This window comes from Somniosus microcephalus, chromosome 16 (genome assembly GCF_052327205.1).
Source record: "Somniosus microcephalus isolate GS21.2 chromosome 16, FLI_Smic_1.0, whole genome shotgun sequence".
NCBI classification, from domain to species: Eukaryota; Metazoa; Chordata; class Chondrichthyes; order Squaliformes; family Somniosidae; genus Somniosus; species Somniosus microcephalus.
The window spans coordinates 63,926,878-63,998,966 of record NC_141002.1 but is presented as its reverse complement, the minus strand read 5'-3'; positions in this window follow the sequence as shown (position 1 = coordinate 63,998,966).

Genomic DNA, 72,089 nt, shown 5'->3' with positions numbered 1-72,089 from the left:
AGCATTTTACAAAAATTGCCCTAGCACAAGCATATTTGCAGATGGAGGTTGAAGAATCCTCTAGGAAGTATCTCACGATAAACACTCACAAAGGTCTTTACCAGTATAATCGACTGGTATTCGGAGTAGCATCAGCTCCGGTGATATGGCAAAGAGCGATGGAACAAGCCCTGCAAGGAATTCCGGGGTCTCAGTGTTACTTGGACGACATCCTAGTGACAGGTGAAGATGACAGTGAACACCTTGCCAACCAAGAGCAGGTGCTCACTAGACTACGTGAACATGGGCTACGGGCCAATCGCCCCAAGTGCGAGTTTTTTAAGAAACAGATATCGTATTGTGGCCACGTGATTGATGAAGAGGGGTTACATAAGTCCCCTGACAAAATTGAAGCGGTAGTTAAGGCTCCAGCACCTGAAAATGTGTCGCAACTGAGGTCATTCCTCGGATTGGTGAATTACTACCATAAGTTTTTGACGAATTTGTCCGCAATTCTGCACCCACCTAACGCCCTACTACAAATGGGAGTAGCATGGAAATAGAGCGATGAATGTAAGCGGGCCTTTCAGAAGAGTAAGGACCTAATCACTTCAAGAGAAGTATTGGCTCACTACAACCCATCACTACCGATAAGACTGGCGTGTGATGCGTCTCCCTACGGCATTGGGGCGTTACTGTCACATAAATTCCTTGATGGCTCAGAGAGGCCGATAGCTTTTGCGTCACGCTCGTTAACTTCAGCCAAGCGTAACTACACCCAGATTGACAGAGAGGCCCTCAGCCTGGTGTGGGGGGTGAAGAAGTTCAATCACTACCTGCACGGTCGGAAATTTACTCTACTTACTGATCATCAACATCTTGTCTCCATTTTCAACCCTCAGAAGGGCATACCGATAATGACAGCACAACGGCTACAGAGGTGGTCCCTTTTCCTAGGGGCACACCAATATGACATTGAGTACAAAGGAACTAAACAGCATGGGAATGCTGATGGATTGTCGCGCCTACCGTTGCCGACGGTGGAAGAAGAACTTGCAGTGGATCCAGTGGAGATATTCCACTCGACCATAGTCGAATGTCTCCCTGTGATGAATGCAAACATAGAAAAGGAAACACGAAATGACCCGACACTCTCCTGGGTCTATGATTTAACGGTGAAGGGGTGGCCAGCACATGGCGAACCACTGCTGCCAGCATTCTTGCCGAGAAGAGAACAGCTGTCAGTGTGCAGAGGAACCTTGATGTGTGGATCCAGAGTAGTAATTCCACCCAAATTGAAGGATAGAGTGCTCAATGAGCTTCATGAGGGTCATCTGGGAGGGGTAAAAATGAAGAACTTAGCCAGAGCGTTTGTGTGGTGGCCGGGAATCGATAGAGAAATCGAAGAGATGACCAAGAGCTGTACAGGATGCCAGAAGGTCCAAAACGCCCCACCACAGGCCCCTCTACATCCATGGGAGTGGCCCTCATCTCCATGGCAAAGGGTGCACATTGATTTTGCTGGTCCATTTATGGACTCGATGTTTTTAATTGCGGTGGATGCACATTCAAAGTGGCCAGAGGTAATAAAAATGTCCTCAACCACCACAGAAAAAACTATCACAGTCTTACGAACCATATTCGCCAGGAATGGGCTGCCTGAACAGATTTGCTCCGACAATGGACCACAGTTTGTGTCTGAAGAGTTCCGGAGGTTCTTAAAGAACAATGGTGTTAAGCATTACACATCCGCCCCATATCATCCAGCCACCAATGGATTGGCCGAGAGGTTCGTTCAAACATTCAAGAAGGCTATCAAGGCAATGTGTAATGAAGACATACCCCTACAACACAAGGTGGATAACTTCTTGTTTGCCTACCGGAATGCAACACATGCGGTTACCAACCAAACTCCAGCCATGATGTTCTTCAATCGAAGACTAAGATGCCGCTTGGATTTGGTTAAGCCAAACATCAGAAGAGATGTGGAGAACAGGCAGTTTCAGAATATGAATGAAAGGCCAACTAGGAGTTTTAAGATAGGTCAACCAGTTTTGGCCCGGGACTACCGCACAGAGAAATGGCAGCCAGGAATGATCTGCACATGGCAAGGACCTCTAATGTATACCGTGGACGTTGGAGAGAGCATTGTAAGACGCCATGCTGACCAGATTCTAGAGTCACTGGAAAACGTCAAATCTACACCACGATCCTATACACCTGGTGATGAAACCGAAGTACCAATTGCATCTACCTCAGAATCGGTGATATTGGAAGCAGACGAACCAAACAACGACATTGATCCCGACTCAACTTTGCCAGAAGAACCTGATACCCCAAAGAGGCGTTATCCAGACAGAATCAGGAAGCCTCCTCAAAGACTGAATTTATAATTGCTTAACTTCAACTAATGTATCTAGCAACTGTAATTGTAAATATGTTATTTCATTGTTAATCGAATGTTATGTACTGTTTAGCTAAAAGGGGAGGAATTGTAGTGTATGTACTTTGCAGAAGGAACTATATTCTGCAGCCCCTGTATACTGCAGTACCAGTAGTGACCACCCCTGTATATAAGCCTGTGTAGTAACATTTGCATAGTAGTTCCAGGTTGCCTCCATTCAGTAAAGACCTGTTATAACCAACTCCTGCAGTCCGTGTCTCAATTATACACGGACATAATAGGGAGGAGTTTGAAGATGAGGATGAGGGTTTTAAATTGAATGCGTTAGAGGAAAGGAAGCCAATGTAGATCATTGATGGGCAAGCAGGGTATAATGTGGGACAAAATACAAACAGCTGTGTTTTATACCAGTTGGAGTTTGGAGAGGGTGGAGGATTTGAGGCCAGCGAGGAGGACATTACAGAAATCAGTTCTAAAGGCAACAAAAGTATGGATAAAGGTTTCAGCAGTACCGAGACTGAAGGAGGGTTGGAAGCAGGCAATGTGCACAAGAAAGTTTTGGTAATGGATAGGATGTACTGTTTGACTAAAGAAGCAAATTGAAGAAATTAAACTAAATTCTAACGTACCTAATTTATGGATTAACAGAAAGACTTTTTTATAATGAGTTGTAAGAATATTTAAGGAACATTTGGAAGAATTTCATTAAAATGTCACCACAGTAAAAGCACAGCAACCAAAAATGAGACTGTTATCATGTAGAAAGGCCTTGTACAAAATACCTGCACCCATTTTTGATTTGAATTTGTCACCATAGACACAGGATAATCACATTGTATAAAGGGGGAGTTTCATATGGAGCTGTGTGTGGAATAAAATGTAAGTAGCACATGCATTAAAAGCTGCAACTAAGATTTTCTGTAGAAGCACATGTCACCCTTCACTCTGGTACGGTTGTGGTGTATTGTAAATGTAACAATGGCAAATCATGAAAAATATCAAATCATTTACTCAAAGAAATGTGGGAGGCAGCTTTGTCATTTTAAACACTAAAGATCTCTCACCGCTAATGTTAGCTTTAAACAGAATCTGACATCAATGTGATGAACAACCTATTCAGCTACAAAGCACACAACTTGGCTTAAAACCATGACCCTCGGCCTTTACCGTTCACCAGCACAAAGTTTAATTCTTCCCTATTTCCAACTGTGTATCTAATTATAATTTTCTGGTTAGGGCTAGTGTATGGAAAACTGGTTGCAATGGAATCCACAAGGATAAATGATGTTTCCTGTATAATTTTTTAAAATAGAGTTGTTTGTCCACTGATCATTATCTTCCAATGGTTGTATCCTACAGAAACTTGAAATATCAAAGTATGGATAAGTAATAATGCAACAGGAGATATTACGATAATTTAACTTTATTAGAGATTTGGTCAGACATGGGCAAAGGAGCTGAATTCCAAAGCTGAGGTGAGGTGAGAGTTATTGCCCTTGACATCAAAGCAGCATTCGACTGAGTGTGGCACCAAGGAACCCTAGTAAAAATTTTGGTCAACCCTCCTAATATTTCTATCCTTGGCTCAGTGTCTATTTTTTGATTATGAGCTGGATTTTGTCAATGGGAAGCTTTTGGAGGTGGGACTGCTGCTTGCCGGCTTTCAGTCCCGCCTCCATCAGCTTCTGGCCAACCAGTAGGATTTTCCCCTGATTGATCTTGTTAAGCCCACCCAGCGGGCTCAGCAGGCCAATTAGGAGGAAGTCACTGACAGAGCACATCAACGTCTGACGTGCCATCTGTCAAGATTTCTTGAAAGAAGAAATGTCAGCATTTGACAGCTCTGTGAAACTGTCAAACACTGACATTCTGTATGGTTTGATGAGTCCTTGTGTTCAGGACTCATCAAACCTTTCAACTTTGCAGAAATCACCTGGCTTTTGGTTCAGAGGATCCAACAGCCAGTCTGTGAAATCTACAATGAAGATGTCGAGACTCCGGATCCACAGTGGCTGAAGGCTGTAGGTGTTAAATCCGTGAATCTTAAGGTATGGTGTTCTTCAATAAATAGCCGGAGACTGCAGATTAACAATCAACAGGTGTTTACTGGATGAGGGTAGTCTAAAAACTAACAGTACAGATCCCTACACAGGGTTTATATACAGGTGTGGTCACTGCCGGTGTTGTGTATGTACCTTTAAGAGAAGAACTGATTCTATACTGCAGTACCGGCAGTGACCACCCCTGTATATAAAGCCATAGCAGGCTTCTGTATTTCAGTCTTAAGTTACCCTGTTGTTATTGTTCTCCTGCAGTCCGTGTATTATTTATACTCGGATACTACATTGGCGACGAACAGGTTCGAACTCACCTGCAGCACTGCATCACCTCACGGGGATCTTTCCCTGGTAAGAAGCTTTTGGAGGTCGAAGTCAGAACAACAGGCGTCGACCGCGGGCAACCGCCCAAGGATCCATCGGAGTTCGGAGAGTTGCAGGAGAGGCTGTGGAGAGCTGGGCTTGGCTCCCTAGTCAAGGTGTTCCAGCAAATCGTGCTGGTAGCAGGTAGTGCACTGACCCTTCCGGACTGCGGCGGGCTCGAGCTCGATTGAGCGGCTCTGCAAAGGGGCCATGCAGCGTCGTCGGGAGGAAAAGAGAGAGAGGGTGGAGCGCACAGGGCGCAGTCGGTGCTCAAGAACCGGGCAGCGTAGCGAAAATAAAACAAGGGGAAGGAAAAGTGAGACGCGCCGAAGCCGAGGGTCGCCGCCATTACCCTGCAGAACGCTAGGAGCAGCGTGGCAGCAAGGGGAAGAAGGAAAAGCGCAGGAGGCACCATTTTATTCCATTGGGGAAGAAGGAAAAGCGCGGGAGGCGCCATTTTAATCCATTGGTGAAGAAGAAAAAGCGCGGGAGGCGCCATTTTAAATCACCCAAGATGCCGAAAAGTGACAGTATCACTGCTTTCGACAACGAGGTAGAAGACTGGACCACGTATGTGGAAAGAATTGAAGTGTACTGCAAGGCAAATGAGGTGGCCGATGGAAAGAAGGCGTCGGTATTATTCAATTTGATGGGCGCGAGAACGTACGGCCTATTGCGGAATTTAATTACCCCAGCTAAACCAATGGAGAAAAGTTTTGAAGAGATTGTTAATATCTTACAGGAACACCTAAACCCTACACCGCTGCTGATAGCAGAAAGATTCAAGTTCCATAAAAGAAACCAGCACAAAGATGAGAGCAATGCTAACTATCTTACGGAACTACGCAAGTTATCGAAGCACTGCCAGTTCGGAGCAGGACTGGCAGACACCTTACGGGATAAGTTTGTCTGCGGGCTCCAGAGTGAAGGAACCCAGAAACGGCTACTTTCGGAAAAGGACCTGACGCTAGAACAGGCTTTCAGCGTGGCAGTATCCTAGGAAGCAGCAGCACGGGGAGCTGCGGAAATACAACAGAAACCACAAGAATACAGCGCTAACGAAATGGCGTATGGAGCAGGAAAGTGCTATCGCTGCGGCAGAACAACCCATGATCAGAAGGACTGCTGGGTTAAGGACAAAGTATGCAGGCAATGTGGGAAAATGGGACACATAGCAAGAGTCTGCAGGTCGGGAAAGAAAACCAACACTACAAGAACTACTAAGGAAAAGTACAAGAAAGTAAAGAAATTGACAGACAGTAGTTCGGAAGATCAGGAGAGTGATAAGGACTCCGGGAGCAGGAGACTAAGTTGTCTAAAGTTACACAACGTGATCACAAAGGAGGATCACCGAACCTTTTGGGTCACCCTCATGATAGCAGGGTCCCCAGTAAAGATGGAATTGGACACAGGATCAGCCCTAACTGTCATGAATCGACGAGACTATGAGTGGCTATTCCCACACATACCCCTGAAGGACACGTCCATTGTATTGAAGACATACACAGGGCAAAAAGTCTACCCCAGAGGAAAAATAAGGGTGCCAGTTGAATACAACGGCAAGGAAACACAGAAACTGTATCTATATATTCTACCAGATGGAGGACCACCATTATTGGGACATGAATGGATCCGAAAAATACAATTGGATTGGCATTCCATTCAGGCGCTAACTGTGACTGATAAAAAGGATGATGACATCACACCTGGACGACTGTCAAAGATTCTAACTGACGCGAAAGAGGTGTTCCAACAAGGACTTGGGACTCTCAAAGGAGTAACGGCAACGATAAAAATCGAAGATAACGCAAACCCCAAATTTTTTAAGGCCGGACCGGTACCTTACGCGATCCGCCCAGCCATTGAAGCAGAGCTGGAGAGTCTGGAGCATTCGGGTGTGCTGTCCAAGGTGGACTGGAGTGAGTGGGCCACACCCATCGTTCCTGTAATGAAGAAATCATTGAGCAGCACGCCTGGGGAACCGAAGAAGGTTCGCATCTGTGGGGACTTCAAGGTAACTGTGAACCCAGTCCTGCACACAGTACAATATCCACTTCCACGATAGAAGATATTTTCGCCTCACTATCTGGAGGGAAACGCTTTACAAAGATTGATCTGGCCCAAGCGTATCTACAAATGGAGGTGAAAGAAGCATCTAGGAAATACCTCACGATAAACACTCACAAAAGCCTTTACCAGTACAATCGACTGGTATTCGGGGTAGCATCAGCCCCGGCTATTTGGCAGAGGGCGATGGAACAAGTCCTGCAAGGGATCCCGGGGACCCAGTGTTATTTGGATGACATCCTGGTTACGGGCGAAAATGACAGTGAACACCTTGCCAACCTGGAGCAGGTGCTCACGAGATTACAGGAATATGGGCTACGAGCCAACCGCCCCAAATGCGAGTTCTTCAGGAGACAAATCTCGTATTGTGGCCACATGATTGATGAGGAAGGGTTGCATAAGTCGCCGGACAAGACTGAGGCTGTAGTCAAGGCTCCAGCACCGGAAAATGTGTCACAACTGAGGTCGTTCCTCGGGTTGGTGAACTACTACCATAAGTTCTTGCCGAATTTATCTACAATTCTGCACCCACTGAACGCCCTGCTGCAAACTGGAGTAACATGGAAATGGAGTGATGAGTGTAAGCGTGCCTTTCAGAAATGTAAATGCCTAATCACTTAAAAAGAAGTATTGGCCCACTACAATCCAACACTACCGATTCGGTTAGCATGTGATGCGTCTCCCTATGGCATCGGAGTGGTGCTGTCACACAAATTCCTTGACGGTTCAGAGAGGCCAATAGCCTTTGCGTCGCGCTCGTTAACCTCAGCCGAGCGTAACTATGCCCAGATTGACAGGAAGGCCCTCAGCCTGGTGTGGGGGGTGAAGAAGTTCAATCACTATATGCACGGGCAGAAATTCACCCTACTGACTGATCATCAACCCCTGGTCTCCATTTTTAACCCAAAGAAGGGCGTTCCGGTGATGACGGCGCAACGGCTGCAAAGATGGTCACTTTTTCTAGGGGCACATCAGTACGACATAGAGTACAAGGGTACGAAACAGCATGGAAACGCTGATGGGCTGTCGCGCCTACTGTTGCCTACGGTAGAGGAAGCACCTGCAGTGGACCCTGTTGAGATATTCCATGCGACCATAGTCGAATGTCTACCTGTTACAAACTCAAGTATAGAGAAGGAAACCCGAAATGACCCGACACTCTCTCGGGTCTATGATTTGACGGTGAAGGGATGGCCAGCACATGGCGACTCACTGTTGCCAGCATTCTCGCCAAGGAGAGAACAGCTGTCAGTGTGCCGGGGGACCTTGATGTGTGGATCCCGAGTGGTAATTCCACTCAAGTTGAGAGATAGAGTGCTCAATGAGCTTCATGAGGGTCATCTGGGAGGGGTAAAAATGAAGAGCCTAGCCAGGGCGTTTGTGTGGTGGCCGGGAATCGATAAAGAAATCGAGGATATGACCAAGAGATGCACAGGATGCCAGAAGGTCCAAAACGCTCCACCACAGGCCCCGCTACATCCATGGGAGTGGCCCTCATCTCCATGGCAACGGGTACACATTGATTTTGCTGGTCCATTTATGGACTCAATGTTCCTAATCGCTGTGGACGCCCATTCGAAATGGCCAGAGGTCATCAAAATGTCCTCCACCACCACGGAGAAAACTATTGCAGTCCTACAGACCATCTTCGTCAGGAATAGCTTGCCAGAACAGATTTGCTCCGACAATGGGCCACAGTTTGTGTCAGAGGATTTCCGGAGGTTTCTGAGGAATAATGGGGTGAAGCATTACACATCTGCCCCATATCATCCAGCCACAAATGGATTGGCTGAGAGGTTTGTTCAGACCTTTAAAAAGGCAATAAAGGCAATGCATAATGACGACATACCACTACAACAAAAGGTGGATAATTTCTTGTTTGCTTACCGGAATGCGACACATGCAGTCACCAACTAAGCTCCAGCCATAATGTTCTTCAACCGAAGGCTAAGATGTCACCTGGATTTGCTCAAATCAAACATAAGATGAGATGTTGAGGATAAGCAATTCCAGCACATAAATGAGAAGCCAACCAAGAGCTTCAAGATAGGGCAACCAGTCTTGGCCCGCGACTACCGAACAGAAAAATGGCAGCCAGGAACGATATGCACACAGCAGGGACCACTAATGTACACAGTGGACGTTGGAGAGAGCATCGTGAGACGCCATGCTGACCAGATTCTAGAGTCACAGGAACAAGCCAAACCCATACCACGAGCAGGTGCACCTGGCAATCAACCCGAAGTACAGACTGCGTCTACTTCAGAAGCAGTGGTATTGGAAGCTGACGAACCAACCAATGACAATGAGCCAGAATCAACTCCGCCACAAGAACAGGATAATCGAGAAAGGCACTATCCAGTCAGGATCAGGAAGCCTCCTCAAAGACTGAACTTATAAATGATTATTTCAGTTGATGTATATAGTACAGAGAAAATTGTAATTGTAATTAGTTATTATTTAGTTGTTAAATGAATGTTATGTACTGTTTATCTAAAAGGGGAGGAATTGTTGTGTATGTACCTTTAAGAGAAGAACTGATTCTATACTGCAGTACCGGCAGTGACCACTCCTGTATATAAAGCCATAGCAGGCTTCTGTATTTCAGTCTTAAGTTACCCTCTGTTCAGTTTGCACAGCATTGCTGGATGTGCAGCTGCAAGCATGAGCAGAGGGAGCAGCCAGACTTTGGAGAGTGGACTAAAGTGGTGGTCCCCTGACCAGGCAGAGGAGGAGAACGCTGGACCACCACCACCACCTCCACCTCCACCTCCACCTCCACCATCATCAAAGCAGCTGGCGTGCCTGGAGAGAGAAGACAGAGGAGGAGAAGGAGAAAGGAGGCCTGCAATAACATCAACCAGGGGAGAGGCCTTTCCTATCACTGCCTCCCCAAATTGGCCTCCACTTCAGGAGAAGGAGAGAGGGGGGAGAAACCACTATCAACCAACACCAACTGTTCGGAAGGAGGGAGGAATATCATCTTCAAAAATATCTACAGGTGGGTGTTATTTGGGGCACTCTCCCAAAGACTTTGTATTTTAGGTGGGGGGAGAAAAGAAGAAACAAGGCCGGAACATCAAGGGGTGGCTGTGTGTGTGTGTGTGTGTGTGTGTGGTTCTTGTTAAAAACTAGGCCACACACACCACTAATTAAGCATCCCTTCTATTGCCTGACCTGGGCCAGCTGGAGCTGCCTAGGTTAAGTGGTTAATTACATCATTAAGTCCTGGTGCAGGACTGAGCCTGGGCATCTCCAGCTTCCCAGGTGAAGACATCTTCTCCCCCTGCCAGAAAAACACCACTGTCAGAGACTTTAAATTTCCATCAGGAGAGTGCACCCCTGCCAACACCCACCCACCCGCCATCCTGAGTGGCGACCCTGCCTTTGCGGCTTCCCTCCTTCCCACGCCCCCTCTCTCTCTCTCTTTGTCTCTCTCTGCCTCTTTTTCTAAGGCACCTCTGTTTACTTTATTAATTAATTGCCTATTGAACAGAGGGGAGAAGGCCCCTCTCCAAATCTCAGGCAATAAGGGGAGAGGTGTGCCTTCATTTTAAACAGCTCCCTCTGCTCGGTAGAGAACCAAAAAAAAATACCTGAGGCCATTTCCATCTTCAGGCCTGTGACTTGGGGTGAGTGTAGCCCTTTATAATACCGCCCCAGAATGGCGACTGCATCTTCGCCGGTGACGGGGCCAGCCAAGACGTATGCGGGAGTGGCAGCCACAGCCACAGCTGCTCCCGCTGCTTCTGCTGCCCCGTCACCTTTTAGGCTGATGACAAAAAAGCTTGGGGTGAAGAGCTACACTCACCCCACTATGACTATTGAGGCCTGTGTTAAAGCCATGGCTGGGGTTGTCGGCCCCTCAGCCATTGTAGCGGCCTCAAAAATGTATGGGAAGGCTGTGTTCTTCCTGGGGTCGGAGCGGGCGGTGTCCCTGACTGTCACCAAGGGGCTCACCGTGGGCGGGACCTTCCTGCCGGTGGACCCCCTCGAGGCCACCGCGCAGAGGGTGGTTATTTCGAACGTCCCGCCCTATGTTCCTGGTGAGCTCCTCCTTCCCCATCTACGTCAACTTGGGGAGGTGAGGTCGGGGATCACACCCATCCCGCTCGGCTTCCGGGAGGCCAGCCTTCGCCACGTCTTCTCCTTCCGGCGCCAGCTGTTCATCCAGCTGGCGCGGGAGGAGGACACTGACGGGGCATTCGTCGTCCACCACGAGGGGACCGCCTATCGCGTCTTCTGGACGTCGGACGGTGTGCGGTGCCACGCCTGCAAGGAGGGGGGGCACATCCGGAAAAACTGCCCCGCCTCCAAGGCCGCCGGATCATCTCGTGCGGCCGAGGCTGGCGCCGCCGATGCTCCTCCCACCGGATCTGCCCGCGCATCGGGAACATCTGATGCGCGGTCGACGTCGGGGGCCGATGCCACCAAGGCCTCCGGCGGGGGGGAGGGAGCGTGTCCGGCCGGAAAGAAGGCGCGGCGGAAAAATAAACACCTTAGGGCGGGTCCCCCCGTGGATGGCCAGCCCTTGCCCCTTGAGCCCCTTACACCCGCGCTCCTCGCGGAGTTAATCGAGGCAGACGCGAGCGGGAGGGGCCTCATGCCCGAGCCTGTGGCCGCAACCGCCGCAGCGGTAACGCCGATACCTGCGGCCGGGCTTGGGCCCGAGGAACCCGACAAACCTGCTCCGCCGGAGGGAGCTGAGGAGGAGGCCTTTGCAGACATGGAGGTCTCCCTCGCTCCCTCCGTGCTAAAAAGAAGGCGCGACCCCCTGGAAGAGGAGGAGGACCGGGAGGAGGAAGGTCCCTCCGAGCAGGGGGAGTCGTCGCCCGCCACGGGTGCTGCGCCCACCCCCCCGCTGTCGTCATCACCAGCGATCGGCAGGGGTCGCCTGTCCCTCGGGAGGCTGAGGCAGATGTGTCTGTCCGGCGCGTGCCTCCCGGGGATGGGGACGAGACCCTGCCCGTGGGGGGGGTCGCGGAACCACCTGCGGCGGTAATTGAAATTGACCTATCGGTGCCATTACCCCTCGCCGGGTTGGGCGGCCTGGGGTCTGGGTCGGGCGAGCTCGAGGATATTGAGCTCACCCATTGCGACCCGGACATCTCCCAGGGGATGCTCATCCTGGTAGAGCTTTTAATTCAAAACCCCCCATCCGCTGGGTCGGAGGTTGGTGGCGGGGAGGGGGATGGCCCCCTGGCTGCGTCTCTGGTGCCGGACGTACTGGAGGAGCTGGGAATTGTTCTCTCCCCGGTTTCTCCGGTCGTTCCGGCGTCTGAGGCGGAGGGGGGCTCTGAACCGCCGCCATCTTCTGGCCCAGCACCCCTAGAGGAGCCCAGGGAGAAATCCTCTGCCGCCGATCCTGGGGGTGGGATCCGGGCGGAGGCGGGGCTGGCTGGCGCGGCCGAGCCGTTCGCTTCGCACTGCGCGGCGGACGGGTCGGCCGCTGGTGACAACCCCCTGGAGGAGGATGGGGACTCGGTGATGGGCACGGAGGACGATTCGGACTCCAGCGCCGACGAGGCGATGGATGACCTCGTGCCCCTTGCCGAGTCTCCCCTCATTCCTGTAAGGGAACTCCGGGATTTTATGGCCACATGCCTGGGTCAGCGCAATAAGGTTCGGCTGGCCCTCGACAGGTGGTCGGAGCTGGCGCTGCTCATCGATTCCGTCCGCGCCGCCGTTAAGATCATGGGCGCGGTCGATGGTGTGAACCCGCTCGAGCTGCGTCGGCTCACAACGTTTCTCACTGGGCTGCTGAGGAAGTGGCGGCTGACCAGCGGCTGCGCTTCCTCCCCCCGTTAGGTGTAGGTAGAGGTTGCACTATGCTTCTGACATGAAGATAACCATAGCCAGCCTCAACATCAACGGCAGCAGGGAGGCGCGCCGCAGATTCAATAACTTCTCGGTCCTTCGGGACGGGAAGTATGCGATGTGCTTCCTGCAAGAAACCCACACCGTTCCGGGAGACGAAGCCACGTGGCTCCTGGAGTGGCAAGGAGGGGTCAGCATGAGTCACCTCTCCAACAATTCCAGCGGGGTGGCTATCTTGCTGGCCCCGCATTTTCAGCCGGAGATCTTGGGGGTCAAGGAGCACGTGCCGGGCCGCTTGCTCCAGGTCACTGTTCGCCTGGGGGTTGTGCCGCTCCATCTAGTGAACGTGTACGCCCCTCAGACCAGTGCGCAGCAAGTGCGCTTCTTCGAAGAAGTGTCCGCTCTCTTGGGCTCCATCGACGTGGGCGAGTGCGTCATCCTCGGGGAGGATTTTAACTGCACCCTCGAGGCGAGGGACCGTTCGGGTCCCCCGCGAAGCCCGGCGGCGATGGAGAAGTTGAGGGACCTGGTTGGGTCCTTCGACTTGGTGGGCGTCTGGTGAAATCTCCACCCCGACTCCAGCGCCTTCACTAGCGTGAGGTCTGGGGGAGGAAGGTCCAGAATCGACCGCCTCTACATTTCCCGGGCGTACGTCTCCTGCGTTCCGGCAGCTTCCATGCGGCCGGTGCCGTGCACGGACCACCACCTGGTGTGGGTGGAGCTCGCTCCGCTGCACGCGCGACGGGGGGTCCGTGTACTGGCATTTTAACAACCTGCTGCTGGAGGACGCACGGTTCCGGGATTCGTTTCGTCGATTCTGGGCTGACTGGAGAAGGAAGCAGGGGGGCTTCCCCTCCTTGAGGCTATGGTGGGATGTGGGCAAGGCTCACATCCATCTCTTCTGTCAGGAGTACGCGAAGGGGTCGACCAAGAGGTGGGAGGCCCGGGTCGGGCAGTTGGAGAAGGAGGTGCTCGACCTGGAGTCCCGTCTCGGTCAGGTCGTCGAGGACCCAGCCCTGCGGAAGGTGTACGAAGAGAAGAAGGGCGCGCTGAAGGACCTGCAGCTCGTCGGGTCCCGAGGCGCGTACGTGAGGTCGCGGATCCAGCTCCTGCGGGACCTGGACCGCGGCTCCCCCTTCTTCTACTCGCTGGAAAAAAGACGGGGGGTCCGTAAGCAGCTCTTGGGGCTGCTGGCCAACGACGGATCTCTGGTCTCGGATCCGGAGGGAATCAGCGCGGAGACCCGTGCCTATTACGGGGCTCTGTTCTCTCCAGATCCGTCCAGCGAGGATGCGCGCAGAGTTTTGTGGGAGGACCTGCCGAAGGTCGGCCCGGAGGGCGCCGAAAAATTGGACGCTCCGCTAAGCCTGGCGGAGCTGACCGGCGCCCTCCGCCAGCTCTCTAGGGGAAAGTCCCCGGGGCTGGACGGGCTGACCGTGGAGTTCCACAGGGCATTCTGGGACGTCTTGGGGGGCGACTACGCGCGGGTCCTGGGGGAAAGTTTGGCGACCGGGGAGATGCCCCTCTCTTGGCGCAGGGCGGTCATTGTCCTGCTGCCTAAGAAGGGCGATCTCCGCCTCCTTAAGAACTGGCGCCCGGTCTCCTCCCTCAGCACGGACTATAAAATCTTTGCCAGGGCCATGTCTGCTCGCCTTGGCACCGTGCTGGCCCACATGATCCACCCCGACCAGTCCTACACGGTCCCGGGCCGGACCATCCACGATAACATCCATCTGGTCCGGGACCTGGTCCACCACTCCCAGAGGGCTGGTCTGTCGGTCGCCTTCCTTTCCCTGGATCAGGAGAAGGCGTTCGACAGGGTGGATCACGAGTATCTCTTCGGGACTCTGCGCGCATTCGGGTTCGGGACGTTTTTCGTCACCCGGATCCGACTTCTGTACGCCGCCGCGGAGTGTCTGATTAAAGTTAACGGGTCCTTGACGGCGCCCCTTCGCTTCGGGAGGGGGGTGCGTCAGGGATGCCCCATGTCCGGTCAGTTATATGCCATTTGCGTGGAGCCTTTCCTGCGCCTCTTGCGGAAGAGGTTGACGGGACTGGCTCTGCAAGGGCCGGGCGTGGAGGTGGTCCTCTCGGCTTACGCCGATGACGTGCTCCTCACAGTCACGGATCCCGCTGACTTGCGGAGGATGCGGGAATGCCAGCAGATTTACTCGGACGCATCCTCCGCCAAGACCAACTGGGAGAAATGTTCCGGACTCCTGGTGGGTCAGTGGCGGGTGGACTCCCTGCCGGAGGAGTTCAGGCCTTTCGCCTGGAGCACCACGCACCTCCTCTATTTGGGAGTCTACCTTAGCCCTGCCGAGGACGCCTGGCCAGCGAACTGGCAAGAGCTGGAGGCCAAAGTCACGGCTCGCCTAGGACGCTGGACAGGACTGCTCCGAGTGTTGTCCTACAGGGGTCGAGCGCTGGTCATAAACCAGCTGGTGGCCGCCATGTTGTGGTACCGGTTGGTCACTTTGATCCCTCCCCCTGCGTTTGTCGCCAAGATTCAGAAGAAGCTCATCGACTTCTTCTGGGACAAAAGGAAGCACTGGGTCTCTGCTGCGGTTCTGTGTCTCCCGCTTAGGGAGGGCGGTCAGGCGCTGGTGTGCCTTCGCACCCAGGCTGCGACTTTCCGTCTTCAGACGCTGCAGAGATACCTGTACGTCGAGAATCCTCCGAGATGGTGTGCGCTGGCGACGTTTTTCTTCCGCCAGCTGCACGGCCTCAATTACGACACGCAGCTCCTGTTTGCGAAAGTGGGCAGCAGGCGTGCCGGCCTGTGGGAGCTGCCTGTCTTCTACCAGGAACTACTATGGGTTTGGAACTACGTCGCTTCCAGGCGGAGCTCTCCCCCGTCAGGAGCGGCGGCTCTCCTTCGGGAGCCGCTGCTCAGGAATCCGCACCTCCACGAACACGGGTTCGGGCGGCTGGCGGAGGGTAGGGCTGTGGCTGGCAAGGTGACCAGAGTCGGGGACCTGCTCGATGGCGGAGGAGCGGGCTGGATGGCGCCAGAGGAGCTGGCGCGGCGCCTGTCCTGGGCCAACGTCCGGCTCGCGGTCGAAACCATCGAATCGGTAAAAGCGGCACTGGGCCCCGACTCCATTAGGTGTATCGAGGCGACTCAAGCACGTGGGGCGATCCCGTCCGAGCTTACCCCCGTTCGGACAGAATTCCTCATCGGCGCCCGGCCCCGAAACTCCCCTCGGGAACCGGCGCCTCACAACTTGAGCCGTCTTGAGGAAATACCCTCCGTGCCTTTTCATTCCGCGCGGAGGGGTTTCCTGTACGGGCTGCTCCTGCACACTCTCCATTTTGCCATCTTCGTCTACCGTCCGGACACGCCTTGGCGTGGCGTCCTGTCGACCGGCGGTGGCGGAGGTCCCCAATGGAGGGCTCTCTATGCGGGAGTCCTCCCTTGTTCCATCGGGGACTTGGCCTGGAGGGTGTTGCACGGAGCGGTCCCGTGCAATAAGGTTTTAAGTAGGTTCACGGACTCCCAGGCCGCCTGCATTTTTTGCGGCCTGGAGGAGTCCGTGTTTCACGTTTATATGGATTGTGAGAGGTTGCAGCCCCTCTTTCACTACTTGAAGGGGCTGCTCCTCGATTTTTGGTTGCACTTCAGTCCCACGCTCTTGATCTACGGTCACCCGGTGCGGAGAGGAGCGGACAGGTTGGAGGACCTCCTTGTGGGCCTGCTCCTGGGCCTGGCTAAAAGAGCCATCAATTGGTCCAGGCAGCGGGCAGTCGAGGGGGTCGTCCAGCCGGATTGCCTGCCTCTCTTCCGCGGCCATGTTCGCACCCGGGTGGCCCTGGAGATGGAGCACGCGGTGTCCGCCGGTGTGCTTGAGTTTTTCCGTAACCGGTGGGCGCCGCGGGGACTGGAGTGCATCATCAACACGGAAAACCAAATTTGATTTGTTAAGCTTTAGTTGAACTTTTGTTTATTTACAGTTGAATTGGTTTTTTTTGGGTCCAAATAAAAGAGTACCCTCTGTTCAGTAAATACCTGTTATTATTGTTCTCCTGCAGTCCGTGTATTATTTATACTCGGACACTACAGCCGGTACTACAGTATACAGGAGCTGTAAAAGTAGTTCTCCTCTTAAAGGTACATACACTACAATTCCTCCCCTTTTAGATTAACAGTACCATAACATTCATTTAACAGTTAACACTTTTAACATGCACATTATCTGAAATAGTCCATTTATAAATTCAGTCTTTGGGGCGGCTTCCTGATCCTCTCTGGATAGTGCCTTTCCTGAGTGTCTTGCTCTTGGTGTGGAGGCGATTCTGGCCCCCTGTCGTCGGTTAGTTCATCAGCTTTCGATGCTACTGTTTCTGGGGTAGATGCTACCGGTATGTCGGGTTCATCACCAGGTACGCGAGACATGGGGTTGACTCGTTCCTGTGACGCTAGGATCTGGTCGACATGGCGTCTCACAATGTTCTCCCCAACATCCACTGTGTACATTAATGGCCCCTGCCGTGTGCATATCGTTCCGGGGTGCCATTTCTCTGTTCGGTAGTCGCGGGCCAAGACTGGTTGTCCTATATTGAAGCTCCTTGTCGGCTTTTCATTGATGTCCTGGAATTGCTTATTCTCAACATTTCTTCGCACATTTGGTCTGAGCAAATCCAGACGAGATCTCAAACTTCGGTTAAAGAACATCATGGTCGGGGTCTGGTTGGTAACTGCATGTGTCGCATTTCTGTAGGCTAACAGGAAATTGTCCACCTTATGCTGCAGTGGAATGTCGTCATCGCACATGGCCCTTACTGCCTTTTTAAAGGTTTGTACGAACCTCTCAGCCAATCCATTTGTGGCTGGATGATACGGGGCGGATGGGCCTTACCCCATTCCTTCTCATAAATTTCTGAAACTCTTCGGACACAAACTGTGGTCCGTTATCAGAGCAAATCTGCTCTGGCAAGCCGTTCCTGGCAAATATGGTCCGTAGGACTGCAATCGTTTTCTCCGTAGTGGTGGAGGACATTTTGATCACCTCAGGCCATTTCGAGTGCGCATCCACTGCTATTAAGAACATTGAGTCCATGAATGGACCAGCAAAATCAATATGCACCCGTTGCCATGGAGAGGAGGGCCACTCCCATGGGTGTAGAGGGGCATGTGGTGGTGCATTTTGGACCTTCTGGCATCCTGAGCAGCTCTTTGTTAGGTCCTCGATTTGTTGATCGATCCCCGGCCACCACACATAAGCCCTAGCAAGGCTTTTCATTTTCACCCCTCCCAGATGGCCTTCGTGAAGCTCATTGAGCACTCTCTCCCTTAACTTGGGTGGAATTACCACTCGGGATCCACACATCAAGGTCCCCTGGCATACTGACAGCTGTTCTCTTCTGGATGAGAATGCTGGCAACAGTGAGTCGCCATGTGTTGGCCATCCCTTCACCGTCAAATCATATACCCGAGACAGTGTCGGATCACTTCGGGTCTCCTTCTCTATATCCGCGTTAGTTACTGGCAAGCATTCAATTATGGTTGAATAAAATATTTCAACAGGGTCCACCGCTGGTACTTCCTCCGCAGTAGGCAGTGGCAGGCGTGATAGCCCATCAGCGTTTCCATGCTGTTTCGTGCCCTTATACTCTATTTCATATTGGTTCGCCTCTAGAAAAAGGGACCATCTTTGTAGCCGTTGCGCAGTCATCACCGGAACGCCTTTCTTTGGATTAAAGATGGAGACAAGTGGTTGGTGGTCAGTCAGCAAGGTGAACGTCTGCCCGTGCAGATAGTGGTTGAATTTTTCACTCCCCATACTAGGCTGAGGGCCTCCCTGTCAATCTGGGCGTAGTTGCGCTCGGCTGAGGTTAGTGACCGAGACGCAAAGGCTACTGGCCTCTCCAACCCGTCTGGGAATTTGTGCGACAGCACCGCTCCAATACCATAGGGTGATGCATCACATGCCAACCGAATTGGTAGTGCTGGGTTGAAATGAGCCAACACCTCTTTTGATGTGATCAATTCTTTGCACTTCTGGAAAGCTCATTTACATTCGTCATTCCACTTCCATGGTACCCCCGTTTGCAGTAGGGTGTTCAGTGGGTGTAATACTGTAGACAAATTTGGTAAGAACTTATGGTAGTAGTTCACCAGCCCGAGGAACGACCTCAGTTGTGACACATTTTCCGGTGCTGGAGCCTTGACTACTGCCTCAATCTTTTCAGGGGACTTATGTAACCCCTCTTCATCAATAACGTGGCCACAATACGAGATCTGCTTCTGGAAAAACTCGCATTTGTGGCGATTAGCTCGGAGCCCATATTCCTTCAATCTAGTGAGCACCTGCTCCAGGTTGGCAAGGTGATCACTGTCATTTTCGCCCGTGACCAGGATGTCGTCCAAATAACACTGGGTCCCTGGAATCCCTTGCAGGACTTGATCCATTGCCCTTTGCCAAATAGCCGGAGCTGATGCTACCCCGAACACCAGCCGGTTGTATTGGTAGAGACCTTTGTGAGTGTTGATCATGAGGTATTGTTTCAAGACTTCTTCTACCTCCATTTGCAGGTACGCCTGGGCCAGATCAATCTTAGTGAAGCGTTTTCCTCCAGATAGCGAGGCGAAAATATCTTCAATCCGCAGAAGCGGATATTGTACCGTGTGAAGGACTGGGTTCACTGTCACCTTAAAGTCCCCACAGATGCGAACCTTCTTTGGTTCCCCAGGCATATTACTCAATGACCTCTTCATTACAGGAACGATGGGTGTAGCCCACTCACTCCAGTCCACTTTGGACAGTACTCCTGAACATTCCAAACCATCCAGCTCTGCTTCGACGGCTGGTCGGATCGCATAAGGCACCGGTCTGGCCTTAAAAAACTTTGGGCTTGCATTTTCCTCTATTTTAATCGTCGCTGTTATGCCTTTTAGTGTTCCGAGTCCCTCCTGGAACACTTCTTGTGTGTCAGTTAGCATTTTTGACAGTCGTCCAGGTGTGACGTCGTCATCCTTTTTGGCCTCTACCGTCAGTGCCTGTATGGAATGTCAATCTAACTGTATCTTCCGGATCCATTCACGTCTTAGTAGTGGTGGTCCTCCATCTGGCAATACATATAGGTCCATTTTTGGTGTTTCCTGGCCGTTGTATATCACGTTCACCCTTATTTTTCCTTTGAGGTAGACTTTTTGCCCCGTGTACGTCTTCAAGACAATCTCTGTATCTGTCAAGGGTATATGTGAGAATAGCCGCTTGTAGTCCCTTCGGTTTATGACTGTTAGGGCTGATCCTGTGTCCAATTCCATTTTCACTTGGACTCCGTCTATCTTGAGCGTGACCCAGATAGTTTGGTGATCCTCCATTTTGATTACAATATGTAGTTTCAGACAACCCGGCTCCTTGCTTCCGGAGTCTGTATCACTTCTGTTCATCTGAACTACTCTCCGTCACCTTATGTACCTTTCTGTACTTCTCCTGTGGCGATTTCTTGCTGCTGGTTTTCTTCCCCGACCTGCAGACTCTTGCTATGTGTCCTGCTTTTCCACACTGTCTGCACACTTGATCCTTGAACCAACAATCCTTCTGGCCGTGTGTTGTTCTGCCACAGCGATAACACTTCCCTGCTCCATATGACATTTCATTGGTGCCATATTCTTGCGGTCTCCGTTGTATCTCTGCAGCACCCCGTGCGGCTGCTTCGTGTGATACTGCTATGCTGAAAGCCTTGTCCAGCGTAAGATCCTTTTCTGATAGAAGCCGTTTCTGGGTTCCTTCACTTTGAAGCCCACACACAAACTTGTCACTTAACGTATCTGCTAGTTCCATTCCAAACTGGCAGTGTTTCGATAGCTTGCGCAGTTCCGTTAAGTACTCAGCATTACTTTCGTCTTTATGCTGGTTCCTTTTGTGAAACTTAAATCTTTCTGCTATCAGCAGTGGTGTGGGGTTTAAGTGGTCCTGTAGGATTTCCACTATGCTTTCGAAATCCTTATCCACTGGCTTCTCTGGGGTTACTAGGTTTCGCAGTAAGCCATACGTTTTTGCACCCATGGAATTCAACAAAACCAGTGCTTTCCTGGCATCTGGCACTTCATTCGCCTTGCAGTACACCTCAATGCGTTCCACATATGTCGCCCAATCTTCGACTTCATTGTCGAACGCTGTGACACTGCCACTCTTTGGCATCCCTGGGTGTGGTTAGACTGGCTAAAATGGCGTCTCCCGCACTCTCCCTTCTTCTCCGCTGGCTCAAAATGGCATCTCCCGCGCTTCCCTTTCTTCCTGCGCTCACCCTTCTCCTCCGCTGCGGCTTCAAAAATGGCGTCTCCCGCGCTCTCCCTTCTTCTCCGCGGCTCAAATGGCATCTCCCGTGCTTCCTTTCTTCCCCCGTGGGCGCTGCTCAGCCCTTGAGCCCTGGCTGCGCTCTGCGCGTTCTCCTGTGCGCCTCTCTCGTTGCCGCCGCTCGGTCCTGAACCCCGGCTGTGCTTTACCCTCTCTCTCTTTTTGTTTTCCGTCGACGCCGCTCGGTCTTCAACCCCCAGCTGCGCCCTGTGCGCTTTACCCTCTCTCTTACCCCGTCGACGCTGCTCGGCCTTTTCTGTGCCGTCGGTCGGCTCCAGCCGCCGCTGTCCGGGAAGGGTCTGCGCTGTACCTGTTGCCAGCCTGTTGCTGGATCGTCGTGGCTGGAGAACCAAGCCCAGCTCTCAACAGCCTCCCCTGCGATGCTCACTCTCTGCCGGATGACTGGGCGGTTGCTCGTGGTTGACGCCCGTGCTTCTGGCCTCGACTTTCTTCCACTGTCCTCCAGGAGTGAATCCCTGGGAGGAAATGCAGAGTTGCAGGTAGGTTCGAATCGACCTCGTCGCCACTGTTAAATCCGTGAATCTTAAGGTATGGTGTTCTTCAATAAATAGACGGAGACTGCAGATTAACAATCAACAGGTGTTTACTGGATGAGGGTAGTCTAAAAACTAACAGTACAGATCCCTACACAGGGTTTATATACAGGTGTGATCACTGCCGGTACTACAGTATACAGGAGCTGTAAAAGTAGTTCTCCTCTTAAAGGTATATACACTACAGTAGGCAGAAACAAAGATAAGTGAACATTTTATAACACTTAGCACTCACCTTACATACTTACCACTCCACACTTGCACCCATCACTCACCTCCAGATTTCACTTTCAGACCCCTCCGACCCCCGCAGACCTCCTACTCACCTCCTACACCCCGGCGGGGTTCCCGAGGTCGGGAAGCCCGCACTTGGAAAGGTAAAATGGGACTAATTCTATTTTCTACCTGTTAACAGGCAGTTAATAGGATTTAATCCCTTTCCCGCCTCGAGGAGACAGGACCCGGGGCAAGACAGCTTCCCGCCTCCTGGCAAAAGGGCACGGAGGCGGGATGGGGGAGGGTTTGCCAGCCGCCCCCACATTCTGCAACTTTACCGGCAATCCCGCCTCCTTGGGGCTAACAAAATCCAGCCCTAAGTCTCTGTGAAGTGTTTTGGGCCATTTTTCTAAGTTAAAGGTGCTATGTAATTGCAAGTTGTTAATTTATTTTTTCTCGGGAAAGGAGCAGATGCTCTAGCTAAACCTGTCAGAGGCCTATTCAAAGGCAATGTATGAGGTGGCACCAGTCTACACAAGCAGTCACATAGGAGATGCAGCTGACAACAGATCCTTCCCAGGACCCAGCTGTCATAAGACGAAGAGCCTCTTGTCCCAAATGATTCAGCCAACCACCTCTCACGTCATTGGCCTTCAGGTGACACCTAGAAGATGCACCAGGTAATAGAAAATTTGGATGCCCAGAGGAAACACAGTGATAAGAAATTTGAATTGTGTTCCTATATAATAAAATGAAATATTGCACTTTGAATTGGCTCTGTTGCTCAATGAGCTCATGAGGTTTCATGAGGTCTGGTTGAGGTGAAATGGCATGATTGTTTAGTGCGACACAAAAGCCAATGTTTCATTCCGAAAGGCTTGAAGTAAGCGTGAAGTCTAGGGAGATGCAGTAATGGAAGTTTTCAAAGAGGAGAGTGTTACTCTGAGAGAATGTATTACTAATAATCTGCCTATAAATTTTCCTGGCAGCCAGTAAGGAAGATTCCTCCAAGTCATGATCCGAAACTTCTCGTTCCATGTTCCTCGACCTCTATAGCAATCAGGTCTGCTTCCTCCAGGGATTCCATTCCCAGTCCTTTTAGAATAGTGAAGTTGGGAAAGGCACAGCAAACAATCATAACATGAGACCCCTGCTCAGGAGCATACTACAGTGCTTCTTTGGACCTATCAAGGCAGCAAAACCTTCCTTTCAGAACCTCAGTAGTCCTCACAATGACCAATTGATGAACATGCTTAATTTTAGAGCTGTTCAGACAGTGCGGCTGACACTTCCAAGTGGAGTTGTGAGCCATTAAAGCAAGGGGTATGCCCTACCTACCAGAAGTCAACCTGGCAATTGACATCTTCCCTCAGAGGTTGGACTGCCTCATGACAAACGCCTCATGACAAATTCGGCATTGACATGGAGAATTTGTTACTGATGGTGATATACAATTTGATCTTTGAGGGAGTGGAATCTGTTTCTATTCGGGAAATTCAATGGAGTCACATTAGGGGTCCATAGTGCAATGTGTGTGCCATCTATTGGTCTTTCAAATAATCAGGATTGAGTGCAAACCAATATGGTGGGTATATTGGGCTGTATTTTGCGACCCTACAAGTGCGTACGAGGTGTGTACGCGCCTGTAGGGGCCGCGCAAGTTCCGGGTTCAGGCATGCAAAGAATATGCGCTAAAACTCGGAACTTACAATCTGTCAAGAATCCTCTTGACAGATGATCCACATCCTTGGGAGAAGGGCCTCTGCGGGTGGAGAGTTGCGCTATTTGCCCAACTTCCGCCTGCTGAATGCCTGTGAAATTCTTATGCCTGGTAAAAGCAGGCATAAGGCCTGCTTTTACCAGCATAAGAGTTTTAAAAAATAGAAAAATAACATTTTATCACTCAATTATATATTAAAAACCCCGTCCAATAAAGTAATTTTATTTTTAGCTCCATTAAAAATAATTTTTTTCTTCAAAAAATTAAATTTTCACTTAAATATTTAATTAAATGGCATTTTAATTAATTTTAAATATGTAATTTAAAAAAGAATTATTTCATGTTTTCGTGTATTTTTTAATAAGTGATTCCCCATTCATACTTATGGGGGTTCCGTACGTATGGAACTCCCTTCTTTTATTGATTGGGCCGGCCCACGTGATTCCAGGGGCGCTTGCGAACCGCATACGTCCCTGGGATACGCGGGCCTCTACCCACACAGACCCGGAGAGGCCCAGGATCACAAGTCTCCGTATCTCCCGGGCCACCAGGTAAATGCATAGATTTTTTACAGGTCTGAGGCATCCGTCCACAGGAAGCCCCCAATCAAAAATTTTGGGCCATTGTGTTTAATCAGAGTTTAAGACCAACAAAACACACTAGTTATACAGCAAAAACATATGACTGTGACAAGTAGCTGGTACCCAATCGGACAAACGGCTGGCGTGCATGAACAACTCTTCTTATTCGTTCTCCTTCTTGTCTCACGTGTCTCTCTCTCTCTTTCTGATCTACCCAAGAGTGTTAGGCTAGGGTCAGCATGGGTCCACCCTCGGAAGAGTGTTAGACCACCGATTTCACTCTTGGGAGCCCTCCACTCCACGGTCTGAGCTAAGGGTTCTTTAGGTCTTCCTTTTATTCTCTTTTTAGGGGTGTGCCTGAGGTAGAATATGGACAGGACCATCTAACCTATAGAGGTTCCCCTTAAAACAAGGTGCCCAATGGCATGTCGAGTTCTTTGTCTAAACGTACAGATGAAGACCCTCCCTCAAGGGGGGGGTCTTCACAACCATTACACATGCTTTCTTGTTTGTGCGTTTTGAAGGCCGCTCCATCTGGATCCCTCTTATCTCGTCCGGCCCTGTCCTCCCTGGTGCAGCCAGTGCATGTGCCAGGCACCACCTTGGGCCATTAAATCAGAGGCCCCAAGCTAGAGCTTTCTGCTCACCCAGCCGCTATCCAAACTATCTCCCTTTAATCTAACAGACCGTTCCATCCTGAGATGATACCTTAACTCCCATAAATTCCTTCTATTCTATGTCCTTTTTACTAATTAACTTTTAATTATCTTCACAAGCAGTTCTGTTAAATGAACTCCAATTCCTACCTTAGCATTATAATAGTGATAATGGAACAAATATAGTTAAAGATACATTATACAAAGTCAAAATCCTAACTTACAAACAACAGACAGCTAGCCTGGCAGGCAAGGTCATGCTGTGGGCCCCTATGTGGAATGTTATGCATCATCTAATCTAACTAACTAAAAACACTATGGGGGAAAAATTCGGCATCGACCATTTTGGGGCGCTGACATTGGCCGGCCGCAAACTTTAGCACCCGGCGCAAATTATCACCAGCGACCGCGAAATTCATCTCCAGCACCCCTGGAGGTGATTGGAGCGCTAAATCAAGCGCTACATACTTCTCTTAGGGTGCTAACGTCGGGGAACGGGGCGCTACCTCAGTGCGCTACTCAAGCTCATGCATTGTCAATTACCTAGTGCTCAGACATACTGGCGCCTTCCAGTTCTTAAAGGGGTGGGTCAATCATGCTGCACAGCCTCACCCTGATCATTGCTGCTTTTGATCTGGGCCTGCAAGGAGATGCAAATCTTGAACCACGAATATCATGACTACTCAGATGCCCAGGGAGAGAGCTTGCTGGTTTAGTGACCAGGCATTGGAGGCTCTAGTTGTGGCTGTGGAACACCGATGGGCAGTGCTGTTCCCAGACACTGGCAGGAGGCCATTGCCCTGGGTGTTCACAACGATGTGGAGGGAGGTGACCCATTATATCTTGTGCAGAAGCGTGGTCCAAAGAACTCACACCCAGTGCTGCAAGTAGTTCAATGGACTCACTCGGGTGGTCAGGGTGAGTAGATGCTTGAAATACCTTTACATCCCACCATCTCAACCTCACTCTGTGCACAGACAATATAAACTGCCAAATCCCCAACACTCACCCAACAACTATGCTCATTACTAAAAGTCACATCCACATCCAACACCTTGCAGACATTAACAGCTATTCAACTATGGTAGGTACATCTGCCAAACACATGGCTGCACACTCACATGCTGCCTTTTTTTTTGCAGACCAAGCTTGTTCATAACAGGAGGGAACAGCAACGCACGGGAGGAGGTCGGGCGGAGCTGCACCCCCTTACACAGCTGGAGGAGCGAGTGCACAGAATTTTCGTGAGCCATGTCGTGGGCGCTGTGGCAGTCGGAGAGGTCGACCCCCTTGGTCATCAACTCTCTCTCCTCTCTCATACCGCTTCCCCCTCACAACACGAGCCCTTCCCACTTTCCATCTAAGTATACTGTCTCCATTCTTGCTCCCTTCCTGCCCACCTCCCCTCACGTTAAAGCCACTCTTGTGCCTTCCTGCTTTCAGATAGTGAACCACCATCTGAACAGCCTGTCCCTCGGCCTCCCAGTGGCAGCGACGCAGGAGAGGATCAGGATCACCAAGCTGGAGCCTCACTGCCTGTGTCTCCCGAGGGTGACACATCAGATACTGGGGCCACGCGGTCGCTGGAGGGGAGCAGAGGATTTGGCTCTGATATGGGTGAAGCTCCGGGACCCCGCAGGCTGCAGTAATGCCATGGGGAAAGGAAAGCTCAGGGGCCATCTCCCCGGAGAGTGAGTGCATGCACAAGTTCTGCTGCACAGAACTCGGATGAGGACCTTGATATCGTGGCGATGAGCACACAGGTGATGAGCATGCATACTGAGCTCATGGATGCAATGGCAAGGGTGCCCGAGAGCATGGAGGCGCTGGCTAGGAGCGTGGGGGAGTCCACCGCCAGCACAGCTGTCATCTGTGCGCAAACCCTCGAGCCCATCCTTGTCTCATTGCAGAGGATAGTTGACTTGCAGAGAGACCGTGAGGACCCAGACCCCATGCCACGTGTTATGGGTGAGGTGGCTGCATCCATTGCAGCACAGGCCGAGGCAACACAATAGCTTAGTGCTGTAATGGAATCAGTGGTTGGTGGCATCCAATCTCAGACAGCTCTCATGCAGTCTCAGATTGATGCCACGCAAGCGCTGACTGCTGCCATCCTCACTGGGTCGCCCACTGTCCACCGGGGATCTCATGGTGCCGCAGCAGGCCAGCAATCTGTGCTCGAGCAGATTGCTCCGGATGCTGTGGTTCTGCCCTGGGGAAGTGGCAGTGTGTCGGTTGAGCAGGAAGGTGCTGTCCTCTCTCAGGATGACAGCATTCCTGCTCCCACCACTGCCACTCCACCATTGCACTTGCCACACCCTGTAACCCAGCCAGCCCTGACTGCTGCCGGCCATGCAGAGTTGGTCCAGTCTGCAGCCGGGACCTCCAGGCCCAGAGCTGGTCGAGGTCTGCAGCCTCTAGCTCTGAGGTTCAGCAGCGTTCCACCAGCCTTGCTGCAGCCACTGGGGCCACATTACAGAGGAGCAGTAGGATTGGGAGGGGGGAAGTCATAGAGTCATAGAGTTTTACAGCACAGAAAGAGGCCCTTCGGCCCATCGTGTCTGCGCCGCCCATCCACCCCTGTCCTGTCTAATCCCATTTTCCAGCATTTGGTCCATAGCCTTGTATGCAATGGCATTTCAAGTGCTCATCCAAATGCTTCTTGAATGTTGTGAGGGTTCCTGCCTCTACCACCCTTTCAGGCATGGAGTTCCACATTCCAACCACCCTCTGGGTGAAAAAGTTCCTCCTCAAATCCCCTCTAAATCTCCTGCCCCTTACCCTGAATCTATGCCCCCTTGTTATTGACCCCCCTACTAAGGGGAAAAGTTCCTCTTTATCTACCCTATCTATGCCCCTCATCATTTTGTACACCTCAATCAGGTCCCCCCTCAGCCTTCTTTGCTCCAAGGAAAACAACCCCAGCCTGTTTAGTCTTTCTTCATAGCTGAGGCGCTCCATCCCAGGTAACATCCTGGTGAATCTTCTCTGCACCCTCTCCAAAGCAATCACATCCTTCCTATAGTGAGGCGACCAGAACTGCACACAGTACTCCAGCTGTGGCCTCACCAGCGTTTTGTACAGCTCCATCATAACCTCCCTGCTCTTATATTCTATGCCTCGGCTAATGAAGGCAAGTATCCCATATGCCTTTTTAACCACCTTATCTACCTGTTCCGCTGCCTTCAGAGATCTATGTACATGTACACCAAGGTCCCTCTGACCCTCTGTACTTCCTAGGGTCCTACCACTCATTGTGTATTCCCTTGCCTTATTTGTCCGTCCAAAATGCATCACCTCGCACTTTTCAGGGTTAAATTCCATTTGCCACTTTTCCGCCCATCTGACCAACCCGTTTATATCGTCCTGTAGCCTGAGGCTTTCCTCCTCGCAATTTACCACCCCACCAATTTTCGTGTCATCTGCGAACTTACTGATCATACCTTTTACATTCTCATCCAAATCATTTATGTAGATCACAAACAACAAGGGACCCAGCACCGATCCCTGAGGTACCCCACTGGACACAGGCTTCCAGTCACAAAAGCATCCTTCGACCATCACCCTCTGCCTCCTGCCACTCAGCCAGTTTAGGATCCAACGCGCCAAGGCACCCTGGATCCCATGGGCTCTTACCTTCTTGACCAGTCTCCTATGCGGGACTTTGTCAAAAGCTTTACTGAAGTCCATGTAAACCACATCCACAGCATTTCCCTCATCCACCCTCCTAGTCACCCCCTCGAAAAATTCAATCAGATTTGTCAGACATGATTTACCCTTGACAAAGCCATGCTGACTATCCCCGATTAATCCTTGCCTCTCCAAGTGGAGATTAATTTTGTCCCTCAGAATTTTTTCCAATAATTTCCCTACCACAGATGTTAGGCTCACTGGCCTGTAATTCCCTGGTTTATCCCTGCTACCCTTCTTGTATAGTGGTACTACATTAGCTGTTCTCCAGTCCTCTGGTACATCCCCTGTGGCCAGAGAGGTTCTGAAAATTTGTGTCAGAGCCCCTGCAATCTCCTCCTTTGCCTCCCACAGCAGCCTGGGATACATCTCGTCCGGGCCTGGGGATTTATCCACTTTTTGGCGGGGAGGGAAGGGGAGGGAGATCATTGAAGAAAGCCCACTAACTAAAATTTTTAGACCAAATAGAGGGAGTGTTTGTACCAAAGTTGGATGTGTTTGTAAATATATTGTTCACTTTAAGAATTATTTTGATGTGCTAAGAACCAGTTGTGTTTGTTAATAAATTGTTGTGTTTGTTTGTTATTGGTTGTGTTTAATAAGACACACTTGTTCAGAATAACAACATTTTTTATTTAAACAGTACAAATTACCTCATGTTTCTCATTGGAACTTTGGCCGGTCATAGGGGCTGCAGGATGGCTGTAATTATGTGGTAGCTGAGCCCAAATGCCATCTTCTCTCTCATTCATCGGAAGCGCTGTATTATCAGGCGTTCACGAACGGCCCTTGCAGAAGCAACATTGAGTGGCTCCCTCCCACATTGTTGCTGCTCCTCCTCCTCTTCATCCTCCTCCTCTGCCTGCTCCTCCTCCTGAGGTGGTCCACCAATCCCTGGTGGCAATGGCTGGGTCCTGAGGATTGCCAGGTTGTGCAGCATGCAGCACACAACTATGAAAACTGATACTCGATCAGGGGAGTACTGCAGGGCTCCTCCAGAGTGGTCAAGACACCGGAACCGTTGCTTCAGCATGCCGATAGTCTGTTCGATGAGGTTCCTGGTGGCGAGATGGCTCTCATTGTAGGCGAGCTCAGCAGGAGTGTTGGGGTTACGGAGCGGTGTCATCAGCCAGGTACAGAGTGGATAACCCTTGTCCCCAAGGAGCCAGCCGTGAGCTTGATGCGACAGTTGGAACAGTTCTGGGACACCAGTCTGGCGCAGGATGAATGAACCGTGGCTGCTGCCAGGATAGCGGGCATTGACGGCGAGGATGTAATGTCTGTGGTCACAGACCAACTGCACGTTCAGAGAGTGGTAGCCTTTGTGGTTGCAGAAAACCTCTGCATTTTGATGAGGTGCCCGCAATGCCATGTGCGTGCAGTCAATGGCACCCTGAACCGTGGGGAAGCCCGCTATCCTAGCGAAGCCACATGCGCGTTCATCCTGTTTGTCTCGGGTCATGGGGAATGAGATGTACTCCCTTCTCCTTTTGTAGAGAACATTTGTGACCTCCCAGACACAGCAATGGACAGCGAACTGGGAGATGTTCGCAATATCCCCTGTTGAAGCCTGGAAGGAGCCGTTGGCGTAGAAATTGAGAGCCACTGCCACCTTCACTGCCACTGACAGAGACATCCTGGTCCTGAGCTGAGGCTGGAGCTCTGGTTGCAGGAGGTGGCAGAGTTCTGTGCCCACCTCCTTGCTGAAGCGGAGCCTTCTAAAACACTGCTCCTCTGACAGATGGATATACGAGAATTGCTCCCGGAATACCCTGGCAGGGTAAGGTCTCCTGTGGAGAGCCTTGTTGGCCCTCCTCCCACTGGCCATGTTTTCCACTCTCTCTCTCCTCCTCCGCTGTCTCCGACGGTGAAGCTGGAGGGTGAGGCCCCGTGTCAGTACAGCCCCCATTAACTCTTTTAAATGTGGTAGTACTAAAAGTTACAGAAATGGGAACCTGATAAGTTTTGCTGACGACCAAAACTCCTTCAAGTTAAATCAAATCAAAATCAAATCAAATCAAATCAACTTTTATTGTCATTGTTAGTGCACAAGTGCAGTACAACGAAATGTAGGCTTGCGGCTCCCGAGAGTGTACATTTGGATTAAGACATTTAAACATTCAACATACATTTGGCTTGTAGTATATTAACATAAATATAACCATAATAAAGTGCATTGGCAGATGTGCAGGCTTTAGAGTTTATTTGTGGAGTTCAGTAGGATGACAGCCCTGGGAAAGAAGCTGTTCCTAAATCTGGTCGTACGGGTGCGAATGCATAGTATTCATGTCTCCATCGCCTCTCTCCCTCTCTCAACCTGCCTAGGCAGAATTGATTACCAACAGGAAAAATCAGGACACGTATGCCTTTAAATAGCGCTCCCCAGCTCTCAGCCAACTGCAAGTCGTCCCCCTCTACCTGTCATTCCTAACAGTAGGAGCTGAGGCAGGAGGCGAGAATCAATTTCCGGTCCAGTGCGCTACCGGGGCATTGCACGCTTGAATGACGTCACGATCTCCAGGCACAGGAGATCGTGGCGGTAGTGATTAGCACCACCGCAAACCACCGGTTGAATTTTGCAGGTGGTGCTAAAATCAATAAGTCGTTAGTGCCCCATTAGCAGCCCCAGAGGCTCTAATACAAGTTTACCAGGAAACGGAAACTTAAGCAGTTCCAGTAAAACAGAACTTATACATTAACCCCTTACTTGTCTCGAGCTCTAATGCAATAATTTAAACACAGTATTATTCGCATCACAATTTCATTTGCATATCCATATATATTTTAGATACCTAGGTACTCCTAATTTCTAACACTATTGCCCCTGTACTTTGGGGAAACCAGCAACATAATAGAATTAAATGACCCTGACATGCTGCTGCATTGGAGTCATCCCAAAATGGATGAATTACACAGTTCTGAAGATGATATTGGTGACCTGGAGAATGCAGATCTGGATATGACAGAAATTCCCCATTCTAGATTGGAATAAGCCAATGGTATAAAAGTTAAGTTAAGACAGTGACAGCCCCTTGCAGAGCTGTTTAGGTAATTGATCTGAACTGATGAGGAAGGTATTTATTATCTTCTCCTCATCATCCTCTGCCCCTGGTTGCTGCAATGGATCTGCAGGAAAAGGGGACGTGAGCTAAGAATGGGTGTGCAGCACTTAGAGAGATTGAGCAGGCAGTGAAAGATCAGGATTTTTCTCCCAGTTTGGTGCTTTAAATGATTGCAGCTGGTTATGTTAAGGTTTGTACCCATAACCCTACAGCTTGCACAGGTCTACCAATCCTGCCATGGCTAAAGTTGAATGTCTCCTCAGGAAATCAATGGTTTGCTCTTTGTTAGGGGTTAGCTACTTTATACCTGCAATTAGATCTCTGGTCATCTGTCTTTATAAGCATAATGAGACATTTTTCCTGAAATAGGGTTGTGCATTAGATAAAGACTAGCATGTGAAAGATGTCTCCCATGTGGCATCAGATAGCTGATGTTACAGATGTACTGATACAACCCTGTTACAGTAGATGATGGATTGTTAAGAAGCTTCCTGTAAATAAAGTTTGTGAGGGGTGATGGCGACACATGTTGCAAATTGAAGAGTTAGAAAGCCTTTGAACCATAGTGCCGTGTGAAAGATAAGTTGTACTCTAAGCAAGAATGGAAGGTCATTAGTGTGGTGACTCAATAGTGCCCAAGAGAAAAGGGCAACAGTGGCAGTTTCATACCTTGCCTGCTCTTGTCAGCTCATTGAACATTTTCCTGCACTGGTCTGCTGCCCAGGGCATGAGAGAGGAAGCAATTAATGCCATTGCCAGGTCTTTCTATATGACTCTAGATACAATTTCTGGGCACTTTCTCTGCTTACTTACATCTGTACCTTACATGTCTGAAGATCTGAGTTGGTGAAGTTATGTCTTCCAGTGGACTGAGCAGAACATTAATGCTCTTCCTGGCCCCACAAAAGACATTAAAAAATCTTACCTGGAGGATTTTCCAAGCAGTCCCTTTAAGGCTGCTGATGTGCCTACTTTACATTGAGTTCATAGCGAGAGGGTTTGAGTACAGGAACAAGTATGTCTTGCTGCAGTTGTACAGGGCCTTGGTGAGACCACATCTTGAGTATTGGGTGCAGTTTTGGTCGCCTTATCTGAGGAAGGATGTTCTTGCCATGGAAGGAGTTCAGCGAAGATTCACCAGGCTGATACCTGGGATGGCAGGAATGACGTATGAGGAGAGATTGGATCGATTGGGCTTATACTCGCTGGAGTTTAGAAGAATGAGAGGGGATCTCATCGAAACTTATAAAATTCTAACAGGACTAGACAGGCTAGATGCTGGAAGGATGTTCCCGATGGTCGGGGAGTCCAGAACCAGGGGTCACAGTCTAAGGATAAGGGGTAGGCCATTTAGGACAGAAATGAGGAGGAATTTCTTCACCCAGAGAGTGGTGAACCTGTGGAATTCTCTACCACAGAAGGCAGTAGAGGCCAATTCATTAAATATATTCAAGAAGGAGTTGGATATATTTCTCAAGGCTAAAGGGATCAAGGGATATGGGGAGAAAGCAGGGACCAGGTACTGAATTTGGATGATCAGCCATGATCGCATTGAATGGCGGAGCAGGCTCGAGGGGCCGAATGGCCTACTCCTGCTCCTATCTTCTATGTTTCTATGTTTCCAGTGGGCAGAGTTTGCGCAGTGCATGTTGCACATTGCAGTATTAAAATAAGTCATAGGGCCTCGATTTGCAAAAACTAATGGGGCCCCTCCTGGCTCCTTAGCACTACTACGGCTACTGCCGACCTATGCTCGGCTCCTTATCCTGTTCTCATCCCCCTCATCCCAGGACTTACCTTAGAGTTGCTGCTGCCGAGGCAGCCCGATCAAATTGCACAGCACCAAAGTGAGGAGCTGCCTCTGGAGGAGTGACAGGCGCCGGCAACTCACCCGAGTTACTGAGATTAATCCCGAGGACCAATTTTGGGTGATCCTCAAAACAGCCTCTTCTGGCACGTACGGTGTTTTTTTAATCCATTCTGGGGAGTAAGGCCAGTATTTATTGCCCTGAGTTTGATATAACTGGGCAGTTAAGAGTCAACCATACTGGACCTGGATTCAACCCAGTTGGGTTTTTATAACAATCTGATAGCTTCATGGATATATTTTTACTGATACCAGCTTTTTATTTCCAGCTTTTTTTAAACTGAATGCAAAATTCTCCAGCTGCCATGGTGGGACTTGAACTCACGTTTCAGGATTATTAGTCCAGGCCTCTGGATTGCCAGTCCAATAATATAACTGTACAAACTACCGTACCCAGAATTGCACGCATGTTCTAGATATAAAATCAATTTTGCATATAGAAATTAATGGGAAATTGCAAAGAAGTTCATCTTAAATTCTCTGACTTGCCAAAGACAGTGAAGTGGCAACATGTCATCTATTATGGCAGTATCTTTGTTGAATCGATTTAGAATTCAGCCTGCAAATTAAAAAAAAATATATAAAGAGTATCTGAAACAACCATCTTTAATAAACAAGAAATAACAACTACGCTACCATACTCTATAAGCCTCTGTGCACGCTCCGCAATTCGCACCTGAAAACAGCGCAAAAATTATTATCCCCCAATAAAAACTAACTTTTTGCTATCATCTTGTATATTTTTCTTACTGCCCTTGAATTTTAAGTGCTTTTAAAAATGTAGATGTGGACATTTAAGTGAAAAATTATACTTGCGTAATAGGTGGATTAGACACACATATGCAGCTTATGAAACCTAACTTCTCCACAATAGCATCATATTTTGCCAAATTTTAAAATGAACCACATGCCTTTATAGGTCAAACTGCCAAGATATGCTGCCTGTCAACTATAAATAACCAGTAAAACAAAAGCAAATTCTGCAGATGCTGGAAATCTGAAATACCAGTCTTGCACAAATTGTGTTTTAAATGATCCCAAATTTCCAGCAAATGGAAACATTTTTGTGATGGTGATTGAACAATAACAACATCTGGTCATTTTACATCTGGAATACGATTACATTTTGCAAAATAACAGGGCTAATTTTAATCTTGCCCATCTGGCGGAGATCAGGAAATTGAGCAGTTAAAATAGCCTGTTCAGCTTACCCGCACTGATCCCGCTGTCTGCCCACAGGTTCCTGCTCTTCTGAGAAAGGGAGGGGCACCCCTGCTGGATGGCGGCAGGGTCCTGCTTTAAAGATGCAGTTCTGATGACATCATCGGGGCCTGGCTGCAATTTTAACTGTAGGTTTGTACGGGCAAGCCATTGGGGCCAAAGATAAGTGAATTTTATTTTAGTTTCCCTGTGGGCCTGGAGGAACAGTTCCTTGCCCCTTATCTGACTGCCGAGGACTATTCCTTCGGGTACCCAAGGCGGCCTTCTGCCACCTGAAATCCTACTCCCGCTGCTGGCCAGCTACTTCTACCTGCCCGGTTCAGACAGAAGACTGACTCAGCCTAAACAGATGAGGCCTGGGACTCAAAATCTCCCTGCGGAGGTACGGATGGTTTACCACTCGGATACAGTGGCCTCCACCCGCTCAACTCCCAGCCAGGAGTTAAAATCAAGGCTAACATTTAAAAAAATGACTGGAACTTTAAAAAAAATAAACACAGAATAAAGAGAGAAGCCTAGAAATTCAGCCACACACACCTCGTTTTTCGGGCGATAAACGGCTTATAATACTCCCAATATGGTGGCCAGGAAGCGCGTGCACATTTCATCGAAGATGTGTATTTCAGCTCCAATGTCTTTGTAAGGATTGACAAGAGACTCACCTAATGGCTGTCTGTTTCTTGCCTGAAAATCAGGCATCCATCAACTGGAAATTGGGGGAGCATCTCGGCTACCCTATTAACGCCCAAGCCAGCCTAATGCATATTTCCAATGGGCCTTGAACAAACGATACGCCTACCTGTAACAGACACAAGGTTGCTTAGGTATGCAAATTGGGGTTATATGCAGGGCGTAGGATCCCAGGTACAAATGGGTGGAGCATGCACTGTGCACGTTCTACCAGGCAGTTTGTTGTTTGTACCAGGCAGTAAATGGCCTAACCAGCAATATGTATAGGGACCGCTGGAAGCCACTCACCAAACAGCCCAGGAAAGCTTTTTTTTGGTGGGCCCCCAAAAAACACCGGCCTGCTGCTGGCTGATTTGAGATCCTCCTAGGGTCGCCTTACTCCATTTTCCAGGCCCACACCTGCTGGTCAGCTCATTGTGGGAGCCGGCCAACTTCCCACCCTCTCAGAACTGACAAGCTACCGCGAGTGACTGCACCTCACCAGCTAATGGGCCTCAAAATGCCTCATGTCAGCACAAACGCGCAGCGGGCACACTGACGATTTTGTACCCGTTTCGGACACTACTTTACAATCGCCCCCACTGAACCTATCTCTCTTGAAACAGCAATGAGGCAAGGTTTCCACCATTGCTCATCCTATTCAATATTATTAATGTAATGGATGGCATCATTTGGAATGACCTTGGAGTGTCTGTGCCAGGTATTTGTGAATATATTACAGCACTCCCTTTCTTATTGTGCTCTATTGCTTGCAGGTTCCCTTCCCTGAAGGACATTAGTGATCTAGTTGGGTTTCCAACCAATCCAGCAGCTTTCATGGCCATTTTTACTGGTGCTAGCCCATAAATTACCAGGTTTATTCAATTGAATTTCACAAATTGGGACAAATAAGCATCATGGGATTAACAAGTATCATGGTAATCACTATAAACCCTAAATCACCAGTAACATTTGGAATTATTATCCTCATGGGGTGCATTTATTTACTTTCTATCACAAATTTTTGATGTCGACTGGATTTTTCTTTTTTCCTTTACAACAAATCCTTTTTTGTTTGCCAAATAACAAGTTACAGAAGATTGACGTTTTGAAAATTGAGTGCAATACTGAAATTGCAGCTGGACATATCCAGAGTTTGTCAGAGATTTTCCTGCTAGCTCTTCCATCTACCATCAGCTCAAAAAGTACAATTGAAAAAATATTCCACTGTACAAAACACTGCAAGTAAAATAATAATTTACTGGCATTTGACATGATCAAAATATGTTTTAGATGCCTTGGCCAACCCAGGAATGAACTAAATTGTCAGTTTTTTAGTGGAATGCTGTGTCCTTCACAATATTGCCATTTAACATGAAGGGGGAAATTTTAACTGGAGCAGGAACCCAGCTGAATTCCCTTCCTCCCGAGTCCAGGGGGTGGGGTGGAACGGAATTTGGACGCCTGTACTGAGATCAGCACACTCTGCAAAGACAAGGTCCACAGCACAGAGTCAAAGCAATGTTTCAGTATGGAGATTGGAGCAATAAATCCTATTGTTTTAAAACTAGACCACTATTGCCCATTTCAGACACAAATTTGCTTTTTTTCTTTCAAAGAACCATTTATAATTAATCATATATTATGGTTCAAAATAGTGGTTCTAAATCTGTATTTACATTCAGAATCAGTCATCAGTAAATATAACTCAGTAAGTTATAACGCGGTGACCTTCTACACTACTGGTTTCTTTCTGACACTCATAGGTAATATTACTAGCATCAATCATCTGTACTTCATAGGTGTGTTGGTCAAGGTGGCAGTCTTTAATATTAGTTTTCCACTTACCCATGAGATTCAAGATTAAACAATACATACAGATTTTAGATGACTGCTGGTTTGCAAAAGGAAATCATTGATTTTTTTTACTCTTGAGAAACTTAGATGGATGGCAAAGCTCTTTGTGAGAGACAGTTGAAAAGAGTAGGAGGGAAGACAATGTAAATCAAAGCAATGGTTAGGTGACAGCCAGATTGGGTTTTGAAAGACTGTTGATTGTAGGAGGAAGAAAAAGCTGAGGGAGGTAAGGAGTTCTGCAGTTTTGAAGTACTGGGAAAGAAGGAGTTAGAGTAGGAGATGGTGTGATAGTTTTATTTGCATGCATGTAGAACTACACATCTCTTCCATGAATGTAATCACTTAGATCAACTGAAAAATGTTTATGTGATGCTCCTCACACATGTTTGCCATCTAATCTAGATCCTGTCAGAATTCTTTTCTTTTTGTCTCAATCAACTCTTGTGATTTGAGAAAGACACAAGCCTGGAGGGCCTGTCTGCTGGGTGACAATGATTATGGTGTGAATGGATGGCTTGATACTCTACTCCTAAATACTTCTATTCCAGATGGGGATTGTAGAAATAAGGGACATATGTGTCTGATTAAACTGGCATTTGACAAGATCAAAATATGTTTGAGATGCCTTGCCCAATCCAGCATGGACTAAATTCTCCGTTTTTTGAGTGGAATGTTGCGTCCTTCACAATACTGCCATTTGACATGAAGGGGGGAACTTTAACCCCCAAAAACGGGTGGGTTTGGTTCGGGTGGGAGGTCGAAAAGCCAGAAATCTGAAACAGGAACCCAACCCGCCTCGAACCTGCTCACTTCTGGTTTTAACGGAGGCGGGACACCAATCCATTCACAGGAGGCGGGTTGTCCATTTAAATATTTTAATGAGACTGCATGCCTTCATTTTAACACTGATTCTATTTTTAACCACAGGTGGCTGGGTTTCCCTGGCCTCTGGAAACCCGGCAGGTGAAAGGAGGCAAGAAGGATTGAATCCATGAGGTAAGTGTCTTTACAGGACTGCTTGTGGACCAGGAGGAGCAGGAGTGTTTCCTCCAGACCCAACAAGCTACTCAGTAAATCCCCAATCCTCTCATGCAATCTGTCTGCTCCCTGCCCCACAATCGGAACCCCCACCCTGACCACCATCTGTCCCCCTGACCATCATCTGCACCCCCTCCCACGATCAGAACCCCCCCTCGGCAAACGGACCACCCCCTGCACCACCATACCACCCCCCCACCACCACATCCCCCACTAGACCTACCTGTCCTCAGCCCAGCTCGGTTGCAGCTTTGTGCTTCAGGCTAGCTGTGGGCAGGAAACCTACAGATAAAATTTAAAAACCATCTTGCAGTTAAAAACCGCTGGACTTTTGAGAAACCCGTACTTCCAGATTTCCCGACCTCAAAACAGCACCCTCCAACCCCACTCAGTTTGTCTACCAGAAGATAGATGAATGCTTTTTTAAAGTAAGTTGCAGAATTATATGTTGCAGCTGTTCGGGTCCAGCTCCAGCAAGAGCACAGAGTATCAGGAAGCTATAATCCAACAGTATTTTGAGCTTTTCAGCCTAGATTTTAACTGCCACTTGGTGTCTGTCAGGAAACTGTGCTGGTGAGTTAATTTCCCACCCACCTACAGCAGAATGCGGCCCGACTGATTTCAACAGTTGGGCTTCATTTAAATCCCAGCAACCAACTCGAGCCCATAACGAGTGGGTAGTTGGCGGAATACAGCAGAAAATTGGACAGCCCGAAGGCCTCCCATGGACACAAGGTACATGCAGGATTGGGTTCCATTCTGGAATGGGTGAGGCAGGAAAGCCCCACTCAGGCCTGAGATAAAATTGCAGTTGGGTCCCAATGACATCATCAGGGCCCAAGATGCATATGTAAAGAAGGACTCCACCAGCTTTGGGTGGGTGTCCATACTGCCTGCAGGTTAAGATCACAAACACCGGGATCCTTGGGCCCCAGAGCGGCTAAGTAACTTTGGGGCATTTCAACTGATATTCGCCCAGTTTCCGGCAGATGGGTTGGGTTAGAATTGCCTCCTTTGTCTGTGTTACAGGCATAACCTACAACAAGTTAAGAAGTGGAACTATTACATGTTAAAAAATAAGAATGGTGGCATATGTCAGGAGTGACAACAATTTATTTTACTAATTCACCCTCCCACTAGATAACTGAAGTTTAAAACAGATACAAGTTATTTCTTTTGCGGAGTTACGATCAGTTAGACGCCAGAGTCAATATGGAATATATAAAGCGAACAAGACAAGTGAGAAAACCTGTACAATAGGAGAGCTAAGCCTGTTTTCTTCCCTTTTATACAACAGCAAAATTGCATTTATGTAAATGATCTGTTATTGCTTCCTAAATTAGAAGTACATGTAATAGAGTGACACAGCAAAGATGGTGATAGAAACAAATTTATTATGTTCTTTGCAAGAGTGAAATAATGGGTCAGATCTACATAGGATTACATGGGATATACGACACAGAAACAGGCCATTCAGCCCAACCAGTCCATGCCGGCGTTTATGCTCCACTAGAGCCTCCTCCCGTCTTTCCTCATCGAACTCTCTCTATTCCCTTCTCCCTCATATGCTTGTCCAGCCTCCCCTTAAATGCGTCTATACTATTCATTTCAACCACTCCCTGTAGTAGCAAGTTCCACATTCTCACCACTCTTTAGGTAAAGGAGATTCTCTTGAATTCCCTATTGGATCTAGCTGGGAAACAATGGTGTGTTAGCGACATCAGCAAATTGAGGGGATTAAGAGATACGCCGTGAGTTACAAATCTCCAGAACTTGCTGGTCGATTTATGCTGCTCTGCGGTTTGCTTCGCACAAACAGCATCTCGTCCTTAACCTCCCTAGTATGTTTAAGAACTTGCTGGATTTGCACATTAATTGCTGATTAAACGCATCACAAAAAGCTAAGTCTTGTAATTAAGAGCGTAAGTACCTTTTTAACAACATGATAATTGTTAATGCAATACCAATCAACCTCTCTGTCCCAGAATGGGAACAATTTAAATGTTTCTATAAATATATTCAAGAAGGAGTTAGATATATTTCTTAAGGCTAAAGGGATCAAGGGATATGGGGAGAAGACAGGGTACGGAATTTGGATGATCAGCCATGATCTCATTGAATGGCGGAGCAGGCTCGAGGGGCCGAATGGCCTCCTCCTGCTCCTATCTTCTATGTTTCTATGTCTTCAATCTCATTTCTGCATGTAGTCAATACTTGTCAAATGTCAAGTTTTTAACTTATTTTTTTTACTTTTCCTTTCTGTGTCTTTTTTCTCTCTCTCTTAATCAAATCTTTCTTTCCCTCTCTATTTCTCTTTCTGTACCTGATTTGACTCTAGTTCATCCTCCTCCATCATTCCTCTGTAAGCAGTCGGCCATTTTGATTGAGATGAGGAGAAATTTCTTCACTCAAAGGGTTGTGAATCTTTGGAATTCTCTACCCCAGAGAGCTATGGATGCTCAATCGTTGAGTATATTCACACAGAAAGAATCACAGAAACCCCACAGTGCAGATAGAGGCCATTTCGGCCCATCGAGCCTGCACCGACACATATCCCACCCGATCCCCGTAACCCCTACACCAACACATATCCCACTCTATCCCCACGTATTTAATCCCCCTAACACTAAGGGTCAATTTATCATAGCCAATCAACCTAACCCGCACATCTTTGGACTGTGGGAGGAAACCAGAGCACCCGGAGGAAACCCACGCAAACACGGGGAGAATGTGCAAACTCCACACAGACAGTCACCCGAGGCCAGATTCGAACCCGGGTCCCTGGCGCTGTGAGGCAACAGTGCTAACCACTATGCCATCGTGCTGCATTCCAGATAGAGATCGATAGATTTTTGAATACTAAGGGAACCAAGTGATATGGGGATAGTGCGGGAAGGTAGAGTTGAGGTAGAAGATTAGCCATGATTTTATTGAATGGCGGAGCAGGCTTGAAGGGTCATATCGCCTACTCCTGCTCCTATTTCTTATGCTCTTATTAACTTATGTTTCTTTCTCAATCCTTAAATCTCATTGGTTAAGAAGATAGCCTGTTGGACCCACCATTCATTAAGGTCCCAGATGCCCCATTGTCTTGCCACACCGTTATCAGCTCGCACTTCCAGCACGTTACGGTGCAATAAAGATTTGCGCTGATGAGTGCAGAAAAAAGTCTAACTAACAGGGCATGCCATGAGATGCCCCACTCCTGCAAGATCCGGCCCAATTTGGGCTAGAAATTTGGTATCGCCCCGGCTGGGGCGCTAAATTAAAAAAAGTTGTAGAATTAGCGGCAGGCGCTAATCCTTCCGACCTCCCGCTAAATTAATTGTTAGCGCTCCAAGAGAGAACTGGAGCGCTAAATCAAGCGCTAATCACCTAACTTAGGGTGCTACACACAGAGAGCGAGGCGCTACCCGCAGAGCGATAACCAATTTCAGGTGCAGTCCAATCGGGACTCATCATTCACACTGGCTCCTTCCAGCTCTTAAAGGGAAGGTTGAATCATTCGGCACAACCTCATTCTCAACATTGCTGGTTCTGAAGTCGACCTCCTAGCAACTCAACAGCTACACCTCTTGTCCTCATGGATGATCCCAGTCCCAGGGAGAGAGCTCGCCTTTTATGCAACGAGGCATTGGAGGCATTGGTTGTGGCAGTTGAAAGAAGGAGGGCAGTGCTGCTCCCGGCCACTGGCAGGAGTCCATTGCCCATGTCTTCAGGGCAATGTGGAGGGAAGTGGCCCAGGATGTCTCGGCCAGCAGTGTGGTCATCAGGACCCTCACACAACACACAAATATCAGGACCCATTTTTAGACTATAAGGCATTCCGACATGCAATGGTAACTATTTGGAATTTCTACTGAGTCAGTTGTCAATTACATCATTATTGCATCAAATGCATTTTAACATATATTGCTCTCAGTGTATGTGTTTTGATGACAACAAACCTAGTGTACCAATGCACTCTTCACAAGTATTGTGCAATCAAACCACACAATAGTTTAACATTAGGTATGGCCCCGATATTTACGGGGAGACAGGGAGGAAGCTGGGGGCGTGTGTCAGCGGCCGGGAAACCCAGAAATACCGGGAAGGCGAAGGTCCTGTTGAATTTAACGGAAGGACCTCATTAGAAATTTTTTACTCCGTTTTCCCTCAGCAGCCGGCCCGATTGAAAGGCTGGCCGGCTGACGATTGAAAGGCTGGCCGGCTGCCGGGCGGGAAAGCCTGCAGTATCCATTGTCCTCTCAGCAGCTTTTGTTCCTTGAATAGAATAAGCAGTTTCATCATAATCAAATGTGATAGGGCAGCTACCAAATAAGGCAGAGGATTTAGCCTGCGTCTGAAAACTATGCCATTTTTTTCTGACATTGTAAGTGTATCTTCTGATGCAATTAAATTACAAATTGATTACTTTTCTGCTAAGGTGGGTTTGTATCAGAATAATTAATGACCATTTCAAAAATAGTTGTTAGAAGTGTGCACTCATAAGCTTACATCGACACAGCACAGTGAGTATCTGTAGAATTTATAATTGTCTTGGAATGTTAGTATTTATCTGAAAATTTACAGTTATAACATATCCATTATTTTTGTTGTTATAAAAGATCTGTCGTCTAATAAGTGCCTTTAGCAGGATCTTAGAGGGGAGATACAGATAGGCAATGCAATTTAATGTTGTGGCGGGCAAATACGGGTTTCACTAATCACTCAAGTACAGTCTTAGTCCATCAGTGCCTGCAATAAACTGCAGCCCGCTGCCATTCCCAAACACTTCTAGTGGGATTGATTCAAGAACTGGAGGCAAGAGTTAAGTGTATCTGGACAGGTGAGTCAGTTCTCTATGATAGTCACCAAGTCAACCGTACAAAAGTTGTAAACGTCGTGAGTTGTTTTCTACTCATATGTTGACATTTAAAAATAATTGTTTGTTATAATTCTGAGATAATAAAAGGAAAACCTGAGCTAAAGGGTTTAGACAATATCAAAAGCTTACAAAAGCAATGCTTGGGGAATTTAATACTGTTATGTGAACCCATAAATAGAACAGACTTACACTCAATCCCTGATTTTTTTATTTATTTACGCATATACATATACATATAAATGGGGAAAAAGATCACTGGGGAGGGTGAAGAAATCACGAGGGGGGGTGATCATGGGGGTTCAGAAGATTATGGTAGGTTTGCTTGAGGGGCGGGGGGGGGAAGCATTCCTGCTCCTCCTGGCCCACAAGCAGTGCTGGAAAAGCACTTAGCTGCTGGATCTAGCAGCTCCCGCCTCCGTTCAGTTGCCAGGTTTCCCGAACCCTGGGAAACCCGGCCGGCCGGCAGCCGTTAAATTTAAATGGCTGCCAAAATCTGAGTAACGCAGCCTCATTAACATATTAAAATCACTGACCCGCCTCTCCAGGGCGGGTTACTCAGTCGCCCCGAACACGCCGCTGTTAAATTGCAAGTAGGCACATTCGCAGTGGCTTGGTGCCAGGTCTCACATTTTTACCAATTTAACACCCCCCCACCCCGACCCTCTCCCGCCTGTCATGTGGAGGGGGGCGGGGGAGGTAAAATTCCCACCTATGGTGTCACCTCTTTGAAAAATTAGTTTAAAAATAATCCGAACAAAAAGGTTTGGCGGTGTCACATTCAAAATCACTACATGCTCTGTAACCATACTTCAGCGGCTCAAAATAAATTTCCTGTATGTCATATCAATAACAAGAATAAAGATAGATGGATTGTCAACAGTAGGATGTGATTAAAAACACCCACAAAGGAGACTGACCATGTACCTCATGAGTGTCAAAATCGCGAGTGAGTTCTGGTCAGACTCATGATGGTTGATATTTACTTCTGCTGGTCATGGCAGGTTCTTTTCATATCATACATTTAAAATGTAGTCTTTCAATGACTATATATGTTTTTTTATATCACAAGTTAGAGATTTAAAATGTCAGCATCGTTCAAGATCATATATGTGGTAGAAAGAAGTATTTATACTTTCCAGTCAAACAGATTTCTCGTAAAATCTGCAGATTTTTCATTGCTCGATATTTGCTATGTTTAACTGAACACCAGGCAATCTCATTTATTTATCTCCATGCCTAAGGGATATAAGTGTTTTCCCCCAGTGTTTACTCATTTAATGCCTGGCTTAGAAAGGCATTAAATCATAACATGAGTTACAATTAAATATTTAAATCATGAAGTGCAAGAATCTATAATTTTCAAACTATGAGTTTTAATTTACCTCATACAGAGAATATCGGTGGTCACCTGCAGTGCTGTATTGCTCAAAACTTTGTCTAATTCTTAATTTCTGAATAAGACTATGCATACAGTGAAAATAAACGAACACAATTTACTGAACATCAGTCAAATATTTAATCAGTTGATGAAGCACACTTGATCTGTTCCTCCAAAGATAATTAAAGACAACCTTGTAAAAAGGCAAGGCAACATCTGCATTACATATACTATAAATCTGAGCAATACAAACAACTTGGCTCCCCCTGTCTGTTGCATATTTCAGTTTAATTTTACCATCTCCATAGATACAGATATGATTTTGTATCTAAATTCTAACCACTTTAGACTAAAATATTTTTATTTTGTACTGTAATCAGACTATTGATCATTTTTAAAAGCAACATTTTTCTCTGCAATTTGTTAACATCATTTCTTATAGAGAGAATGAGTTATCTAAATGAATATGGCAGTATGTTAAAAGGCAAATGAGATGTATTTATTTTTTCCTCTGTAATTTTGTCCCCTTCTCTACTGAAGGAGCAGATACATGCTGAGGTACTGTTCACCTGTGTTAACTGCCCTTCAGTAGCTTTCCAATTTGCTACTTCTCACATGTGAGCGTAGATAGGGTTAGCAGGCTATCTTACCATGGGAATCACAGCCAAACCCGATCCTGTCCTCTCTCAACATCCACATGTGGACTTTCTGGTAGGAGTCACTTGATATGAGTGGAACCCTGGCTGATTTTTTTCCCTTCCCTAGCCCGAGGAGTTTGAGGCCAATATTGGAGTCCCTACTGCTGTCCAGATGTGGGAAACTAAGTTAGTGCATGCTGTAGATAGGAACCTTCCTGATCCATATGGCTCAGCTCCACATTAGGTAGTGCATCATGAGAAGCTCCACTTACATTTTTTAGATAAGGTCACGTCCAGGATTTTTTTGGAACACAGATTTGTAAAATTCTTCTTCTAAGGCACATTGAATCATTGGCACTCCAATGTTCCGTATGATTAATGTAATGCATATGAATAAAGAATGGCATTGCAAATAGTCACTGTTCTCTGTGCATTCCAAGTGGAATTTCACTTAAACTAACTAGTTTCTGCAATAGTCTTTTAAAGTATTCTATTGCTGCAGTAAATAATGGTGAGTTCCCCTGCCCTCCCTCCCCGCAGCAACCCCCCCAACACACACTGACATAAAGTTGTGTATTGAATTCAATTAGTTATGATGCCTTCAGAATTTAAGTAAGTGTCATTAAAAATGGATGGTTTCTCAAAATTTTTGAATCTGATGGGTTCTTTAACCAGGGCTATGTTATGCATCGTTTGATCATATCAAACTAGTCACCATCAAATCAGAGCAGTTGAAAATTGACATGCTGATAAATGCTTTTTTTGCAGTCTTACAGGTATATCTAAATTTGTAGAATGATGTGTGCATCGAACCTATAGACTCAATGTGTTCAAAACTTGATTTGTAGGGTCATATGAACTTCTTTTAAGTCTTAGTGACAAATCTACAAAACTTTTCAAATTCCAAAGACATTGGCCCAGAAATTCGGGTCGGGGGCCCCCGACCTGCACTTACCTTGTGCGCCGGCAGTTGAGCTGTAGGGCCCCATGGAATTCCACTCCGGGGCCTGGCCCAGCTGCCGGCGCGCTGTGCTTGCGTGTCCCAGGGGCGTAGTTAGTGCGATGCGTCCCCTGGGATCACGTGAGCCATGGGCAGCCAATCGGAGGAGGGAAAAGCCCGTTCATAAGATTGACAGGAAGACCTGTGAAAACTTATGAATACTACGGGCCCCAAAATAGCAGTAAATCATCAAATAAATTAAAAAAGAAATCACACTTTTTAAATAAACTATAAATTACATTAAATAACTATTTTAAACAATAATTTAAATTTTTGAAAAATAATTTTATAAAAAAACAGGGCTAAAAATAAACTTACCTTGCTTTAAAGTATTTAAAAATAATAAACCTGTGGAAAAAATGTTTTAATTTTAATTAATTGACCACTTACCTTGTAAAAAGCAGGCCTTATGCCTGCTTTTTAAATGTGTAAATCCTACAGGCTTAACCTCGCGTGAAAACCTGCAAAAAAAACCTAAGTTCAAAGCGCACGCGCAGCCTCCCCTGCGCGTGCGTTCTACCTCTGAACCCCTTCGTTCAGAGGATCGGAAGTGCCGGTTTCCCGCACATGCGCAGTGCATGCAGGAAACCGGCACTTCCATTCGGCCTACGGGTGAGTACCCCGTGCGTACTCACCCGTGGAGAGCCGAATTTCTGGGCCATTAATAAGGCAAACCATCAACTTTCAGAAATGTGGAAGTAATGCCCTCATTGACATCTTATATTTATAAGCATCAATGAAATTGCACGTGATTGCATACTTTTTTAGTTATCAACAGATTGCACTTTCTACTCTCCAACATTATCCAAATACAATTTTGTTAAAATCTGGCAAATTTTTAGCATCTAACAAATGATCATTAGCACTTGACAGCATGTGCTGAACCTCTATAGAACTGTGCTATCTACTTTCTATACTCCCTGAATCAATTGAAACCATCTTCTGCACAAGTCCTTCATAACATATATCTAGTACTACTATCAAAGGCATCATTAATCTGATATGTCTATTGGAGGATGGCCACTAATATCACTATGAAGGCTATTTCTTCATGTATAATAGCTGTTTGTAAAGTTGGTACTATTAAAAAAAGTAGGATAATTGAAGGGAGAAGCTAAGCTGTTTATTTCAATGGATATTTTACCCATTCAAATAAAAAGGAAGTATTATGAATTGCCATATCTTCTGTATATAAGGAACATTATACAAGTGATTTTGGGTCTAATTTTCTTGACCTTTATCCTAGGGAACCCTTCTCCTTGGGTGCAAAGATCAAGATAAAGTGGGTAGAGACAAAATCTCCTCCTCCTCCTTTACGTTCATGAGGCATTTACGGGGTTTCTATTGAGTGACGGAGCCGGGCCTGGGCCTGAAATCGGTACTGGCCCTGTGTTCTTATTTAAATGAGGCAGGAGTAGCATTCCCAGCCCTACCACCTCAAGCTTTTGTGCTTTTGTCAGTTGGGAGCCTATTTTGGGAAGCACCTAAATAACCTCCCCTCCCACCTTACATTAGAGGGTTTGGGGCAATAAGGCGAAGAAGGCCAACAAGGTAAGCGGCCTAACTTTTTAGAAGGAACCTGGTGAATTTTAGGGTATGCAAGCCTTCTGGCTGCAGTTCTCCAACAGGCTAACTGTGACCGATGCTTACACTTCAGAACAAAAGATTTATTGCTCACTGTAGTGTATGTACCTTGAAGAAGGAACTATATTCTGCAGCCCCTGTATACTGCAGTACCAGTAGTGACCACCCCTGTATATAAGCCTGTGCAGTAACTTTGTATAGTAGTTCCAGTTTTGTCTCCATTCAGTAAACACCTGTTATAACCAACTTCTGCAGTCCGTGTCTCAATTACACACGGACGTTACACTGGCGACGAACAGATCCGAACTTACCTACAGTTCTGCACCACCTCACGGGGATCCATCCCTGAAGCGAAGTTGTTAGAGGTCGAGGCCAGAAGGAAGAAAGCCAAAAAGAAAAAACAAACAAACAGAAGAAACGGGCGTCGACCGTGGGCAACCGCCCTCTGATTCATCAAATTCGAAGATTTGCAGGAGAGGCTGTCGAGAGCTGGGCTTGGTTATCCAGTCTATGGTGTTCCAGCTAGTCGGGCTGGTGGCAGGTAGTACACTGATCCTTCCTGGGCTGCGGCGGGCTAGAGCTCGATCGGATGGCTTTTCAACTGGGCCGAGCAGCGTTGCCGGGAAGAGGAGAGAGAGAGAGAGGGTGGAGCACACAGGGCGCAGCTGGTGCTACGAAGCCGCGCAGCGTACAGACCCGAGAAGAGGGAGGAAAGTGTCCCAAAGGGTCTGCTCTGACGACGGGAACAGTAATTAAAATAAAAGAAATTAGAAGCGCAGAAAGCCGCGAGGAGCTGCAGTTTGCCACGGGGACCGCGGAGAGCGGTGTTGGCAGCAGCGCGGGGGGGAAGTGCGCGAAGACCATAGGGCATCGCCATCAAGGCATAAAAACGCCAGCAACAGCGCTAGCAGCAGCGGAAAAGACAGAAAGCGTGGGAGGCGCCATCTTAATCCAGCGGGGAAGAAGGCAAAGCGCGGGAGGTGCCATTTTGTTCAATCGGGGAAGAAGGCAAAGCACGGGAGGCGCCATCTTAGATCTCCAAGATGCCGAAGGCTGGCAATATCACTGCCTTCGATAATACAATAGAAGACTGGACTACGTATGTGGAAAGAGTCGAAGTATATTACAAGGCAAATGAAGTAGCCGATGAGAAAAAGGCATCGGTACTACTAAACTTAATGGGCGCAAGAACGTACGGCCTATTGCGGAACCTGATCACGCCAGTCAAACCGACGGCGAAGAGTTTTAACGAAATTGTTGATATCCTACAGGAACACCTAAATCCTACACCGCTGCTGATAGCAGAAAGATTTAAATTCCACAAGAGAAATCAGCATAAAGATGAGAGCAATGCTGATTACCTTATGGAACTACGCAAGCTATCAAAGCACTGCCAGTTCGGAGCAGGACTGGCAGATACCCTACGGGACAAATTTGTCTGTGGACTCCTGAGTGAAGGAACCCAGAAGAGGTTACTCTCAGAGAAAGCTGACGCTAGATAAGGCTTTCAGCGTGGCAATATCGTACGAAGCAGCAGCAAGGGGAGCTGCGGAAATACAGCAAAAGCCACAGGAATACTGCACCCATGAAATGACACGGGGATTTGAAAAATGTTATCACTGCAGCAGAACAACCCATGACCAGAAGGACTGCTGGTCCAAGGACAAAACATCCAGGCAATGCGGAAAGATGGGAAGAAGACTAACGAAACAAAAAGACTACTAAGGAAAAGTACAGGGAAGTACAAAACATGACGGACAGTAGTTCCGAAGACCAGAAGAGCGATAGTGAATCCGGGAACAAGAGACTAAGCTGTCTCAAACTACACAACGTAATCGCAAAAGAGGATCACCGAACCATTTGGGTCACCCTCATGATAGCAGGGTCCCAAGTCAAAATGGAATTGGATACAGGATCAGCCCTGACCGTCATGAATTGATGAGACTACGAGCGGCTATTCTCACACATACCCTTGAAAGACACATCCATTGTCTTGAAGACATATACGGGGCAGAAAGTATACCCCAGAGGGAAAATAAGGGTGCCTGTCAAATACAACGGCAAGGAATTACAGAAATTGTATCTGTACATACTGCAAGATGGCGGACCACCGTTATTGGGACGTGAATGGATCAGAAAGATAAGTTTAGACTGGCACTCCATTCAGGCACTGACGGTGGCTGGTAAAAAGAATGACGACGTCACACCTGGACGATTGTCAAAAATCTTGGCTAACGCTAAAGAGGTATTTCAACAAGACTGGGAACTCTTAAAGGCATAACCGCCTCAAGAAAAATAGAAGAGAATGCAATTCCCAAGTTTTTCAAAGCAAGGCCGGTACCATACGCAATTCTCCCAGCCGTCGAGGCAGAGCTGGAGAATCTGGAGAATGCAGGCGTGTTAACTAAGGTAGACTGGAGCGAGTGGGCGACACCCATCGTTCCTGTCATGAAGAAAACGTTAAACAATAAGTCTGAGGAGCCAAGGAAGGTTCGCATCTGTGGGGACTTCAAGGTGACTGTGAACCCAGTCCTTCACACAGTACAGTATCCTCTACCGAGGATAGAAGATATTCTCGCCTCACTATCTGGAGGGAAACGTTTTACAAAAATTGACCTAGCACAAGCATATTTGCAGATGGAGGTTGAAGAATCCTCTAGGAAATATCTCACGATAAACACTCACAAAGGTCTTTACCAGTATAGTCGACTGGTATTCGGAGTAGCATCAGCTCCGGCTATATGGCAAAGAGCGATGGAACAAGTCCTGCAAGGGATTCCGGGGACTCAGTGTTACTTGGACGACATCCTAGTGACGTGTGAAAATGACAGTGAACACCATGCCAACCTAGAGCAGGTGCTCACTAGACTAAGAGAACATGGGCTACGAGCCAATCACCACAAGTGCGAGTTTTTTAAGAAACAAATATCGTATTGTGGCGACGTGATTGATGAAGAGGGGTTACATAAGTCCCCTGACAAAATTGAAGTGGTAGTTAAGGCTCCAGCGCCTGAAAATGTGTCGCAACTGAGGTCATTCCTCGGATTGGTGAATTACTACCATAAGTTTTTGCCGAATTTGTCCACAATTCTGCACCCACTGAACGCCCTGCTACAAACTGGAGTCGCATGGAAATGGAGCGATGAATGTAAGCGGGCCTTTCAGAAGTGTAAAGGCCTGATCACTTCAAGAGAAGTATTGGCTCACTACAACCCATCACTACCGATAAGACTGGCGTGTGATGCATCTCCCTACGGCGTTGGAGCGGTACTGTCACATAAATCCCTTGATGGTTCAGAGAGGCCAATAGCTTTTGCGTCACGCTCGTTAACTGCAGCCGAGCGTAACTATGCCCAGATTGACAGAGAGGCCCTCAGCCTGGTGTGGGGGGTGAAGAAGTTCAATCACTACCTGCACGGACAGAAATTTACTCTACTAACTGATCATCAACCTCTTGTCTCCATTTTCAACCCTAAGAAGGGCGTCCCGATAATGACACCGCAACGGCTACAGAGGTGGTCCCTTTTCCTAGAGGCACACCAATATGACATCAACTACAAAGGAACTAAACAGCATGGGAATGCTGATGGATTGTCACGCCTACCATTGCCGACGGTGGAAGAAGCACCTGCAGTGGATCCTGTGGAGATATTCCACTTGACCATAGTCGAATGTCTACCTGTGACGAATGCAAACATAGAAAAGGAAACACGAAATGACCCGACACTCTCCAGGGTCTATGATTTAACGGTGAAGGGATGGCCAGCACATGGCGAACCACTGTTGCCAGCATTCTCGCCGAGAAGAGAACAGCTGTCAGTGTGCCGAGAAACCTTGATGTGTGGACCCAGAGTAGTAATTCCACCCAAATTGAAGGATAGAGTGCTCAATGAGCTTCATGAGGGTCATCTGGGAGGGGTAAAAATGAAGAACTTAGCCAGAGCGTTTGTGTGGTGGCCGGGAATCGATAGAGAAATCGAAGAGATGACCAAGAGCTGTACAGGATGCCAGAAGGTCCAAAACGCCCCACCACAAGCCCCTCTACATCCATGGGAGTGGCCCTCATCTCCATGGCAAAGGGTACACATTGATTTTGCTGGTCCATTTATGGACTCGATGTTTTTAATTGCGGTGGATGCACATTCAAAGTGGCCAGAGGTAATAAAAATGTCCTCAACCACCACAGAAAAAACTATCACAGTCTTACGAACCATATTCGCCAGAAATGGGCTGCCTGAACAGATTTGCTCTGACAATGGACCACAGTTTGTGTCTGAAGAGTTCCGGAGGTTCTTAAAGAACAATGGTGTTAAGCATTACACATCCGCCCCATATCATCCAGCCACCAATGGATTGGCTGAGAGGTTCGTTCAAACATTCAAGAAGGCTATCAAGGCAATGTGTAATGAAGACATACCCCTACAACACAAGGTGGATAACTTCTTGTTTGCCTACCGGAATGCGACACATGCGGTTACCAACCAAACTCCAGCCATGATGTTCTTCAATCGAAGACTAAGATGCCGCTTGGATTTGGTTAAGCCAAACATCAGAAGAGATGTGGAGAACAGGCAGTTTCAGAATATGAATGAAAGGCCAACCAGGAGTTTTAAGGTAGGTCAACCAGTTTTGGCCCGGGACTACCGCACAAAGAAATGGCAGCCAGGAACGAGCTGCACACGGCAAGGACCTCTAATGTATACCGTGGACGTTGGAGAGAGCATTGTAAGACGCCATGCTGACCAGATTCTAGAGTCACTGGAAAACGTCAAATCTACACCACGATCCTATACACCTGGTGATGAAACCGAAGTACCAATTGCATCTATCTCAGAATCGGTGATATTGGAAGCAGACGAACCAAACAACGACGTTGATCCCGAATCAACTTTGCCAGAAGAACCTGATACCCCAAAGAGGCGTTATCTGGACAGAATCAGGAAGCCTCCTCAAAGACTGAATTTATAATTGCTTAACTTCAGCTAATGTATATAGCAACTGCAATTGTAAATATGTTATTTAATTATTAATCGAATGTTATGTACTGTTTAGCTAAAAGGGGAGGAAGTGTAGTGTATGTACCTTGAAGAAGGAACTATATTCTGCAGCCCCTGTATACTGCAGCGCCAGTAGTGACCACCCCTGTATATAAGCCCGTGTAGTGACTTTGTATAGTAGTTCCAGTTTTGTCTCCATTCAGTAAACACCTGTTATAACCAACTTCTGCAGTCCATGTCTCAATTACACACGGACGTTACACTCACCAAATTTTGAAAAGTACCAGCTTTCTTCCAATTTTTTTCAAAATTTCATCTCTATATGACTGGTTACAAGATTCAAATCATGTCAATACATGGCTTTAAACTTACGGCAGAACTGGTGCCGAGTTCAGACTAAGCCTGATTCAGACTAACTAATTAACATTTTAAAAAGATTTCATATCATAAATCTTTAATGATGTGTGGGTGTTATATACAAATGTACACCTAACTGTGATGATTCAAAGTAAATATGGAGTTTGATTAAAGATCCTATTGACCAGGGTAATAAGTGTTTACATTTTCCAGCAGATTTCATTGACATGATTATAGTGGTGCAAAACCAATTGTTTAGATCTATTTCAGTAATGTCTTAGCATTAGAAATGGAACTGTATGAAAGAAGAATAATCAACATCAATAGAGTGGAAATTGGATCCACATTTTTCAGGTTATTTATGCTTGTTTGAATATTCTTATCCTTCCAAGTACAAACCAGTTATTTTGAAATTTACAAAAATGAGCTTATAGTCAAATCAAAATGTATAGAATAACTTCAAAATTCTATGAGATTTGTTTATTTGGTTAAAGAATACACATTTTTAAGATCCTACTTATCTGTCTGCATAATCAGTTAAAAATGAAATCAAAGTCTTGCTGCTCTGTCTTTACCAGAGAGACTGGGGTAGATTTTTACTTTGTGCAGTAGTGTAAAACAGGTGGCAGCGAATCGGCAGCCAGTATTACATCTTTCAGTGGAAATAAAAATTGGGAGAAATGTAAAACGGGCTGCCAATTCGGTATCACCTGTTTTACACAAGTCAAAATCTACCCAAAGCTGTGTAGCATAACTATTTCAGGAAAAATAACTGCCCAACATTTTCTGTCAACTCATTCACCAGTGGCAATAAAACTTTTGATAGTGGTGAATTCCCCATACACCAATAATCACAGCTAAGTATCACAAACAGCCAGAATTTACACTCGTCACTGCTTATAAAGCTACATGCAGAAATTCTCTGCCAGACATTCTCATGGGAAAATTTGGCAGAGAAATCATAAAGAAAACTAAATTTCAGTGAAGAAGCTGGATATTTTTGGTCGAGGAGGCAATGTCCACAAGATCAGTAATTCATTGTAAACTCCCCCAGATATTTAATCCAGTGGTTATTAGGTCTTAGCCTTTGTATTATATAACAGCATTGATTTCTGTATTAAAGTATATGACACACATGGGAAGTACAGCCCATAAGCACGTGACCTCCTTATTACACACCACACAGGAAATATGTTACCAAAAAGCAAAGATTTACTGAAAATTCACCATCTCCATAGACTTTACCCATCTAGGTGATAGGCAGGAAAAATATATTGATTCTGGAAGCAGTTGTACAACAGAAATAGCAACTCAGATATACATCTTTAGAGAACATCAGCTAGTGTTCCTCAATGCTGACTTCTTACAATTTAGTATAAATATTGGTAATTAAAGTGTGACACTTACAGAAAATAAAGTGCCATACTCTCGTGTAATCACAAATTGGATAATGCACTTTTGTAAGGATATTGTGTGTATTCCATGAAGATTAAGTTTCCCGCTCAGACAAGAGGAAAAAATCCTTGGTGTATGGTTCTAAGTGATATGTGCTATTATGACAGACCGGACTGACATTGAATACTAAACAGTCTAATGCTAAGATTCAAATGAAAGGGATTAACAAGATGAAAATGCAAAATTACTTTATACCTTAGAAATCTTGAGTGTGGAATGGTATTCTTCAGGAAACATGCCTGGATGATACTGAATGCAAAATACCAGAAAACTGTAAGCTCATTATGCAGTCAAGTATAGTTTACAGACATATTGTTCTGATAAAACAAAAAATCCTTTAGCACATAGCAAAAATATTATTTACTGTAAATGAACTTATCAAACTGGGTGGGTAACATGATACTTAGGAAGTGATATTCCTTAAATAGATGCACTCTTTTCATCCACTTGCCTCTAATATTTGAAGTAGAAAAAAGCAATCTGAAATTGGCTTGGGTGCAGAGAGAGCTACAGTAATCACGAAAGAGTGCAAACCACGCTTATTTCCTGTTAGATTCAGAGGGCTAGAAATTTGATCATTTCAGCCACAAAATGGGCCTTTAACAGTCCAATATGGCGGGAGGCACGCAGACGCTTGTCCCACGCCACAAGTGCACCGTCTGCAAAATTGTATCTGGCTCCTGCGTAGGCTGATGACAACCCTCCACAACCTCACTACACCTGAACAGATCAGATACAATCAGTGCCATTGCAACACCGCAAGCATCATTGAACACACCACTGCGCTATTGAAGCAAAGGTTCAGATGCCTGGCTATGTCTGAGGGCTCCCTACAACATGCCCCACTCAAAATCTGTTGCATCATTGCAGTGTGCTGCATGTTGCACAACATGGAAATAGAAGAGGGGAATTTTAACCCCCAAAAACCAGTGGATTTGGGTCACGTGGGATGTTAAAATTGAAAAGAATCTCAAACTCACAGCTGAACTGTTACATGGAAGAGGTAAGTGCTTTTCCAGCACTTCTTGTGGACCATGAGGCGCAGGAGTGCTTCCTCCCACTGGCCCCCGAAGCAAACCTGCTTCCTTCCCCGCGATCACCAACCTTCCCCCCCCCACTATCATCAACCCCCCCACAATCACCGACATCCCTCGCTATTACCGACCACCCCCCACCGACTCCAAATCTCTGCCCCAGATCTGTCTTCGACCCCCTGACCCTCCAAGCCACGCAGTACCCACCCGCCCCTTGCGATCTCTACCCCAGAAGCAGGAAACCTATCTGCTCCTCAGCTGCGATCTCTTCTGCAGCGTTATCGGCCAACCAGCCTGTCAATCAGGCTGGCTTCTGGGCGGGATCCTGCTGAAAGAAAACCACGCACGCTGTGGAGTTAAACTTTGGGTTTCCCTACCAGAACTCCACTCCTGCACTTGGAAATCCTGCATTGCAGCGGAGAGGTCAGGGACCAGCGAATAGACTAGTGCTTCCAGTGACTTGCTCATTCCCCTCCCCTGAAAAGTGACACAAAGATCCTCTGCATTAATAGTCCTTATTACCTCCTTCACCTCTCCCTTTAAGCTGCATTATAGAACATTGAAACCATTCAGCCAACTTTTATATGAATAACATACAGACAATACAGACTCTGAAGTTGCTATGAAAAGACACTGCAGACCAAAGTGCCAAATGTGTTAAAAGTGATTCATGTAATGTCAAACACACACAATTGCACTCTCACACAAGTGTCAAACCATAGTGCCTTTCTTAAAAAGTTTCCTACTACTCCACTGATCTGCGGGAGAGCAGACTGCAGGAGCTGAATGATGTCTTGAAAGCTTCTATCTATTGAGTCCATCAGTCTTTTCAAGGTGGAGCTCAGAATCTGGATGGCAGCCATTTGAGCTTCCACCAAAAGCTGCAACGCCTGGTATCATCGATCTCTGTTGTGAAGGCCCAGCTGCAGTGTCCCTGGACCTGGCCACGCTCTCCAAGGAAGACTGCAGATGCTGATATCATGCGAGATGTCAAGCTGGAAGCAGAATCCTCCACACTTTCAGCCATGATGCTGAAACTCCTTAGCAGCCCTTCTAACACCTTGTATAACTGTGTGATCAAGCAGTTTTCTTTACAAAACCCTTCAGGTCCCCTGAAGTCCTGCATCTCTGTCTTCCTCAGCAGAGCTAACAGAGGACCTCGCCCTCCAGCAAGCCATCTTCTAGGGTGTCCTTGCCACCACTCATGCTGCATGCATCACAACATGCAGACACATGGAACTCACTGAATAACCCACCCGGTTCCAATTCTCTTTGCTGGTGCTTTGGAGGGATGGAGCATATGCCGATGTCTCCTCAGAATGATTGTACCCCTCTGAAGTCTTCTTCTGCAGGTCATGCTGCTGAGTAGGACCTAAAGGAAAGAGAAAAGGGGCTTGAGTTACCCTGGCACTGACAGTAACAGATGGGAAGCTTCAAAATGCAATTTGATGTTGTCAATCTGACTGAATGTGCATTTTATCAGAGGTACATGAAGGGGTACAAGTAATATTAACAGACTCTGTTCAGATAAGCCCTGAGCCTCAAAATCTCTGATGCAGACAGCTCTCGAGGAACCACTGATGCCAAGAGCTTGTTGTTCCAGCTCGGAAAGGATCATGGTGCTGGGTTGTTAGAAACTAAAGATGCCTAAAAATGATTATGGTTATGCGATTAAAACTGTTACGCAAAAAATGCTGTGTTTAAATGGTTATGTTTGAATTGCAGACGGAAAGTCTCCTTGGGACAGATAAATGCTTAGAAGTGCTGATGTTTTGGTTTCCTATGGAGGTACAATCTCCCTGTTGCTAAGTGCTTATCTGTTGTTTTTAAGTTACGACTTGAACCTTGCTTATGAATTTTATGTATAATGCTAAGATAGGATTTGAAGTTGGCTCAACAGAACTGCTTGTGAAGATAATGGAAAGAAGTCTGGTGAAGTAAATGTCAACATTTGCTACGTCATAAAGGAGGTAACACTCTGAAGCGAACAGTTTTCTAGTTGGGCCTCTTGAGATCAAAGAAGGGTATAGACGAAAGAGATAAGACACGAATTCCATAGGAAGGAAACCCTGGGAAAATATAAACAGAGAAAGACATGTGGCCAAAATGTGTTACATCTTTAGGGCGGGCTTCGACACAAGAATCGAGACAATGGCTCAGAAATTCGGGTCGGGGGCGTCCCGCGGGTACAAGCCCCCGACCTGCACTTAACTTGCGCGCCGGCCATTGAGCTTTGGGCCCCTATGGAATTCCAATCCTGGGCCTCCTCCAACTGCCGGCACGCAGTGCTTGCTTATCCCAGGGGCACAGTTAGTTCGATGCGTCCCCTGGGATCACGTGGGCCATGGCGAGCCAATCGGAGCAGGGAATGCTTCATTCATAAGTTTGACAGGAAGACCTGTCAAACTTATAAATACTATAAGCCCCAAAATATCACTAAATCTTCAAATAAATTTTTTTTAAATCACATTTTTTAAATAAACTATAAATTACATGAAATAACTATTTTAAACAATAATTTAAATTTTTGAAAAAAATAATTTTATTTTCTAACGGGGCTAAAAATAAACTTACCTTTCTTTAAAGTATTTAATAATAATAAACCTGTGGAAAAAATGTTTTAATTTTAATTAATTCACCACTTACCTTGTAAAATGCAGGCCTTGTGCCTGCTTTTTAAATGTCTAACTTCTGGAGACTTACCCTCCCGGGAAAACCTGCAAAAAAAACGTAAGTTCGATGCGCACGCGCAGCCTCTCCTGCGCACGTGTTCGACCTCTGAACCCCTTCTTTCAGGGGAACGGAAATGCCGGTTTCCCGCGCATGCGCAGTGCATGCAGGAAACCGGCACTTCCATTGGGCCTACGGGCGAGTACCCCGTGCGTACTCACCCGTGGAGACCCGAATTTCTGGGCCAAAAACTAGAAGTCCCATTGGATATTAAGGTTTTAGGAGAACTTCTATAGGTCAAAGGTCTTGTCAATATCCAGGTTCAGGCCCACCCCTAAAAGTAGAATAAAAGTGACCTCCCAAAAGCTTGTACTCACAGACGGAAGAGAGAGAGAGAGGCTCTAGACGAAAGGAAGAAGAGAATTGCTCATGTGTGTCAACCGTCTGTCTGATCGGATCGGTATCAGCTTCTTGTCACGTTTGTATGTTTTTACTGTAGAACTAATGTGTTATATTCTGTCTTCTACTCTGATTAAACACAATATACACACCATATTGGTATGCACTCGAACCTGAGCAGAAATAGCCATAACTTGGTTATTTCTAACAGGGTGTTCATCCCCCAGTTTTTCTCCTCTCCCTTGTGTTGTGTACCTTTTTCACCTGCAGAAAGAGAGGGCAAGAGTTGGTGGGGGTAACTTTGACTTTGGTTAACAGTGTAAAGCGGGCGATTTCGATTCAGCTGTCTGTTATATATCTCTCAATGGAAATGAAAATCTGGAGAGATGTGTAACAGGCAGCTGAATCAATGTTGCCCATTTTACAGTGTTACACCAAGTCAAAATTACCCCCATTAACTCTTGCCCTCTCTTTCTGTGAGGGACTGGCTACTGAAAAGGAAAGTGTACATGAGTGGGACTTCTGCTTGTCCAAATACTGAGAAGAAGAAGCAAAATTCAAGCAGGATGGGGAGATGTTTAAAGGAAAACAAGTGTCTGGAGTGTGAAATGAGGAAGGAGCCACGAGAGGAGTTCCTTGTTCTGCAATAGCTACCATGTGAGGCGATAATATTGTTCGTGGCTGCTGTGAAGTCAAAAAACAAGAGGTGTGTTTGGGCTGCAAGTGAGAGGTGGTATAGTGTGTCTATCTGATGGGTGGTGTAGAATGTGATACAGTGGAAGGAATTACTTAGAGTGCTGGGGGAGAGGGGAGGACTGTTGCCAGGTGGAATTGGGAGAGATGGAGAAGTGAAATCTATACTCCCCGCTTGATGCCCTTGCCAGGTCATTGAAATGTTTTCTGCACTGCATTCAGGTCCTGAGTGCAATGCTCGTAAAGCTGACAATCTCAGCTACCACTCTCCAGGCCCAGTGACTGTCCATTTCGAGTTTCTTCCTTCTATTGGTGAGAAAGAGAACTTCCTTCCTTGCCCACACCTCTTCCTCCAGGGAGGTTTCTAGAGAGCCTGGGGACCTGCTCCTGATTCATCTTGCACTTTGTAGTAGTAAAAGACAGCAATGGCACTAAAGTAAACACAGGCTTCCTTTAAGAGGTGCATTCCCACTTTTAAAAAAAGCCTCTGGAAGCCCATCGAATCCCATTCGAGGTTAAAATCAATCTCCTCGGTTTGTCTTCTAGATTTGGATGGAGGACAGAAACTTGCAATTATATTCTGTTAGGAATCTGACACAATCTGAATTTCATACCTGTCTCAAGATCTAACATGATCTTAACTATTTCTGTGCACAATGGCCCTGAAATGCCTGGGGCTGGATAAGGCCCAAAGCCTGATGGGTGTAAGAGGCAGGAAGTTGAGTTTTTATTTGTTTATGGGATGTGGGCGTCACTGGCAAGGCCAGCATTTATTGCCCATCCTTAATTGTCCTTGAGAAGGTGGTGGTGAGCCACCTTCTTGAAAGGCTGCAGTCCGTGTGGTGATGGTACTCCCACAGTGCTGTTAGGTAGGGAGTTCCAGGATTTTGATCCAGCGACGATGAAGGATCAGCGATATACTTCTAAGTCAGGATGGTGTATGACTTGGAGGGGAACTTAGAGGTGGTGGTGTTCCCATGCGCCTGCTGCCCTTGTCCTTCTAGGTGGAAGAGGTCGCGGGTTTGGGAGGTGCTGCCAAAGAAGCCTTGGCGAGTTGTTGCAGTGCATCCTGTAGATGGTACATACTGCAGCCACGGTACGCCGGTGGTGGAGGGAGTGAATGTTTAAGGTGGTGGATGGGGTGCCAATCAAATGGGCTGCTTTGTCCTGGATGGTGTCAAGCTTCTTGAGTGTTGTTGGAGCTGCACCCATCCAGGCAAGTGGAGAGTATTCCATCACACTCCTGACTTGTGCCTTGTAGATTATGGAAAGGCTTTGGGGAGTCAGGAGATGAGACACTTGCCACAGAATACCCAGCCTCTGACCTGCTCTTGTTGCCACAGTATTTATGTGGCTGGTCCAGTTAAGTTTCTGGTCAATGGTGACCCCCAAGATGTTGATGGTGGGGGTTCGGCGATGGTAATGCCATTGAATGTCAAGGGGCAATGGTTAGACTCTTGCTTGTTGGAGATAGTCATTGCCTGGCACTTCTGTGGCACGAAAGTTACCTGCCACTTATCAGCCAAAGCCTGAACGCCTTCCAGGTCTTGTTGCATGTGGGCATGGACTGCTTCATTATCTGACACGTTGTGAATGGCGCTGAACACTGTGCCGTCATCAGCGAATATCCCCATTCCTGACCTTATACTGGAGGGAAGGTCATTGATGAAGCAGCAGAAGATGGTTGGGCCGAGGACACTGCCCTGAGGAACTCCTGCAGTGATGTCCTGGGGCTAAGATGATTGACCTTCAACCACCACAACCATCTTACTCTGTGCTAGGTATGACTCCAGCCAGTGGACAGTTCCCCCCCACCCCTCCCCGCCCCCTGCCCCCCCCCCACCCCCGATTCCCACTGACTTCAATTTTACTAGGGCTCCTTGATGCCACACTCAGTCAAATGCTGCCTTGATGTCAAGGGCAGTCACTCTCACCTCACCTCTGGAATTCAGCTCCTTTGTCCATGTTTGGCCCAAGGCTGTAATGAGGTCATGATCCGAATGGTCTTGGCGGAACCCAAACTGGGCATCAGTGAGCAGGTTATTGCTGAGTAAGTGCTGCTTGATAGCACTGTTGATGACACCTTCCATCACTTTGCTGATGATTGAGAGTAGACTGATGGGGTGGTAATTGGCAAGATTGGATTTGTCCTGCTTTTTGTGGACAGGACATACCTGGGTAGTTTTCCACATTGCTGGATAAATGCCAGTGTTGTAGCTGTGCGGCTACTTCTGGAGCACAAGTCTTCAGCACAATAGCCGGGATGTTGTCGGAGCCCATAGCCTTTGCTGTATCCAGTGCGCTCAGCCGTTTCTTGATATCACATGGAGTGAATCAAATTGGCTGAAGACTGGCTTCTGTGATGGTGGGGACCTCAGGAATAGGCGGATATGGATCATCCACTTGGCACGTCTGGCTAAAGATGTCTTTTGCACTCAACATCAGTGAGGATGGGAATATTCACAGAGCCTCCTCCTCCCGTTAGTTCTTTAATTGTCCACCACCATTCACGACTGGATGTGGCAGGACTGCAGAGCTTTGATCTGATCCGTTGATTGTGGGATTGCTTAGCTCTGTCTATAGCATGCTGCTTCCGCTTTTTAGCATGCATGTAGTCCTGAGTTGCAGCTTTTCCAGGTTGGCACCTCATTTTTAGGTACGCCTGGTGCTGCTCCTGGCATGCTCTTCTATACTCCTTATTGAACCAGGGTTGGTCCCATGGCTTGATGGTAGTGGTAGAGTGAGGGATATGCCGGGCCATGAGGTTACAGATTGTGGTGGATTACAATTCTGCTGCTGCTGATGGCCCACAGCGCCTCATGGATGCCCAGTTTTGAGCTGCTAGATCTGTTCTGAATCTATCCCATTTAGCACAGTGGTGGTGCCACACAACATGATGGAGGGTGTCCTCAGTGTGAAGACGGGACTTCGTCTCCACAATGACTGTGCGGTGGTCACTGCTACCAATACTGTCATGGACAGATGCATCTGCGACAGGTAGATTGGTGAGGACGAGGTCAAGTAGGTTTTTCCCTCGTGTTGGTTCTCTCACCACCTGTCACAGGCCCAGACTGGCAGCTATGTCCTTCAGGACTCAACCAGCTTGGACAGCAGTGGTGCTACCGAGCCACTCTTGGTGATGGACTTTGAAGTCTCCCTTACTACTCTCAGTGCTTCTTCCAAGTGTTCAACATGGAGGAGTACTGATTCATTAGCTGAGGGAGGGCAGTAGGTGGTAATCAGCAGGAGACTTCCTTGCCCATGCTTGACCTGAAGCCATGAGACTGCATGGGGTCCAGGGTCAATGTTGAGGACCCCCAGGGTCACTCCTTCCCGACTGTATACCATTGTGCCGCCATCCCTGGTGGCAGGGATGGTGATGGAGGAGTTTGGGACATTGGCTGAAAGGTATGATTCTGTGAGTATGACTATGTCAGGCTGTTGCTTGACTAGTCTGTGGGACAGCTCTCCCAATTTTGGCACAAGTCCCCAGATGTTGGTGAGGAGGACTTTGCAGGGTCGACTGGGCTGGGTGTGCCATTGCCGTGTCCGTAGCCGGTGCCGAGGTCGAGGCCGGGTGGTTCATCAAGTTTCATTCTTATTATTTTGTAGCGGTTTGTTACAACTGAGTGGCATGCTCGGCCATTTCAGAGGGCAGTTAAGAGTCAACAACATTGCTGCGGGTATGGAGTCACATATAGGCCAGACCAGGTAAGGATGGCAGATTTCCTTCCCTAAAGTACATTAGTGAACCAGGTGGGTTTTTACCATTACTGATACCAGCTTTTTATTCCAGATTTATTTAATGAACTGAATTTAAATTCCCCAGCTACCATGGATCATTAGTCCAGCCCTATGGATTATGGAGTGCCCTCCTCAAATTCGGCTGCCCTCAAAAGTTTGTCACCATCCTCCGCCTGCTTCACAACGACATGCAAGCTGTGATCCTGACCAACGGTTCCACCACAGACCCAATTCACGTACGAACCAGGGTCAAGCAAGGCTGTGTCATCGCACCAAAGCTCTTCTCGATCTTCCTTGCTGCAATGCTCCATCTCACCCTCAGTAAGCTCCCCGCTGGAGTGGAGCTAATTTACAGAACAATCGGGAAACTGTTCAACCTCCGTTGCCTCCAGTCCAGATCCAAGGTCGTCCCATCCTCTGTCGTCAAATTACAGTATGCAGACAACGCTTGCGTCAGCGCTCACTCGGAGGTCGAACTCCAAACTGTGGTAAACCACTTTTATCGTTCACTATCGTTACACTATGGTTATCACTGTTATATCGTTACACTATGGTTATCACTGTTTACACTGTTGTATCACTACACGAGGTCGCCTCTTGTCACGCTGTTATACCTGGGCTGACCACTGCTGACTCCGCCCATGGCTCCACCTACTTGCCCAGGTATAAAGGTGGTCGACTGGCTGGTATTCCTCCTTGTTGGATCCGATCACCCACGAGGGTGGGCTCTGTTATTTAGCCAATAAAAACCTATAGTTACTGTCTTAACTCGTCGCTTTTCATTGGATGAATTGATAGGTATATCAATTTTATTGGCTAAATTTTGAAATGTCTTTAACGGAGCAGCCAAACGACCAGTCAGACGCCCAGCTACAACAGCCACAGCAGCCGGCCTGGCTGCGAGCCCTCCGACCGCCGTACCTGGATCTAAACCCACAGGCAGCAAACTCAGCCCTCGACTTCAAACACTGGCTGAGCTGTTTCGAATCTTACCTGGGAGAATCCGGCGTGCCTCAGAGATCCAAACTAAGAGTTCTGACCGCCCAAGTGAGCCCTAAAGTATTTGCACTCATCCAGGACCTTACTACATACGAGGCCGCCCTCAACCTGCTGAAAGAGCAGTACCGGAGCCCGGTAAATTCTATATATGCCAGACATCTCCTAAGATCCCGCCCGCAACAGCCAGGAGAGTCTGTAGATGAATTTTTACGGGCGCTACAAACACTCGGCAGGGACTGTGACTTTAAAGCTGTAACGGCTGCAGAAAATACTGAAGAGAATATCCGCGATGCCTTCGTGAAAGGCCTTCGGTCCAACTACTCACGGCAAAGACTGCTCGAATCAAAGGACCTCGACCTGAACACAGCTGCAGCCCTCGCTCGCTCTCTGGAAGTGGCCCATCGGGACCTCGAGGCGTATTCCAGGTACTGTGCTGCGCGACCCTGGGACTCGGGCCCGACCCCGACCGCAATACCCCTCGCACCGCCGCCTCTGGGACCTACCTCAGCATCGGCGTCCTGGACCCGATCGGGACCGCCACCCCTGGTACCGGCTGCGACATTGGAGCCCCGCGATTGGGCCGCCGGCTGCTTTTTCTGTGGCCAGGCGAAACACCCGAGGGCGCGCTGCCCTGCAAGAAACGTGACCTGCTCCGACTGCCACAAGAAAGGTCACTTCGCGAAGGCCTGCAGGGGGAAAGCCACAGACGCCAGCAGTGCCTCATGCGAGTTGTGGGGGCAGCCATCTTTCATCAAGGCCACAGATGCCAGTATCCCCTCGTGTGAGTCGTGGGGGCGGCCATCTTTGATCAAGGCCACCGACACCAGCAGTGCCTCATGCGAGTCGTGGGGGCGGCCATCTTTGATCAAGGCCACCGACACCGGCAGTGCCTCATGTGAGTTGTGGGGGCGGCATCTTCTCCGCCATTTTATGCAACATCGTGGGCACCGCCATTTTGATCACCACACTCGACCGCCACCTTGTCTCCAGACCCGACCGCAGCCTCACCCGCAGACTACAGCAGCTCGCTCAGCCATACACTAGCCTCCGTCACACTGGACCAAGCTCGCCCGCATCACCTGTCCAAGTCCATGATGGACATCAAAGTAAACGGCCACGCCACGACCTGCCTGTTCGACAGCGGAAGCACGGAGAGTTTTGTGATGAAATATTTCCATTCATCACTGCCTGTGACTGAGATCGGTTTCAGTGTCACTTCCCTTCCCCCAGACCTCATTGTATTGTGTACTAGAATGTGCTGTATTGTATACTGGAATGTGCTGGAATGTGCTGTGTGTAGGGCTCCGCCCATACCTGGCCCCGTTTGTAAGCTAGCTTCAGTCTAGCCCCAATCTCCAGAAGGACGACATCTCTCTCGCTTACGTGTTTCGTTCTAAGTTAATAAAAGCCTTGTTTTGTTCCGCTACCTTCGAGTCTCGGAATTATTGAGGCACATCAATTTTATTAACTTATTTTTCAACACTATGGATCAACTCCTGAAACCCGAACGTTTGGATTTGGATCAACATGCTCCGGACGCATCAGCACACTTCGGACACTGGTTTGAGTGTATGGAATTCTTCCTGGACAATTCCGCAGCCGTCAAAGACGCTACGGACGCTGCAAGGATGAGACTCGGAATTCTGCGGAATTGGGTAAGCCACCGGGTTTACCCCCTCATCCAAGACGCCGAGACGTACCTGGCCGCCTGCGACATCATAAAGGCGCATTACCAGCAGCCTACGAATGAGTTGTATGCTAGGCACCTGCTCGCCACCCGCGCACAGCGACCTGGGGAATCGGTGGAGGAGTTCCTAAGCACCCTGAAAATGCTTGGCAAAGACTGCAAGTGCCGAGATGTAAAAGCCGCGGTGTACACTGACGAGCTTGTTCGCGATGCCTTCATCACAGGCCTCAGCTCCACTTACATCCGGCAAAGACTGCTGGAAAAAACGGGGTTGGACCTGAAACAGGCTGCGGACACCGCGCGATCCCTGGATGTGGCCCAGAGAAACTCGGACGCCTACTCTTCAGCCCGCGCCGTCCACGCCGCCATGTGTGCACCGAGGGCGCCGCCATCTTGGAAGGCATCTTCCCCGCCCGACAGCCCGACACCGGCTGGGCCCCGCTCTCCCCCCAGAAGCCCTACGACAGCCGCGACGCGTCAGGGACCCAACTGCTACTTCTGCGGGCAGCCAAAGCACACCAGAAACCTGTGCCCGGCGAAAGGCACCACCTGCTTTAAGTGCGGTAAGAAGGGGCACTTCGGGAAGGTGTGCAGAGGGAACCCCGCCGGAAAACCCGCCACCGCCGCGTGTGCGCCGTGGGAGCGGCCATCTTGGACGCCATCTTGCCCGACCTCGTGGGGTCCGCCATCTTGTGAGCAGACAGCGTGGACGCCATCTTGTATCGATCAGGGCCCTACAGTGGCATCGGTCACAGTGGACCAGACCAGGCCGCACCCGCTATCCAGATCAATGGTGGACATCGAGGTAAACGGGTGCCGGGTTAAATGCTTAATTGACAGTGGAAGCACGGAGAGCTTTATCCACCCAGAACTGGCACAACAACTCTCCCTAAAGGTGGTCCCTACTCAGGGTACCATCTCTATGGCTGACAAAACCCAGACATCGACCATTCTGGGTTACTGCACGGTACAATTGTGCGTTAACGGAACTGTATACGATAATTTTAAAGTATTAATCATGAAGAACCTATGTGCGAGCGTGATCTTGGGCCTGGATTTCCAGTGCAACCACCAAAGCATCACGCTCAAGTACGGTGGGTCCCAGCCGCCCCTCACAGTGTGCGGTCTGGCTACCCTGAAGGCAAAGCCGCCTTCGCTATTCGCGAACCTTACCCCTAACTGCCGGCCAATAGCGACCAAAAGCAGGAGGTACAGCTGGGAGGACAGGCGGTTTATCGCGACCGAGGTAGACAGGCTCCTGAAAGAGCGCATTATTGAACGCAGCAACAGCCCGTGGCGCGCCCAAGTGGTAGTGGTAAGGGGTAGCGAGAAGAAACGGATGGTGATCGACTATAGTCAAACGATCAACAGGTACACCCTACTAGACGCCTACCCGCTACCCCGCATATCAGAAATGGTGAACCAAATCGCCCAATACCGGGTGTTCTCCACCATCGACCTCAAGTCAGCGTACCACCAGCTCCCTATCAGACCAGAGGACCGCCCGTACACCGCCTTCGAGGTGAACGGACGCCTCTACCAATTCCTCAGAGTCCCCTTTGGGGTGACGAATGGGGTCTCGGTCTTCCAGAGGGAGATGGACCGCATGGTCGATGACCACCACTTGCAGGCAACCTTCCCCTACCTCGACAACGTCACCATCTGCGGTCACAACCAGCAGGATCACGACTCGAACCTCGAGAGGTTCCTGAAAACCGCACAAAAACTCAACCTCACCTACAACGAGGACAAGTGCGTTTACAACACCACGCGCCTCTGCATACTAGGCAGCGTGGTGGAGAATGGGGAAATCGGACCAGACGCCAACCGATTGCGCCCCCTACGGGAGCTGCGCCTGCCCAACACTCCCAAAGCCCTGAAAAGATGCCTGGGGTTATTTTCTTATTATTCCCAATGGGTCCCCAACTACTCCGACAAAGCCCGCCCCCTCTTGAAAGCATCCTCTTTCCCGCTCTCTGCTGAGGCCCACGCCGCCTTCAAAAGCATTAAGCAGGATATTGAGCGGGCCACGCTACAGGCAGTGGACGAGAACACTCCATTTCAAGTGGAAAGTGATGCGTCTGACTTCGCCTTGGCGGCCACCCTCAACCAGGCGGGGCGGCCCGTAGCTTTCTTCTCGAGGACCCTCCAAGGGCCCGAGATCAGACACTCCTCCGTGGAAAAGGAGGCCCAAGCCATCGTGGAGGCAGTGCGCCACTGGCGCCACTACCTAGCCGGCAAACGCTTCACCCTACTTACCGACCAGCGGTCGGTAGCGTTTATGTTCAATAATAAACAGAGGGGGAAGATTAAAAATGATAAGATTCTTAGGTGGCGGATCGAGCTCTCCACCTTCGAGTACAACATCATTTACCGGCCAGGGGCCCTTAACAAATCCCCTGACGCCCTCTCACGAGGGATGTGTGCCAGCGCCACCGGGGATCGGCTACAGACCCTCCACAACGACCTCTGCCACCCAGGGGTCACGCGGCTGTTCCACTTCATAAAGTCCCGTAACTTACCCTACTCGATTGAGGAAGTTCGGTCCCTGACCAGGAACTGCCGCACTTGCGCTGAGTGCAAGCCTCGGTTCTACCGCCCAGATAGAGCCCACTTAATCAAAGCTACACGGCCCTTTGAGCGGCTCAGCTTAGATTTCAAGGGCCCCCTCCCGTCCGTCGACCGCAATGTTTACTTCCTGAACATTGTGGACGAATACTCCCGGTTCCCATTCGCCTTCCCCTGCCCAGACATGACCAGCGCCACGGTCATTAAATGCCTCAACAGCCTGTTCTGCCTGTTCAGTATGCCGAGCGACATCCATACGGATAGGGGGGCGTCCTTCATGAGTGAAGAGCTACGCCAGTACATGCTGTCCAGGGGGATCGCCACGAGCCGTACCACCAGCTACAACCCCCGGGGTAACGGCCAAGTGGAGCGAGAGAACGGGACAGTATGGAAAGCAGTCACTCTAGCTCTAAGGACCAAGGGCCTCCCTATCTCCCGCTGGCAGGAAGTCCTCTCAGATGTGCTCCATTCGATACGGTCGCTATTGTGTACGGCCACTAATACCACGCCTCATGAATGAATGTTTGTCTTTCCCCGGAAATCCACCTCAGGCGTATCCATGCCGTCATGGCTCTCCACCCCAGGTCCAGTACTCGTGCGAAGGCATGTGAGGGGCCACAAGATGGACCCTCTCGTGGAGCCAGTACACCTACTCCACGCCAACCCCCAATACGCATATGTCCGGCACGCCGACGGAAGGGTGGACACCGTGTCCATAAAAGACGTCGCCCCAGCCGGCATCGACAACAACCACGGCAATAGCGGCAACGACGATCACAGCAACTCTTACCCACCCACTACTCTTTCATCACCCCCGGAAGAACACCGACCAACGGCACCCCCACCAACTACCCCTTCAACAACCCTGGCGGCACCCCCGGCAGAGACCCAGGAGGCTACCGGGGACACCCAGCCGACACCCGCGGCACCGCAACAGCCACGTCGGTCGCAGAGGACTATCAAACCCCCGAACAGACTAAATCTATAGAAGGGGTGAATGTGATGAAATATTTCCATTCATCACTGCCTGTGACTGAGATCGGTTTCAGTGTCACTTCCCTTCCCCCAGACCTCATTGTATTGTGTACTGGAATGTGCTGTATTGTATACTGGAATGTGCTGGAATGTGCTGTGTGTAGGGCTCCGCCCATACCTGGCCCCGTTTGTAAGCTAGCTTCAGTCTAGCCCCAATCTCCAGAAGGACAACATCTCTCTCGCTTACGTGTTTCGTTCTAAGTTAATAAAAGCCTTGTTTTGTTCCGCTACCTTCGAGTCTCGGAATTATTGAGGCACATCAAGTTTCATCCATCCAGACACGGTGAGCCACTACTCCCTCACTGTCCAGCCAACGCGCAACCGGATCTCGATGGCGTCGAGGTCCCATTCAACAGACATCAGCGGATACTGTGTTGTGACCCTGTCGGTTAGGGGCACGGAGTATAAAAATTTTAACCTTCTCGTCCTGCCCCAACTCTGCGCTGCCGTCCTACTAGGGCTGGATTTCCAATCCCACCTTCAAAGTGTCACTTTGGCATATGGTGGACCCCTCCCCCCACTCACAGTCGACAACCAACAGCCTTTAAACCGCCCACCGCGTACCACCTGCGGCCTATCCACCCTCAGGGTTCCGCCCCCCTCCCTGTTCGCCAACCTCACCCGCGACTGTAAACCCGTCGCTACCAAGAGCAGGCGGTACAGCGCCGGGGACAGAGCTTTTATTAGCTCTGAGGTGCAGCATCTCCTGAAAGAGGGCATCATCGAGAGGAGCAACAGCCCCTGGCGTGCCCAGGTCGTAGTCGTTAAGACCGGCGATAAAAACCGCCTAGTCATCGACGACAGCCAAACCATAAACCGGTACACCCAGCTGGACGCATACCCCCTTCCCCGCATATCTGATATGGTCAATCAGATTGCACAGTACCGAATATTCTCTACCATCGACCTTAAGTCGGCCTACCACCAACTCCCTATCCGCCCTGAGGACCGCCAGTATACCGCCTTCGAGGCGAATGGCCGCCTCTACAACTTCCTTAGGGTTCCCTTCGGCGTCACCAACGGGGTTTCGGTCTTCCAAAGGGAGATGGTTGACCAGAACGGGCTGCAAGCCATGTTCCCCTATCTAGATAACGTCACCATCTGCGGCCACGACCGGCAGGACCATGATGTTAATCTGGAGAGATTCCTCCATACGGCCCAACGGCTGTACCTCACCTACAATAAGGAGAAATGTGTGTTTAACACCTCGCGCCTTGCCATCCTCGGCTGCGTAGTAGAGAACGGAGTCATCGGCCCCGACCCCGAAAGAATGCGCCCCCTCATGGAGCTTCCCCTCCCCCACTGTCCAAAGGCGCTGAAGAGGACCCTGGGGCTCTTCGCCTACTATGCCCAATGGGTGCCGAATTATGCGGACAAAGCCAGACCCCTCATGAAGTCCGCCTCCTTCCCCCTGACGGCAGAAGCGTGCGCAGCCTTCTCCCTCATTAAGGGAGACATTGCTAAGGCCACAATGCACGCGGTGGATGAGTCTATCCCTTTCCAAGTGGAGAGCGATGCATCCGACTTCGCCCTAGCCGCAACCCTTAACCAGGAGGGGAGACCGGTGGCCTTCTTCTCAAGGACCCTCCAGGGCCCTGAGATCCGACACTCCTCGGTCGAGAAGGAGGCCCAGGCGATCGTGGAGGCTGTACGACGCTGGAGGCATTACCTGGCAGGCAAACGATTTACCCTCCTCACCGACCAGCGTTCGGTCGCTTTTATGTTTAATAACAAGCTGAGGGGCAAAATCAAGAACGACAAGATCTTGAGGTGGAGAATCGAGCTCTCCACCTATGATTATGAGATCTTGTACCGGCCTGGTAAACTGAACGAACCCCCAGATGCTCTATCACAAAGTACATGCGCCAACGCGCAAATTGATAGACTGCAGACCCTCCACAACGACCTCTGCCACCCCGGATTCACCAGACTTTACCACTTCATTAAGGCCCGCAACCTGCCCTACTCCATCGAGGAGGTCAGGACCATGACCAGGAACTGCCAAACCTGTGCCGAATGCAAACCGCATTTCTTTAGGCCGGACAGAGCAAGCCTGATCAAGGCCACCCGCCCCTTCGAGCGCTTGAGCATCGATTTTAAGGGGCCCCGCCCGTCCTCTGACCGTAATGTGTACTTCCTCAACATCATTGACGAGTACTCCCATTTCCCCTTTGCCTTCCCCTGCCCAGACATGACCAGTACCACGGTCATCAAATGCCTGAACGACCTCTTTGCCGTGTTCGGGTTCCCGAACTATATACATAGCGACCGGGGCTCCTCCTTCATGAGCGAGGAACTTCGCCAGTTCCTACTTGCGAGAGGTATTGCTGCAAGCAGGACCACCAGCTACAACCCCCGAGGGAACGGCCAGGTGGAAAGAGAGAATGCGACTGTCTGGAAGGCCGTTCTCTTAGCCTTAAAGTCCAAGGGCCTCCCAACCTCTCGCTGGCAGGAAGTCCTCCCGGCAGCGCTGCATTCCATCCGGTCACTGCTTTGCACTGCCATTAACGCCACCCCCCATGAACGAATGTTTGTTTTCCCCAGAAAGTCGACTACGGGAACCACGCTACCAACTTGGCTGACCTCTCCGGGGCCCGTCTTGCTGCGAAAGCACGCGAGGGCCCATAAAACGGACCCCCTGGTCGAGAGGGTGGACCTCCTGCACGCCAACCCCCAGTACGCCTATGTGGCATACCCAGACGGGCGGGAGGACACAGTCTCCTTACGAGACCTCGCACCCTCGGGCATCCCTGAGACACCACCGTTACCCCCCACCACCCCCCCAAATCCAGCCCAGGTAGACGGCATGCCGGAACCCCATGAGCCTTCGCCGACCACGCAGACACCAGCATTAACATCG